Source organism: Anomaloglossus baeobatrachus, chromosome 5 (genome assembly GCF_048569485.1).
Source record: "Anomaloglossus baeobatrachus isolate aAnoBae1 chromosome 5, aAnoBae1.hap1, whole genome shotgun sequence".
Classification (NCBI taxonomy): Eukaryota; Metazoa; Chordata; class Amphibia; order Anura; family Aromobatidae; genus Anomaloglossus; species Anomaloglossus baeobatrachus.
The window spans coordinates 327954264-328026352 of record NC_134357.1 but is presented as its reverse complement, the minus strand read 5'-3'; the positions used below and the strand labels follow the sequence as shown (position 1 = coordinate 328026352).

Genomic DNA, 72089 nt, shown 5'->3' with positions numbered 1-72089 from the left:
GATGGCCAACAGTTCATTCCCGTTTCAGATAGTGTTAATGTGCATGTTCAGCTCCCACTTGAACCGTAGGAATCAGCCATTACCTTTGGGATCACCTCCATTTCTATTTGATATCTCCTCATCTTCAACGGGAGGGAGGGGGGTGGCATAAATCACACGACAGTCTCTAGTAATATCAACTGGAACTCCTTTATTGTGGCACTCTCTGAATCCTTACTTCAGGTCCTTAGGACCGCTCATGCTGCTTTCAACTAACCTTGTGTGAAAAACTCCACTTCAGGCCAACTTGCCCTTGGTACTGTCCTCCAGCAGCTAAGTCCCTTGTACCTCTTCCCCCCGGAATCCCTTCTGTGCGGCTGCTGTGTCTCACTCGTGCCCCCGTCCTGGCACACAGCTGCTTCTGGCTAGTACGATGTCTGACTGGGGTCTCTGAGACCTAACATCCAACCGGTCCAAGGTCGCCGTGCCGCCCGTTCACTGGGTTAAGTCTTAACACCTGGAGGGTACCCCCCATGCTCGGCAGGCCCTGGCACTGGGCCATGCTATATCCTTTAGCACCTGCCGCTTCACTAATTAATCACTTCCTGCACACATTCTATTACCTTCTGCTTCTCCTCCCTCCTATCTCAATTTCTATGATAACCTTCTGGCTGCTCATCCTGTGTTCCCTGTCTAACTCCTATTGCTAACTAACTACTCCTCCCATCCTCCTCCTGCTCCTTGATCCCTAGTTACCATTTATTCTTATCTTACTACTAATATTACACCTAACCGTACCTTACTTCCTATTCCTAAATCTGCATCTATCACACGCCTGACCTGTACTATATCCCCTGCCTAACACAACACGAGGAGTCAGTATTCTCTTTACATGTTACACAGCATTTACAGTACAAATACATTTTCCTACTACTTAGCCTATACCAGCAGTGACCGCTGGGTGGAGCTGAATGGCGCGCCTGTTCGGCTCTGCTACATTCTCCATATACATTACAATAGACAAAATGCTTTCAGACACATGCAATTTACACTAACACTGTCCTTATAGGAGAGGGCGCTATACGCCCCCCTCCTACACACATGCACAGGGAAAGCCAACAAGCCCCCATGCATGTACCTACAACACTTTGCCCTGCCCACAGCAGAACAGAAAGGAGTGCGCTTGTGCAGGAGCGCAAAGGAGAACATTGTGTGATGAAATAGGAGGCGTCATCCACACAAAACAAGAAGAAAGGAGGCGCCAGGTCAAGACCAGCAATGCCCATTGGACTGGACCGTTCCATAGGTAATGATAATAAAAACTATTTTTTTGCCTTGCAGAGTAGTTTGGGGACATATATACATCATTCTAGAATGTTGTATATGAGGGCTTATTGGTGGTTGTCAGAGTTTATATGGGAAAACCTGGTGACAGGTTCTATTTAATTATCCCAGCTTAAAAGCATATAATGGAAAAAAGAAGGTCTTATATAGAGATTATCAGACTGTCTGAAATTCAGACTCGCTGGCTTTGTTTTATTTTAGATCCACGGACTTTGTGTTTGTGCAGATCTCAATACTGGGAAGGAAGGCGGAGGGAAGAGAAAAAAACTTTACATTAACATCCTTTTAGCCTCAAAACTGCAACTTGCAAATAAAGCTGTGATGTGTGTGATGATATATCAGGCATTTTACATTTCAGGAATTAATGCAATATTCCCATCTTGTAAATGTATGTATAGTTGACTCCGGTTCCATTAATGGGACCTGTGGAACTGTGGAACTGTGAGACCTCAAGAACAGGAGTCCAGAGATGCACCACTGTCAGTGGAGAGGTGGTTGGAAATCCATCCAATTGTATTGTCACTCTGACCACCTCTCCAATGACAGCACATGTAATAGAGCTAAATTGTCACTATCTTAAATTAGAAGCAGATCCCACTAGTGGGATCCGAGTCTACAAACTAAGAATATCCCATACCTCCCAACCATTCTGGATTCAGTGGGACTGTCCTGATGTGACGGTTCACTCTTGCAGTCCTGTTGTTTACTGCTTTTGTCCCTGCTCTGCCTCTCAGTTCAGTGAATAAATTCACTAAAGAGCAGTGCATAAATTACATTCTAATCTGCTCTGGTTTCCCAGAATGGGACTAGCACTCATGAGCACTTTGTCTATAGGCTGCAGCTGTACCATTGAGCCACTGTCTGTACTGAGAAGCATAGCAGGATTTGATAATCGTGACTTATAACGCAGGCAGAGAAGCCAGAAAAAAATTATTCAGCTGCATGAAAATATAGATAGATATATACTGTACCTCTATGTAGGGGAAGAAGTCAGATTCTTTTGTAGCTGTTGAGGATAAGAATTAAGTAACCAGAAATACTTAATTCAGCCATTTCATAGACTCAGGTATATAGTCTAGTAGATGTAAACTAACACATATTTATGCATGCTTTTGTTTCTTACTAACACGTATATATGTATATTGCATATTTAGTGATTTTCCTTAACACAGTATATACCAGTATATGTAACTTGAAGATGGCTGCCACATCCTGTCTACACCCAAGATGATGAACAAAGGAGAATTCCTAAAGCTTGGACTGACCAATCCAGAAGAGATTATGCTAATTTCTATACTTCTTGAGCCCCGACCTGCGATAGTTGATTGGACTATACTTTGTCTACACCCCTTATTTCTCCTGAACTGTATAAAGTTTCAAACAATAAAAAGAGACAGTTGCTCAGCGTCCGTCATGGAGAAGGTCCATAACCGATATAGTGTCTGTTATCGTTCTTTCTCGCGTGCACACATGACATTATAATTTGAAACAGCAGTCAGATCCTGAGAGACCGCTTGAGTCTAATCATCATTTTAACATTCTTATAAAACTGCTATAAACAAATGAGAAAAAATGACAAAAATATAATCTTATATTTCATCCTCCCTTAGAATCAAACAGCAACTTTCAAACACATTACAGCAGCCCTCCTACCTGTTGCGCTACCAGCTGTGATGACATCAGAGAAAGGATTTTATATAGATGAAGCTGCATGGCAGCCTCTGATTACACAGGATAGAGATCCATTGTACAGAGCAGCATCTCTGTGTCCTGTATTCTAGTGGGAGAGTGTAAGATTTTTTTTCTTCCAATAAAATTACTAAAACTAATACGCCAGACAGGTTTGTCAGGTCTCCGCAAGGAGAATAGTCTTCTAGTGGTCTGTACTATAGCTTCTCATAAGCCAGATCATATCTCTTACTTTGCACTGATGAGGGGCAATCACTCCGAAACACTGTCTGCAAAATAATAAAAAAAAAGTATAATGTAATTTTTACTGCGCTTTATAAAAAAATCTGCAAATAACAAAGACATATTTGGAGTCCCTTTAATCGTAACGACCCGAACAACACAGAGATCAGATTAAATATTGGGATCGTGCAAATGGAAAAAAAGGCACAATTGATTATTTTTCTCTATTAAAACCCATACAAAATTTAATAAAAATGTATCACTGAGGCCGTGTTCACACGTAGCGTAAATGCTGCATTTTTTCTGCATCTGCAGGTGTCTGCACCACACAACGCAGTAACCATCTTCTCTGATTATTGTGTGTTTACTGCGTTTTTTATGCATTTTCCACAGACATTTGATACATGTTTGGTGCAGATGTGAATTTGGGTTTTTCATGCATTTTAATGTTACAGAAAAGCTTTGATTCTGCATTTAAAAATATAATGGGACATTTTTCACTTACCTTTTTTTTCAGGCTCCGCAAAGAAGCCTATAGAGAAAAAACCCACTAAAACTGCACAGTTCAAAGGCTCAGCGGGTGGAGTTTTCATGACGTCTTATTCACTTTGCTTGGACATTTAGTCCATGTTCACATGTAGCGCAAATGACGGGTTTTTCTGCTGAATAAACATGCAGCAGAAATGCAATAATCAGAGATGATTAATATTGTATAATTTAGTGCGGACAAAAAAACAGTGCGTCAAAAAACAAAAAAACACAGTGTGAACATGGCCTTAAAGGCACAAAAAAGCAACATGTCATATAGTGAAACTTATATGAATACTAGCTGTAGTACCCGGTGTTGCCCGGGATAGAAACTGTCTCTCTGTCTCTGTCTGTCTCTCTCTCTCTATCTGTCTGTCTCTCTCTTTCTGCCTGCCTGTCTCTGTGTGTCTGGCTCTTTCCCTGTCTGTCTCTGTATCTTTGTCTGTCTTCTCTCTCTATCTGTCTATCTGTCTGTCTGTCTCTGTCTGTCTATCTGTGTGTTTGTCTGTGTCTGTCTCTGTCTGTCTCTATCCGTGTCTATCTGTCTGTCTATCTCTCTGTCTGTCTGTAACTGTATCAGTCTCTCTTTCTGTCTCTCTCTATTTCTCTGTCTGTCTCTGTGTTTCTGTCACTGTGTGCTTGTCTCTGTGTGTCTGCCTCTTTCCCTGTCTATTTTTCTATCTCTCTGTTTGTCTCTCTCTGTCTCTCTGTCTTTCTTTCTCTGTCTGTCTCTTTCCCTGTCTGTCTATATCTTTCCCTGTCTGTCTGTATCTTTCCCTGTCTGTCTTTTTTCCTGTCTGCCTCTGTCTGTCTCTTTCCCTGTCTGTCTCTTTTACTATCTGTCTCTTTCCCTGTCGTTCAGTCTGTCTCTTTCCTTGTCTGCCTTTGTCTGTCTCTTTCCCTGTCTGTCCCTTTCCCTGTCTGTCTCTTTCCCTGTCTGTCTACCTCTGTCTGTCACTTTCCTAGTCTGTCTCTTTCACTGTTAATCTATTTCTTTCCCTGTCTGCCTCTGTCTGTCTGTCTCTGTCTGTATCTTTCATTGTCTGTCTCTTTCCCTGTCTGTCTCTGTCTGTCTCTTTTCCTATTTGTCTCTTTTCCTATCTGTCTCTTTCCCTGTCTGCTTTTGTCTGTATGTCTCTTTCCTTATATGTCTCTTTCCCTGTGTGTCTCTTTCCCTGTCTGTCTCTTTACCTGTCTGCCTCTGTCTGTCGTTTTAACTGTCTGTCTCATTCCCTGTTTGTCTCTTTCCCTGTGTCTCTGTCTGTCTCTATCTGTCTCTATCCTTGTCTGTCTGTCTCTGTCTGCATGTCTCTTTTTCTATCTGTTTCTTTCCCTATCTGTCTCTTTCCCTGTCTCTCTGTCTCTTACCCTGTCTGTCTGTCTGTCTGTCTCCTTCCCTGTCTGTAGGTGTCTGTCTATTTCCCTGTCTGTCTCTCTCTTTCCCTGTTTTCCTATCTCTGTCTGTCTGTGCCTATGTCTGTCTGCCTCTGTCTGTCTCTTTCCCTCTCTGTGTCCATCTCCCTGTCTCTCTTTTTCTCTATCCGTCTCTCCACAGAAATCATATTAGGTCACACATAAGCTTCTTACGCTAATAATGTCCTTTGTTCCTATAGCAACCAGCCAGAGCTGCTATTATTGACCTTCAGGTCCCAGCTCCATTGACTTTAATGGAGTCAGGTTTTTTGGAGAGTAACTGTAAAGCACAGGGTTACATTTTCCCCTCAAAACATAGTCTATGACGTTCCCTGAGTCACATGAGGCGTTTGTGCAAAATTTCGTGATTCTAAATGTGATGATGCGGATTCCTTTAGCGGACATACATGCATACACATACATACACTCAGCTTTATATATTAGATAAGAAAGTTGTGGCACTCATCACTAGTATCTTTGTACTCCTATGACGTCCATCCTATTGTTGGTCTTAAATGATGATAGTAATATTACTGCATATCTCAATATTGACAAATGTATTCAGTGGTGTAACTAGAGTCCGATGGGCCCAGGTACAAGATTCGATCCGCCACCCCCCCTTCCCGTTTGGGCAATTGAAGTATTTGAAATCCTGTAAAGACATACGATTTTCCCCCCTAATTCCCCTGATTGTGTAGCAATGAACCCCTGTCTTGTACTAATCTATCCCCATCCTGGGCCACTTCCTGGTAAATATGTTCCCCATCCTGGTGTATGTCTTCATCTTGACTATATGCTGGCACATGTCCCCATCATGGCTCCAGCCTGGTATATACTGTATGTCCCCATCATGGCCCCATGCTGGTGTATGTCCCCATCATGGTATATATATTACCCTATCATGTCCCCATCCTGGAATATATTACCTCATCCTGGTATATGTCCCAAGCCTGGTATATATGGCCCCATTATGGTATATATGGCCTCATGATATCCACATCCTGGTATGTATAGTTTCATCATGTCCCCATCCTGGTTTATATGGCCTCATCATGTCCCAACCTGGTATATCGTCCAATCCTAGAATATGTCCACATCCTGTCCATATCCTGGTATATAACCCCATCCTGATATATGTCCCCATCCTGTTATATAGCTTCTTTATGTCCCCATCCTGGTATATTGCATCACATCATGTCCCCATCCTGGTATATACCATCACATCATATCCCCATCCTGGTATATAGCCTCATCCTGGTAACTATGAACCCCCAGTGCACCGCACATTTAAAAAACAAAACTAAATGATTACACTGACCTAAGAGAGAGAGAATATAAGAATATTACGGTACTCGCTCATCTCTAAGCGAGAAAATCATGCCCATACTGATAAAAAAAATAACAAAACTCATACCTACCCAAAATAAAGTTGAGTGGATCAGACAAAAGTTGAATGTGGCCCCGCTCTCCTTGATATAGGTATTTAATACTTCTAATACTGTCTGTTGTTCCTGTGCAGTCTTTGATTTGTTTTTTAACTATATTGGGTGTTTTCTACATAATATTTATGACATTACTACGTATCTTTAAAATTCCATATGTATCTGCCATTACTATTATTTTTTCACTAACTTAGACTTTTATATAATAGTGATGTGGCGCCACCTAGTGGATATTTGTGTGTATTAATTACACAAAAAATAATAATTTATTCAATAAATTGATCGTTTTAATACGTTTTACGGTCTTCTTTGCACTGTTGTATGTAGGTCCAAAAATTCTAATTTGTGTGGGGTTTTTTTTTCTGGGAGAGTCGATTCGCAGTTATTCAACTCAAATTGAATGTCCCTTATGCTCTATGGTCTCTCCAGTCCCTAATAGAATATGTAAAAAATAACAATAACTTATTACTGCCACCAATCTGGTGACCTTTGCACCTTTGATTCGTGTTCATTAAGGTAATATCTTCAGGTCTCGGTCACTAGTGCATGCATTGACGTCATTGGTCTCAACGCGTGCCGCATCCTTTATAGGCGCTTGTGCAGGACCCTCTCAAGCCTAGCAAACCTGGAGAAATTGGCACCGCGACCGAGGCCCGGGGATTTCACTGCTGCCAAAGCCAATCCGAAGATGTGACAGTCAGGTGGGGGTAAGGATTGCAGGGGCTGAAGATGTGAGTAAAAGGTTTTGCTTTTAATTTCTTTACATATTGATGGACCTTTTATGGTTCAGAAATATGGAAGATAATGACAGAAAATTACATAAATCTGGTGATTTTTTTGAAAAATTTGAATACAATTCTATTTTACTTGATTTTTTTGCTCACCTCTAACCCAAACCATTTTCTATTTATTTATCTATGAAGGTTTGAATTTTATTTTTACCACTCCAATGAAAAAATGACACAAGTTTGATATCACCACAAGGCCCTTTGTGCAAGGTCCAGTTTTTCATGCAGTTTGTTGCCCAAATCTTTATGTTTATTCTTATCCCAGTAGGACGTAGATAGAAATCAGGTATATATCGCGCTAATTCTCAATGGTATATTACTATAATTCCTTTATTGTTCATACAGGTCTATGCGTTTAAGAGATATCCGTCTCCTTCCTCAGGACCTAAGGTATTGTTCCTTTGATGTCCTGAGGAAGGAGACGGATGTCTCTGAAACACTTAGATCTATATGAACAGTAAAGGAATTGTATTAATATACCATTGAGTATCAGCGCGGTATATACCCGATTTCTATCTATGTCCTACTACTTACTCTAAATTTTGGGGCTGCAGCGGATATCATTACTGAGTGTGTGACATAGGGGTTGTGACTCTCTCAATGTGAGAAGGTGAGTGTACCGTGATCATATTGTGTCTCATTTCCCTACCAGGTAAGACCCTGTTGCGCGCTCTCCTTCACAGCATTATTTAATATTCTTATCCCAGCAAAGTCTATGAGAAACCAGAAATGCTGTGCATGTTGCTTCTGTTTCCTTGCAGTTTTTGGTGCAGAATAAAGACGCAGCATGTCAATTGTTGATCTGTTTTTTTCAGCCCTTCCAGCCATTGAATTCACAAAAAATAACACCCCCGAAAAACAATTCCAAAAAATCACCAAAACATTCGAAAAAACCTCCTGCTTTTTTTGGTGTGTTTTTTGGCCACAAGGTGCTTTTTTGGTGCAGGAAATTTCTGCAGCATGTGCACATACCCTAATTGTGCTGACTTGAAGAATAAGATTCATGTTGTCAGGTTATTTTTACTAAACAATGAACCCCGTGAAACCGAAACTCTCCCAAAAAATGGTGGAATTGCATTTTTGTCATCATTTTAACCTACCTTGAATATTTTTTCTTGTTTCTCAGTACATTGCATGTTAAAATGAATGGCGTCATTCACCACAACCGCTTTTCCCATGTAAAAGAAGCCCTCGTACACTATAGTGACAGAAAAATAAAAAAGATAGTTGTCGCGGGCGGAGGAGGGGACGCCGCGCTCTCCTACTGCTTGGGTCCGGCTGCCGCTGCGGCTGCGGCCTGCTGCTGCTCGGTGGCTCGAGCGATGGGCCGGATCCCGGGGACTCTAGCGGCGCTCCTCGTCTGTGAGTGAAAGGGGTTTGGTTGTGGGGATTGTTTATTGTCCGTGACGCCACCCACGGTTGTGGTGATTATGTGGACACCACCGCTGCTCTGGCTGGGGATCCTGGGAGTGGTGGTATGGAGCAGCCAGTTGTTGAATTGCCCCTCCATGGGTAGGGGATTGGTGGTCCCGGGGCCCAGTGATGGGGTTGGTTTCTGTGGACAGGCGGGTTATGGGGCCTGTGGAGGTGCAGGGGCGCAGGGGCAGCGCTGTGCCGCACGGCACGGAGGTACTCACTCAGCCAGTAAACACGACACAGTTCTCGGTAAACAAACGGCTGGTTGGACGGGTCCCTCGGACGGTTACGGTGCAGATGTTCCCTGCAGTTGACGGTGACGGTCTCTTCCCTGCACCTATGTGTAGTCTGTTGGTAGCGATGGATTCCCACCGGTAACCCGCTCCCCAGCTTGGATATGAGCCGGAGGAGCCCCTCTCTTGCCCGCAGGCGCTGGCCCTGGGAAACTGGTGCCTTGGCGGTGGCGGTGTCTCCCCTTCACTGTCGGACTGTTGCCTTCAAACGGGACTTGGTTGTTGGGAGACAGAGGTCCCCTTCACTGACGGATTTGGCAAATTATGGCGACTCCTAGCCTTGCCGGGATCCGAAAGGCCCCTGCCCTGGTGCTGACTGTTTTTTGTATACCGCTCCGGTACCGCCGGGTCACCACCCGTCCACGGTCCTTTCGGCAACCTCCGAGCAATCTCTCCTGCAGACGGTCACCGCCGTCTGTCAACCTTGCTGCCTCAGTCCGGGGCACACACCCGGACCAACTTCAGGCTTCTTGCTGTCACTTTTCTCTTGTCACTTCCACTACTGTCACTTGCTCCTTTACCACTTCCTTCTACTCTCAACCCTTCACTAGACTCAACTGCTTACTCCTCGCTCAAGCTCTGCCTGAGCTAAACTGCCTGGTTTTCCCGCCTCCAGGGCTGTGAACTCCTCGGTGGGTGGAGCCAACCTCCTGGCCCACCCCCTGGTGTGGACACCAGCCCCTGGAGGAAGGCAACAAGGATTTTAGTTTTGACCTCGGTGTACCTGCAGGGAATGTGGGGTGCATGTGGTGTTGTGACCTGTGACCCCTGGCTTGCCCAGGGCGTCACATATTACTCTTGGAAAAAGTTATTAAATAAGACAAAATAAGGTTAATATGTGCACCAAGTCCTGTCTCTGACACAACTCATGGGATGGTATAAGGAAGAGAGAAATACAGTGGGAACGGAAAGTATTCACACCCCTTTACATTTTTCACTCTTTGTTTCATTTCAGTCATTTGGTAAATTCAAAAAAGTTCATTTTTTTCTCATTAATGTACACTCTGCACCGCATCTTGTCAAAAAAACAGAAATGTAGACATTTTTTAAAATTTATTAAACAAGAAAAACTGAAATATCATATGGTCATAAGTATTCAGACCCTTTGCTCAGTATTGAGTATACGCTCCCTTTTGAGCTAGTACAGCCATGAGTCTTCTTGGGAATGATGCAACAAGTTTTTCACACCTGGATTTGGGGACTCTCTGCCATTCTTCCTTGCAGATCCTCTCTAGTTCCATCAGGTTGGATGGTGAATGTTGGTGGACAGCCATTTTCAGGTATCTCCAGAGATGCTCATTTTGGTTTGGGTTTAGGTCAGGGCTCTGGCTGGGCCAGTCAAGAATGGTCACAGAGTTGTTCTGAAGCCACTCCTTTGTTATTTTAGCTGTGTGCTTAGGGTCATTGTCTTGTTGGAAGTTGAACCTTTGGCCATGTCTGAGGTCCAGAGCACTCTGGAAGAGGTTTTCTTCCAGGATATATCTGTACTTGGCCGCATTCATCTTTCCTTCTATTGCAACCAGTCATCCTGTCCCTGCAGCTGAAAAACACCCCCACAGCATGATGCTGACACCACCATGTTTCACTGTTGGGATTGTATTGGGCAAGTGATGAGCAGTGCCTGGTTTTCTCCACATACACAGCTTAAAATTATCACCAAAAAGTTTTGTCTTCATCTCATCAGACCAAAGAATCTTATTTCTCATAGTCTGGGAGTCCTTCATGTGTTTTTTGCAAACTCTGTGCAGGCTTTCATATGTCTTGCACTGAGAAGTGGCTTCCGTCAGGCCACTCTACTATAAAGGCTCGACTGGTGGAGGGCTGCAATTGACTTTGTAGAATTTTCTCCCATCTCCCTACTGCATCTCTGTAGCTCAGCCACAGTGATCTTGGGGTTCTTCTTCCCCTCTCTCACCAAGGCTCTTCTTCCATGATTGCTCAGTTTGGCTGGATGGCCAGGTCTAAGAAGAGTTCTGGTGGTCCCAAACGTTTTCCATTTAAGGATTATGGAGGCCACTGTGCTCTTTGGAGCCTTGAGTACTGCAGAAATTATTTTGTAAGCTTGGCCAGATCTGTGCCTTGCCACAAGTCTGTCTCTGAGCTCCTTGGGCTGTTCCTTTGACCTCATGGTTCTCATTTGGTCTGATATGCACTGTGAGGTCTTATATAGACAGGTGTGTGCCTTTCCAAATCAAGTCCTATCACTTTAATTAAACACAGCTGAACTCCAATGAAGGAGTAAAACCATCTCAAGGAGGATCACAAGGAAATTAACAGCATGTGACTTAAATATGAGTGTGTAATAAAAGGGTCTGAATACTTATGACCATGTGATTTTTCAGTTTTTCTTGTTTAATAAATTTGCAAATTTCTACATTTCTGTTTTTTCTGTCAAGATGGGGTGCAGAGTGTACATTACTAAGAAAAAAATGAACTTTTTTGAATTTACCAAATGGCTACAATGAAACAAAGAGTGAACAATTTTAGAGAGTCTGAATACTTTCCATACCCACTGTATATCGGTATGCACACGTTTTATATCTGATGCAGAAAAATCAGTGGAAAATACTTAAGTCTTTTCAAGAAAATCGCTGCTTAACCCCTTCACCCCCAGCCTGTTTTCAAATTCCTATCCGGGCCAATTTTTCAATTCTGACCAGTGTCACTTTATGACGTTATAACTCTGGAATGCTTCAATGGATCTGAGAATGTTTTTTCATGACATCTTGTACTTCATGACAGGAAAACAGGATCATATTTTTTGTATGTATTTGTGAAAATATCTGAAATTTGCTGAAAATTTAGAAAACTTTGCAATTTTCAAACTTTTAAATTTTTTGGCCATTAAATCAGAGGTATGTACACAAAATAGTGAATAAATAACATTTCTCACATGTCTACTTTACATCAGCGCAATTTTTGAAACATATTTTTTTGTTAGGAAGTTAGAAGGGGTCAAAGTTTATCAGCAATTTCTAATATTTCCAACAGGATTTGCTAAACCGTTTTTTTAGGAACCACATCACATTTGAAGTGACTGAGAGGCATAGGTGACAGAAAATACCCAAAATGACACCATTTTAAAAACTGCACCCTTCACACTACTCAACACCACATCCAAGACGTTTTAGATGCTTCAAAGGAACTATTGAAGTTAAAGATAAAAATTAAAATTTTACTTTTTCCTACAAAAATCTTACTTTAGCCCCAAATTTTGGATTTTCACAAGGGTAACAAGAGAAAATGCAATATACAATTTGTTGCACAATTCCTCCCTCGTACATCGATACCCCATATGTGGTGTAACTTTACTGTTTGGGAGCACGGCAGGACTTGGAAGGGAAGGAGCACTATTTGAATTTTAGAGCGCAAAATGATTTGGATGCCATGTCACATTGAAGAGCCCCTGATGGGCCCAAATAGTGGAGCTCCCCCACAAGTGACCCCATTTTGGAAACTAGACCACTGAAAGAATTTATCTAGATATTTGGTGAGCATCTTGATTTCCTAGGTGCCTTATGGAATTTTATAAAATTGAGCCATGAAAATAAAAAAATACATTTTTACTACAAAAAATGTTGCTTTAACCACAAATCTTTCATTTTCACAAGGATAACAGGAGAAAATGCACCATACAATTTGTTGAGCAATTTCTCCTAAGTATGTCAGTACTCCATATGTGGTTGAAAATTACTTTCAGGCACAGTAGAAAGTGGAGAAGAGAAAGTGTGCCATATTTGAGTTCAGATTTGGGATACAATGAGATGCCTAAACAGTGGAAACACCCTAAAAGTCAATTCATTTTAGAAATATTTTTTGCCTGTTGTCTTGATGAAGGGAGCTCCTGAAACGCGTTGACCTCTGCATAAAGAATAAAGACATAAATTAACAATACCTTCCAATGTGGTGATAGTGCGGCTGAATACCCGGTTCTTCTTCTACATCTAATATACTCTTCTCAGGGCTGCAGCTGTTAGCCTATATAATTTGCCTGTTATAGGGGTTGTGACTGTCACAACCTCAGTAGGTGAGTAGTTCACTTCTACTTTCCTAATATTTATTGTGGTAAGACCCCTCTAGAGTTCCTGCCCCATCTTATTCAGATTGAGGTCTGTTTTGACACGTGGTAAGGTTTTAATACTAGAAAGTCTTAGGTACCACTCTGATTTGGGTACACCTTGTCGCAGTGGGATGGCTTTACAATTTTTGATTAAAAATAGTGTTTACTAACTTCCCTTTGTTTATTTATATGTACAATGCTTTTATTTAGTTACAGCAGGGTATATGTCCATATTATTTTCATCTTGGGTTTTCTTTATCTTATGGCCAGTGTGAACATGCGTTTATATGTTGCATGTATACAGACTCATTCTCTGGCTCATTTCTTTTGTTTCTTTGTAGTCTCTTATACTCAGTACGAATAAGGTGTGGTTCCCTTTTCACTGAGCTGGGCATTTTATTTATAATGCTCCCCATGGCTGTGTGTCCATAGTTGGGACCCAGTCACTCTATGCCCTTATTCAGATTGAGGTCTGTTTTGACAATTCAACACAATGGGCAGCACTTTGAGCACATCCTTTAGTGGGTTACTGTCATTGCTCCATGTCACAAACGTGTCAATAACTCAATAATGAATAAAGCTACATTAAAAATGAGCATACCATTGTTTTTCTTGTGCAATTCTCTATGTGTTTGATGTGTCATATGACCCCTGTCCCATTAAAAAAAGTAAAGTTGGATTCAAAATGGCGGCTTTGCAGATGACCGCCATGGGCATCACCCGACCTCAAATATTTTACCCCTCCCATGTACTAATATGCCACAAACGGTAAGGTGATATCAGCAACAACTTCCATTTTATCAGGGTGTATCCATACTTATGGCCCACCCTGTATATGGGGGCTGCATTCTATTATATGGAGCGGCATACTACTCTAAGGGTCTGCATAATACTATATTCAGCTGCATAATACTATATGGTACTGCATAATACTATATGGGGGCTGCATAATGCTATATGGGACTGAATAATACTATATGGAGGAATATGGGGAGTGTATAATAATAAATGTATCTAGGTATTTGAAGGCCGTTATACTTTATGCCAGCATATATACAGTGTGAAGGTTTTTGTGGGGTCCGTCATACTGTGCGGAGGGCTGTGTAGGGGCTATTATACGACTTGGAGGGTAGTATGGGCCATTATACTGCATGAAGGGCTGTGTGAGGGTCACAGTTGGGAATTTTACTATGTCAGGGTAATCATTCCTTGCTGGGGTAGTTGAAGGGGGGGTACAGTAGGGTCATCATACTGTGCATGTGGAGAGTACTGTAGAGAAATTTACTGTGGGGGATCATATAGTGTTTGTGGGGCACTTTTGTTTCCATCATACTTTATGGCTACAATGAAAGAGGAAACTAGGGACTTCAATATGAGGAAAATTACGATACTTTGTTAGGGCTGCAAAGTTGTGAAATATGCTCTTCTGTGAACCAACTGAATATTATTATTTTGGGGGTGAGCGAGGGAGGGGTCCAATGAGAAAGTCTGCAATGGGGCCCAATGATTTATCTGTACACCCTGGCTACAGATTTGAAAAAAAAAAACAAAACGCTTTAATGCTTCAATTCTGCAAGAAAAAAATAAGCAGAATGTGCATGAGATTTCAAGAATCCCATTCATTTTGGTGGTACTATAAAATGCAGCAAAACCGCATTTAAAGCGCAACATGTGAACAAGCTCTACATTGCTTGCAAATATTCAATGCCATTCATTTAGCACACTTTCCCTTTTCGCCAGTTTGTAACTTAATGTACACTACAGTTCAAAAGTTTGGGGTCACCTCGACAATTTTGTCTTTTCCATGAAAAATCATAGTTTTATTTACCAAATGAGTTGCATAATGAATAGAAAATATAGTCCAGACATTGACGAGGTTGGAAATAATGATTTTTACTTGAAATAATAATTTTCTCCTTCACACTTTGCCTTTGTCACAGAATGCTCCTTTGCAGCAATTCCAGCTTTGCAGACCTTTGGCATTCTAGCTGTTAATTTGCTGTGGTAATCTGGAGATATTTCACCTCATGCATCCCCCCTCCCACAAGTTGGATTGGCTTGATACGCACTTTTTGCGAACCATACAGTCAAGCTGCTCCTACAACAGCTCAATAGGGTTGAGATCTGGTGACTGGGCTGACCACTCCATTACAGATAGAATACCTGCTGCCTGCTTCTTCCCTAAATGGTTCATGCATAATTTAGAGGTGTGCTTTGGGTCATTGTCCTGTTGTAGGATGAAATTGGCTCCAATCAAGCACTGTCTACAGTGTATGGCATGGCGTTGCAAAATGGAGTGATAGCCTTCCTTATTCAAAATCCCTTTTACATTGTACAAATCACCCACTTTACCACGACCAAAGCAATCCCAGACCATCATATTACCTCCACCATGCTTGACAGATGGTGTCAGGCACTCTTCCAGCATCTGTTCAGTTGTTCTGTGTCTCACAAATGTTCTTCTGTGTGATTCAAACACCTCCAACTTCGATTCGTCTGTCCATAACACGTTTTTTCTAATCTTCCTCTGTCCAATGTCTGTGTTGTTTTGCCCATATTTATATTTTCCTTTTATTAGCCAGTCTCAGAAATGGCTTTTTCTTTGCCACTCTGCCCTGAAGACCAGCATCCCGGAGTCACCTCTTCACTGTAGATGTTGACACTGGTGTTTTGCGGGTGCTATTTAATGAAGCTGCCAATTGAGGACCTGTGAGGCAGCGATTTCTCAAACTAGAGACTCTAATGTGCTAGTCTTGTTGCTCAGTTGTGCAGCGGGGCCTCACACTTTTTTTCTACTCTGATTAGAGCCTGTTTGTGCTCTCCTCTGAAGGAAGTAGGACACACCGTTGTAGGAAATCTTCAGTTTCTTGGCAATTTCGCGCATGGAATATCCTTATTTTCTAAGAACAAGAATAGACTGTCAAGTTTCACATGAAAGTTCTCTTTTTCTGGCCATTTTGAGAGTTTAATGGAACCAATAAATGTAACCATCTAGATTCTCAACTAGCTCAAAGGAAGGTCAGTTTTATAGCTTCTCTAATCAGCAAAACTGTTTTCAGCTGTGCTAACATACTTGCACAAGGGTTTTCAAGGGATTTCTAAACATCTATTAGCCTAACACAGTTAGCAAACACAATGTACCATTAGAACACTGGACTGGTGGTTCTTGGAAATGGGCCTCTATACACCTATTTAGATATTTCATTAAATACCAGACGTTTGCACTAGAAAAGTCATTTACCACATTAACAATGTATAGAGTATATTTCTGTTTAATTTAATGTTAGCTTCATTGAAAAACAATGTTTTTTTCTTTCAAAAATAAGGAAATACCTAAAGGCCCAGTCACACACAACGACTTACCAGCGATCCCGACAACGATACGACCTAATAAGGATCGCTGGTAAGTCGCTGGGAGGTCACTGGTGAGAAGTCACACAGTCAGACCTTACTAACGATGCAGTAACGATACAGGTCACAGTAGCGACCTGTATAACAATCTCGGCAGTCATTGGGACCCTGTCACACAGTGTCAAATACAGCGATGCGTCCTGCCCAGCAGGACATCGCCTTTGAAAAAATGGTCCAGACCACTCGGCAACGACTAGTGATCGCCCAGCAGGGGCCTGATCGCTGGTAGGTATCACACATAATAAGATCGCTGGCAAGATCGTTACTGCGTCACAGAAACTGTGACTCAGCAACCAACTCGTTAGCGATCTCGTTGTGTGTGACGGGGCCTTTAGTGACCCTAAATATTTGAACTGTAGTGTACATAAGAATTAAGAGCACAATCATCAAATCTTCCTGAAAAAGTAAACAGGGAGGTAAAGTTATTGAATAAAGGATAGTAAATATGACAAAATCAATTCCTCCATTTAGGTCAAGTGACTTGGTATAATCTACCAAAGTCCACAAAGAAGAGCGGTTCTGTACCTAGGACAAAGGCAGACTAATTGTTGTAATCTTATAAAGTCCCTTTTTTTTTTGGCTTTGAATTGCTGGGGTCCTGGGTTCCAAAATTGTAGGAGAGAAGTAACATTGCATGTCCACTATTCAATGAAATTGTGCTTTGTGCACTCTGCGGTGATACAAGGTTTGCCAGAGGAACAGCTGTCTGTACCGGCTCTATCTCCTCGCCAATAATTTGAGCATCTCCTGCCATGTCCTCAAATATGGAAAATAGTCTAAAACGTTCCAAAGACACTGGCTCATACGAACTTTCCAGAAGTTGCCCACAGCTATTTAACTTGGAGATTGTACAAAAAAGAATGTACTTATCAAGAATTCTGGGACATTTCCTTGATTGAGGCAGGTTGGTGAGTATATAAGGGGGAAGCAAACCAGCATTAAACTTACAGCTCTATTTTATCCATTCAGGTACCACATATTGGTTACAGACATATATATATATATATATATATACATACATATACAGTTATTTCCTATTTATGCTATAGTTTTATAGATGATAAGGAACTGAATTGTTATTGTGTAATATATTTTGCCTTTATTTTTACTATATTATTTATTGTGATATATTCTTTTAAGTGTTTTCCAGCGAAGAAGATACTGCACGTTCATCCTGAAAAAGGTGACATTAAATTATTTAAGTATTATTTAGAAATTTCAGCCAAAAGGACAATAGGTGGCTTCTATTAAATGAGATATATTATAAGAAAATTCCATTTTAATTAAACAATTTTTATTTTCAGAAATATATTTGTATTACATGTAATTTTTCCTTGGGTTACTAAAGCATTACAATGGTGAAATGCTTCCTATTTGCTGTTGCTTTACTGTGTAGACTGAGACAGATAAGCCTCTAATCATTATCATGATAGAAAGGGCAAGTACATAAAATCTGAGTTGTGTTAGGTTTAGTAATCCCATTTTCAGATATTGTATAGTACAATTCTTAGTAAAGTGGGCTCTTCTGTTTTCATCTGTGGAGCAGAGTGAGAAATGGTCACTTAGAGCATCTCTTCAGCTCGAAGAACTATCCGGTATTACACAAACAACCCATCGATATGAATGGGGCCTCTGAATACTTAGGCCCCAATTCATGAGAATGATTTAGCCAGAAAACAGTTTAAATGTTGTAAAATGTTTGCACAATACAGAGTTGTACAAAACGTTTAGGACTTTCAGTGTTTTCATGCAAGTTTTGGGCTGCACTGCCCATAGGGGTGAAGCAAGGGTTGGGCAAGGCAAATCCATTAAAAGTGGTGACCTTCCTCACATCCAGCATAGGATTGTGGGTAACAATTCTGTTGAGGCATTTGCCATTAATAGTAATTTAATAAGTGACGTGCACCTTTTACTGAATTTGTCTTATTCCTGCATGTCAATCCTTAAAACCAGCCCCATCATCAAAGACACAATAGCTCTTCTCCAGAAATAAGGAACATTTTGAAACTAAACTAAAAACTTGGCCCAATTTTACGCAAATTTACAAATGATGATGTAGAAAATTTGGTCTGTATGGTGAAGTAAACATTTTTATGAAGATTTGATATTCTGACTTTTAGATACTCCCAAACATACCAAATGTATTCAGAGGCATGCAACCCTTAATATACACATATAAGTAAATGTGGTAGAAATGACTCCAGCCATATTCTTACATAGACTATTTCTATCCGCCCTGTACACGGCATAGCACATATACCGGTTTGCCGGCAGCGAGTTTCCCTTTATTACGTACCTTTGATCATTTTATACAATGCCATAATACAACCTTAATATTTCACTGCCCTTTGTACTGTAATGTAGCATATGCTGTCATTATTTTTCTTCTTCCATATTGATTACTGGGTTGATTAGCGGATCCTACCTCACTATGGTATCAGGAATGTTAGATTTCAATCTCTGATTTATTTTATGCACTTTCATTTTTTATCTTTTTTTTAAGTTCTGTTCTGTCTCTCGTCAACACAAAATGAACTTGGTGTGGACCGTTCTCTTGTTGGCAGCCGCCACAGGGTCCGTCTATTCGCAGGCATGTGTGTCATATTCTGGGATAGCACAACGTAAGCAGAATTTGCATTATCTTTTCCATGCATACTCGTATGTGCTGTAATTAATTAGTTCATTTTAACTATAGTATTTATATAGATAATTATAACTAAATGCATAATGCAAATACATTTCATACTTTTCTGCATTTATCAAAAAAACACTATAATTTAGGGCAAAATTTGTACACCTTGTGCCTGATCCATCTGCTGCAGATCTTACAGAATGTGGTGCAGGCTGTGCATCTATGATGTATACATGTCTGACCGTACAGGTATATGGTCTGATCATACCACAGCTCCTGAGCAGGGGAAGACACAAAAGAGTATTACATTACAGCACAGGATCACAGCTGATTCTTTGTGTGAGGTAAAACATTTCCCTGCTTGTTTTTTAAAAAAAATTGCTATACCTCAAAGAATGAATAATTTGTGATCCTGTTTTGCAATGTCTGTATATGCTTTTGCCTCCTCCTCTGCCCAGGAGATGTGGTATGATCAGACCATGTGCCTGTACGGTCAGACACGGCCATTACACAGTACACAGCAGAGCACATATATAAGATTATCTCAGCACATAAAAACATTTTTTTTAACACATCCAAATGTGGAACTTATTATTATTCCAAGATCTATTGATTAAAATTAACTTTTAATACTGATTTTCTGAGACACAATGATGTCAGATGATCTCATCCATTAATTATATAAGCTCAGACTTCCTATATTTTAAAAAAAAAACAAAAAAAAACGCACTACCAGACCTACACTATTCATCACTAGTCGTCAGCTATGATCATTATTGGAAATCTCTGACCCAACATTATAAAATTTACAGTCAATGCTACATCAGTGACCTCAAAGTATAGAAATCTCAGCACAGGGTCACAGGGGGTTAAAGAGAAGCTGTCAGCATGATTTTGTAATGTAAAAGTAGAGACACTTTTTTGTTTTTCTATAATAACAATTTGAAGTTTTCTGCTATTTTCTGATTTTGAGAGCATAAGGACCAGACGGCGCACTGGGTCTTCTCCTCCCTGTCTATGATTCCCCTGAACCTACGCTGGCCTCCGGTCTGTAAATGACCTGCCTACTCTGTATGAAGTCTCAGTAGTCACAGGTCATTCACAGAACAAAGGCAGGCGGAGGGGCTGGGGAATCACAGATAGGGAGGAGAAGATCCAGTGCACAGTTCGGCCCCTGTACACCGAAATCTAATTAGCAGAAAACTTCAAATGGTGATTAATGAAGAACTACAAAGTGGATTTCTGCACCAAAGGTATCAATTAAATCAGAATTTCAGCTGTCTTTAGTTTGCATTACCAAATCTTGCTTGGTCCAGCTCTGAAATCTTTTTAGCAATAACTGATCTCTGAGTATTGATTAGGCTGAACATTTGACTAAAGAGATCATTTTGCTCATTGATACAAATTTCTGAATGGTGCCAAAGAAGTTTGAGTGCTTTAGATTTCACTCAGCTAAAGTGAAAGCTTACAGCTCAGCTCATGTAATCTACTGACACATTCTTAGAGTGTAAGCATTGTTTTAATTTTTATTTTATAATAAATGAATAGTACACATGAATATAAGTAACTTTGTAATATATCTCTTTGGACAAATTTGCTTCTTTCTCTGCCAGAATGGATCAGACATTATCAATATTCTTAATTCTGAGATGAAATCTGTATCAGTGAAGGTTTTGCCATTACTAAGATAGGAGATAGCTGATGTTACGGATCACATTCTATGTAGATAGAAGAGGGAGGAAGGGGTGGAGCTCTGACTCTAGCTCCTCCCCTGTCTCTAGCTCCTCCTTCTGCTTCTAGCTCCTCCCTCCTCCCGTCATCATGGGATCTCATCAGTAACAACTGCCATGTGAGGGGACACATTGACAGGGAGAAGGTAATAGGATCAATAAACTGCAAGTGCACTGACACGCCAATGTACTTGTGAAGATAAATTGCATGTGAATAAAAGATTGAATCCACAGCAGAAGAATCACCAGATAAGGATGAAACAAATATTCTTGGAACAGTTTTATACTGCTCTAGTCTATCTCTGCTCACCCATGCAAATGTTATAGATGGATCAGGATTATGACAATATAAGTTATACACAATCAGTAGAAACTTTGTAATGAGTGTAGGTAAGGATAGAATCGATGCACCAACAGAAGTCTTCCTGCTATTTGGGTGGTCGCTGACATTTCCTTGGAATTTATATGGCTTTGGTTGCTATCTTTTACTACTATTTAAACAGTAAGGATATGTTCACATTTTTGCTGTTTTTTATCTGCAGCCAAAACCTTTACTCTTGGTAGTAAAAATGCTGTGTATATAACACAGCGAAAAACTGTTTTGTTTTCTTTTTTCAGGTGAATTACCTGTATGATTGGTCTACAGTACATAGTAATAAAGTGTGTTTTATAGCAAAAAAAGCTGCAAAAAGGTCTGTAAAAACACATCACAAATGTTATGCTGCATTTTCCCCCTTCTCATTGATTTCTGAGGGTGAAAAATGAGGCAAAAACGCTAAAAGATTTGACCTGCTGCAGATTTACAAAAACACTGCCGATCTATTTGTATTTAGGGTCATTTATATTTAAAGTAATAATCAGCATTCTTCTCTATTTGTATCATTTGCAGAATTTAAACAAGCAATTCAGAGTGAATTTCAAAAGCAGTGTACAGGATTACTGCTTCCCGTGGTGGATTTTGGCGTATTGTCAACTCTACTCAATCCTATAACTAAAATAACTGGGTAAGTTATTTATGACTAAGTGAATATAAACAATGATTTCAAGATAGTGATTTAGTCTTTACATAAATAAAGTTTATGAAAGAATTAAAAAAATGAACTTGTAATGTAGACATTGGAAAAGTTGGCCCCCATACATATTTGGCTAACATTAGCTTTACCTGGAATTGACTGACAGGCTATTGTGTATAGGTGAGGGAACATGTCACCAGATATTTGAGGTATAAACCAAAACTAGCACCTTAAGCAGCGCCTGTGCTGCATTCTATAAAGGTGCATGTTATCATGACTCCCCCTATACACCCCACAAGTACCTTTCTATATTCTCCCGCACTCTATGTAAATACATCGGAGCGCATGCATGAATGAACTGGCGAGGTCTCTGCGCAGGTGCAAGATTTTGCCCGGGGATGTGGATGACGTCATGTTTTTGTTTCATATATTTTCCTTATATTGAAAGGTAACCTGTCATCAGGGCATTAAACCCGCCTTAACTAAAGACATGAGTGTAAAGGTCCTTTAATCCTTATTGTTTGTATTATTTTATTTAGAAATTGAAGACAAATCCAGCCTTGAAGTTTTAATCACAAGTGCAGAGGGAGAGGACATGCTCTAAATGCTCTTTATGCCTCTCTCTTTTTCTGTGCATGCTAACATCCTCCAGTCTCTGGAAGACAGGTTACTCTTGCCTCAGTAACTGTTCTCTTGGTGTGCTCATTCCCTGGAGTTGTTGTGCCACCCCCACGCCAGCCGTCGGGCTGCTCGGATCCGGATCTACGGTGTGGCCCGAGGGGTTCTACTGGACCCGTGGGTCCCGCTGACACTTCAACTGAAAAGGGAACGTATTTGTATGGGATGTATGGTAAACAGTCTGTGACGCCACCCACGGTGTGTAGTGATATGTTACACCACCGCTATGGTTGTGGGACTCCCGGGGCGATGGTATGGCAGCTGGATGTTAACCCCTCCGTGGGTAGAGATTGATGTCCCGGGGCCCAGTGTGTCTATGCTGAGGAGGGTGATTGCAGGGGCCGGCGCACCCGGCCAGGCTGGGGATGTTACCCACGGTCGACTAAAGCACACAAGTCCCGTGGTAAACCAAGGTGATGGTGGCCGTCTGCCGCAGACGGGTGTATCCTGATCCCACACCCGGGTTGATAGTCGCAATCTCTCTCCTCTGCACTCTGTGTTCTGTAGATGGAACTTCCTGGTTTAAAACACGGGAGTCCACTCCCGGTCCTTCTGTTGGGAGCCATGCCCATCTGACGCTGACCCATGGGATTTACAGGCCCTGGTGGTGGCTCTATCCCTCTGTGGGTGGTTGTCTACTTTTCGGGACTTAGGTTGGGACAGGACCTAAAATCCTGCTCTCAATTGGTTAATTAGCTAGGCCATCGGTGACAGTCCTGGCTTCAGGGTCCAAGTAACCCCTTCTGTGCACATGGTTTCCAGTCGGGTCTCCAGTGTTGGTACCGGAAGGGCTCCTACCCTGTCCCAGTCCACCTTGGATCTGCCGAGCTGTCTTCCCATCTCCTGCTGGACTGTGGCTACCATCTGCCACCTAGCCGGGATGTCAGGGCCACTACCCTGACGCCTGTCAGTTTGCCTGACCTCTCAGTTCAGTCTCTGAGCTTAAACTGTCATTTTTCCCGCCCCGGGCTCTCCAGACCCCTAGATGGGCATTTCCTACTGCCAGTTCCCGCCCACTAGTGTGTCCGTCCTGCCCTAAGGGAGGTGGCTCGGGTTTCAGGTCGGCTGCTGTGACCCGTTGCGGGACTGGTGTTATGCGGGGGCCTATATGTGCCTATATCTGGTTCCCCAGGGCGCTACATTGTCTCCTCAGAAGTGTAGTGCATGGGAGTAAGCTTCTGATGACGTTACGCAAACCAAACTGTACATCTGTGCACGCACTGCTCCCTCAGACATGACGATATGGTCAATGGCAGCGCCTGAGCATAATCTCGGGCACGGGTCATTATGAGAAGAGTGACATTTCCTTCAGAGATCAGAGGCCGGCAGAGAGTGACAAAAAGGGAGACAGGCAGGAGAACTGGAAGTGTAGGGTCTGCCAACTACCCTTGCAAAACAGAAAAATTCAAGGCTTTTATACAATTTTATAATGAAATAGTGGAAGATATGGATATGGACGTAATCGCCATAATAAACTCATATACATTATGGTTGTCTAAAGGCACAGGTACATCCATTGCCACATGTCCTAGAGTATATTCATATATTAGCAACTTGCCATAAGTAAGGTACCTATAAGAAAGGGGTTTTCTGGATGCAGGATGTTACTAAGTATAATGGTCAGTTTTTCCATACCAAGTACTATGAAAACCTGATCAATTGTCCAATAGTTTTAACACACCCTACATTATTTATAGTAAGAAAGATGCTATGCCATCAAACATAGGATTATTAAGGCTGAGTGCACATACAATTCAGTAAGGAGAGTCTCTCCAGCGTGCCTCACGCTCAGACGCGTGTGTCGATGCATCACTTCCTCAGGAAGCGGTGGAGGAGATAGAATAGTGGCCAATTTACATATGCCCACCACAGATCAGCAGGTGCCGGGTGACGTATATATAGGCACCTTACTTATTATGGCAAGTTGCTAATATAGGAATAGACTGTAGGACATGTGGCAATGGATGTACCTGTCACTTTAGACAACAATAATGTATATTGTTTACTATTCTATACTAATGAGGCCATTTGGGTGATTGCAATATACTTTGCTTGTTAAACATACCCTTGTCAAGAATACACATGTTCTGTTTGCATGATATAATATATTGTATCAATTATTTCAGCTATATAGCAAATACCTCATAGTTGAATAGTAAATATAAAAATAGTAAAAAAGAAGCTTTTAATAATTATGAAAAGGTTGTTAAGGTTTCCTTTGATCATATCAGGAGAATTTTTGGTTGGTATTAAAAAGGTTGACCAGCCTTAAATTACAAGTCTGCAGTGTCTATGTTTCTGCAGACTTGTGTTTACATATTTTTTATTTTAAAATTTGGTTCAAACAAAACAAATTGTTCACACAGTAAAATTTAACAACAATTAGTCACATTATAATCTAAAGTTAAATTAACATTACATTTTTGAAATAGAAAAGGTGGGGCAGGGGAAAGGGGGAAAACAAAAAAAAACAACCAAAAAAAAAAAATAGGGGGGAGGGGGGAGAGGGGAGAGGGAAAGTCTATAGCAGTAAAGAAAAAGGTAAACTAGAGTTGCAGTACAGTTTTGGCTGAAAATTTAAACTGAATCTCTTAACACATAAATTGCTAAACATAACTATTAGAATAAAAAAAGACGGAGAATAGGAATAAATCATTTTTACAGCTAGTAGCTCCACTAACTCAAGGATTTAATATAATAAGATTGGGATTGAACTTCTTTGACCAAAGGTTCCATCTCACCGAGTACTTATCATATAATCTATCTTTCAAAGCAAACTTAAATTCATAAAGATTGTGAGAGGAAATTCTTTCTATTACTTCATGTATAGATGGAACATTAGTATTTCTCCAGTTGGCAGTGAGGAGATTTTTAATCACTTGTATGATATGACAGGTAATATGTCTATAATTTAAGTTAAGTTCATCTATCCCAATTGATAGCAGAACTAATTCCTCTGAGAGACTAATTTCAGTTGAGAATACATTATGGAGGAGAATTTCTGTATCTCTCCACAATTCCTTCAGTTTTGGACAACTCCAAAAAATATGACTGGTAGTACCTCTCTCTCCACATTCTCTCCAACATAAATCAGAATTTTGAGAAGATAATCTATGTAGTTTTTGTGGGGTATAGTACCACTCAACCAGAATCTTATAATAAGATTCTTGTATGGATATACAGGTAGAATTCGAGTATGTATAGGTTAACGGAGATTTCCATTTGTTAGATTGAAATGTCGTATTCAATTGTTTTTCCCAAAATTCCATATATTTCAATTTCTTAAACGTATAGTCATCATTAAAAATTGAATATATGTTACTGGTATTCCATAAGCCTATCTTTAATGGGTTGTTTAGTAAGTCTATGATGAAGGTGGGTAATTTTTTTGATAGAAGATGTGTTTCTTGGAGAAACTCCCATATACGAGTCCATTTATATTTCTCTGATATTTGTAGATTGTATTTTTTAAGTAATATGTCAAAAGGAATAATATCTTTATTACTTACAATATCGTCAAGGAAAAGTATACCACATCTTTTGCATCCGCGCAGCGCGGGGAATCTCTAGTGCCAAGAATGGCAGTCCTGTGACCGCAAGTATACAATATATATATACTCCCGACCACATTCTGACTAGATGGGAGCGGTTTTGCTCAATGCAAGTGTATTGAGTGAGGCCGGAAACAGTCTAGTCTGAATGTGGCCGCGAGTATGCATATTGTATACTTGTGGTCACATAACTGCTGTTCTTGGCACCAGGGAATCCCCAGAGCGAACAGTGCCCATGATATGAGGGTTCAAAAGTCTGCAGACTTGTAGCCTAAGATTGGACAACCTCTTTAAACATATGATATTGTAGCCTATTTTTTAATTGTTAATGTGATAATAAACTACTGATACTAAAAACTTTGATTTCACTTTTTTTTCATTTTCTACAGTCTTGTGATTAACACTGCAAACGTAGCGCAACTCTATTTTAGTAACGATGGTACAAAATTAAACACTGTAGTCAATCTTGGTTGTAAAAGCTCAGAGTAAGTATACTTTCAAAACTTTTTTATTATTATAGTTTTGCCTTTATTGGAAATGTTCTGTAGGAGATATGCAAATATGTAAATCATTGGGATTGTACTCAGACCAATGTTGTTCTATGGAGCCATGCACATGTCTAATTTTTTCCACGGACAGTCTGTCCTAGAAAAATGCAGCATGCCCTAGGTTGATCTTATATTTACATCACACTTGGCTGTGCAAGTCAGTGAGTGCGTTGAAAATATCTGACTGCACTTGGATGACATCTGAGTGCAGTCTAATTTCCGTGCATCTTATCTCCATCTTCTACTTATCCAAGAGAGTCGAATCACACTGTAATCAAACTCTGAACACAGTATCCAATGTTCACAAAACTTTAGCATCACTGACATACTGCTGTCCCAAACATTGAAGCTGTCTGTCACACAACGGTTTTTTGGAGGGACACCAGACCAATAATCATGGATTAAATATCCACAATATAAAGCTCTATTATATAATTTGTAATAACCTGATACTTTAACATATATTGCCACAAATGCCCATACAGTTCTTACCAAAATTTTGGTAAAGTACCAGGCCTCGGTATTTACCGCAACACGTTTCATGTCTAGCTTCCTCAGGGGGTAAGTTCAGACTTGTCATGCCCTCTCTTAATTTGTGTTCTTGCAATTGCAAAATATGTGCTAACATGCAATACCTTGGCTGATTGCCTCACCTCCAGCATTCTGGTGCATTAGCAAATGTCAGGGCCAAAAAACAAACCTTATGCTCAGATCACTTGTGGATCCTTTCAATGGTGGGGTCCTGCCAGAGGACTAATGTGCAAGCTCACCCAACAACCATGATTACTCTGAAAGCAGGCTCCGTGGCAGTATTCTGCACTGGAATTTCAGTTGCAGCATGCATGGGTGAGTCGCTCTGCGGAATAACACAATTTCACAACCAATGTGTGGGCTTCCATGTGTGTGTGCCATGTTGAACTGCTTTCAATAATCCACAAACATGGCCCGCACTAATGATGCTATCATCAGCATTACTATCCCAGTTCTATGCCTTCTTGAAAAAATGCTTCATGCGATGATTCATGAGGTGATGGTACCAGAGGAAGAGGAGAAGGAATAGGGGCCATTCCCACGATTATCTGTCCAGTCATCCTCATATGGCTCAGAGGGTCAGTTCCTGTAACAACAGTAGCCAGGTACACAATGGTATAGCCAGGGGACCGTTTTGGAGGATAAAGAGGTGGGGCAGGAGGAGGAGGAACTGTGTTCACAGCAGGGTGGCACTTAAAGCAGCTCAGGGGCTCACTGTAGTGTGGCTAGGGAATACAGAGGACACAGGCAATACACCTCCCTCCAAGAAAGCTTGCCATTGCCTCTGGGCAGCCTGCCACACATGTGCAAATACATCCTGCAGTGCCTGCGCAATGACTACCGAGTTACTCAGATTGTTACCAGTGCTGATTATTGGGTTGGCACACTGTTGCATCCCAGCTATAAGGACAATGTGCCATCCTTACTCCCATCACTGGAGCATAAAGTCGCCAAAGCAGCTGAGGCACCGGCATCACCTTGAAAGGGAGGGTTATCATGGCCAAAATGTGGGAAAACCTTCTCAGCACGCCACAAGATCCAGCACCACTCTCCGTATTAGCAGGAGGCAGGGTTGCATAACACGATGGAAGAATATGTGTCCATGCATCTCCACATACTACGTGATTGGGTCTGCACCATTTATTTTCTGGGCAATTGGACACATGGCCTGAGCTTGCCCTTTCCGCCTCTTCCACCTACACCGCTAAGTCCATCTCCTCCTCAACCCCCTCCTCCACTTGGACCTCCGCTTCCTGGTTCAAGATTATTATTTTTTATTTTTTTACTTTGTTATTTTAAGTAATTTCCATATCCACATTTGTTTACAGAGCAATTATCCTGCTCTTACCCCCATTTTGCTTCCTTTTGCAGCCCCCTAGCCCTTACTATGACCATTATACAGCACAAAAGTTTGGGTCCCTGTTGTTGCCTATAGGATTCTTCTTCAAATTCGCATAGAGTTCTGGTACCTGAACTGAACTTTGGACTACAGTTCGGTCAAACCCAATGAACGAGAACATCCACGAGTCCGCTCATCCCTAATTATAATCAATAGATACCATACTGAACAACTAAGGTGCAAAAATAAAAAACTAGCTGCAGCGTGAAGGGGTTACACAATAACATGATAATGCAATGAATATGTACTATAATTTAAAGAATATTTTTACACTGAAACAGTAATGCATATTTTGCTAAAATATTCAACCTATGGTCAATAGTGATGAGCGAACAGTTTAGTATTCGGGTATTCTTATAGAGCAGTTGGATGCTCGGATGGGTGTGACTCAAGTATCTGAGTAAAATGCAAGTCAATCGGGGACTCAAGTATCAAAATCTTCCAGAAAAATGCACGAGTTCCCCATTGACTTCCATTACACTTGGGTACTTGAGTCGCGGCCATCCGAGCATCAACTGCTGAACTGTTTGCTCATCACTAATGGTCAAGTATAATATTCCGGAATATATGATTAATATAGTGATAGCTGTGAACAATTATTTATCAGTGTAACACAATGAGTTAATCAACTCTGTCTTCAATAGTTTGCAAGGATGCTTGTTCCGGTAAGTAAAATCATGGAAAAGTTCTAAATCCATTCTGTACATTTTTCTGCTTCAAAGGATTGCGATCATTAACATCCAAGTTACCATAAGCGTTCCCATTACTTTTGATGTGTTGAATGGCTGTCCTCATTACATCTTTAACGTGAACTTGGTAGTGATCAATTTATCAGTAACTGGGTAAGTACACTAAGAAAAGAAGGTATAGTAGTTTCATGATGCTTCCAGTTATGCGACCTAGTTTGTCTTATACAATTGATATTTTTGTATTATTATTATTATTATTATTATTATTAATTATAATTGGTATTGATATATTGATCTAAAGTCCGTCTGAAGTCGGCGAACCTGAACTTCCACGGGTTCACTTGTCTCTACTTTTAATGGATGCCTGAAAAGATGGTAATAAATAGTGAGTTTTTCAGACTACTCAGGTCTCTTCATCAGGCTTGGTATAACATAGTATCTAAACAGTCAAATATTTATTCACAACATGACATAGGAAACGTTCAGTAAATAAGACAAGTGAGAAATATCAATTTGAGAAGAGGAGAAACAGTTGTATCAACAAAGTTTGGCTTTTGTGGGCACTAAATTTGGATTTAAAGGGAATCTGTCAGCAAGGTTTTGCTACCTCCTCTGAGTGCAGCATGATATAGGCAAAGAGACTCTGCTTCCAAATATATATCACTTAGTTTACTGGATTCATCTGTTTTGATATAATCAGAGGTTTTGGATATAGCAAAGTAGCAGAGCTGAAAACTGTCCCACACACACAAGGCATAACAGCACGGAGTCTGATAAAAGAGGCATAGTTGATTTTTGTGCTATTAGGTTGCTTCCAAGTGAAAGGACACTCGTTCGAATTCCAGGAGAAGCCATGAAGAAGATTTTCCAAGAAAAGATTAACAGGATCATCCAGCTCATCGAAAGCAGTCTCTGGGTCATGATAATTGCCAAACTGCATCATGTGAGTGCCATGACAGTTGGAAGAATATGAAATGACATCCATCCATCCATTTAAAAGTCAAAAGGTTGATGTCCAGGTAAAATATCGCAGTCAATAAGTTGGCTCACCACAAGGTCTATCAGTTCTTGAGTGACAAAGACAATAGTGGAGGTGGCTCATATTCTTAGTAATAGTGAGATCACAGACATCCATGCAAGCACTGTGCTATGCACATTTCACAAGTCTAGAAAGGTGACCCGAAAAAAGGTGAAGAAGCCTTGACTTCAATATCGCCATAAGAAGTATCGGCTCGAGTTTGCCAAAAAGCATGAAAAGTGAACAGAAAAAGATTGGAAACAGGTCATTAGGAGCAATGAGAAAAGTCAATAGACTAGGTTCTGATGGGTGCAAATAGGTCTGGAAAAAACAAGGAAAAATGGTTTAACGGATCAAGAAAATGAAGGAACTGTTAGGGGTACTTTGCACGTTGCGACATCGTTACTGCGATATCGTCGGGGTCAAATCGAAACTGACGCACATCCGGCACCAGTAACGATGTCGCAAGGTGTAAAGCCTATCAGTGATGATGAACGAGCGTGAAACAGTCAAAAATCGGTGATCTGTGTCACGTCGTTCATTTCCATAATTTTGCTCCGATGGACATACGATGTTGTTCCTCCTTCCTGCGGTAGCACACATCGCTGTGTGTGAAGCCGAAGGAGCGAGGAACATCTCCTACCTGCGTCCAGCAGCTATGCGGAAGGAAGGAGGTGGGCAGGATGTTTACGTCCCGCTCATCTCCGGCCCTCCGCTACTATTGGCCGCCTGCCGTGTGACGTCGCTGTGACGCCGCACGACCCGACCCCTTAGGAAGGAGGCGGATCGCCGGACAGAGCGACGTCGCAGGGCAGGTAAGTGCGTGTGAAGCTGCCATAGCGATAATGTTCGCAACGGCAGCTATCATAAGATATCGCATGTGCGACGGGGGCGGGGACTATTGCGCTCAGCATCTCTAGCATCGGCTAGCGATGTTGCAGCGTGCAAAGTACTCCTTAAGTTCGGGTGGAGGAAGCTTGATGATACGGGGGTGCTTCACAGCCAAAGGCATTGGATACCTACTAGGATAGATGGTGGTTTCAATGCTGAGCTACATGCTAGTTACTTCTCACACTGGAGCACGATGCGTTAGACAGGACGACATATTGTTTCAGGAGGACAATGACGTGAAGCATATGTTGAAAAGCATTCATCAAGATTGGCAAATAAATGCTTCAATGACAATGAAGTAAAAGTGCTGGATTGGCCTCCAAAGTTCCCAGACCTCACTCTAATCAAACACTTGTGGATAGAGGTGAACAGAAAGCTGTATACATACCCAAGTGAGTCGACCAGCATGCACCAACATTGAGAACGTGTACAAGAGACCTGGGATCAGATTTCAGTCGAATCATGCTTGAATCTGATGTAGAACATACCAGAAGGAATTAGGCAGTGTTCAAACTAAAGGTGGATTTACAAAATACTAACAAAATAGTAAAAATTAAATTTTTAGGAAGAAAACAGTAACAATGCAGTGACATGACAATCTGAATAACTAATTATATGCTAGATAATGGAAAGTCCAATTTATGTATGAGATAGCCAAGATGATTTTCTATAAAATGAAGGTAGCCTCAAGCTCAGAGCTGTAGTGGATGGTGAGATATGGAGCCTGAAAGTCAAAAGTTCAAAACATTGTTACTCTTTTGCTGATCAGTGAATGCCATGATTCGATGCTTTCTAATTAATCTAATACCGTAGTCATCCACTATAAGTCACGCAAAGGGGTCAAAGTATGGTGCAAGAATAATAATATAATATAATATTTATTCATTTATATAGTGCTGTTAATTCCACAGCGCTTTACATACACTGGCAACACTGTCCCCATTGGGGCTCACAATCTAGGTTCCCTATGAGTATGTTTTTGTAATGTGGGAGGAAACCAGAGTACCCGGAGGAAACCAACGCAAACACGGGGAGAACATACAAACTCCTTGCAGATGGTGTCCTTGTGTGGGATTTGAACCCTGGACCCCAGCGCTGCAAGACTGCAGTGCTAACCACTGAGCCACCTTGCCGCCCAAGAAAGCCTGTGTTGTCCGTGTTTGTGAAAAAACTGTACGTGATGGAATTTTTTTGATATTTTAAGTTCAGCCATTGAAAGTATAAAAAAATTACCTTTTACTTTTCAGTTTTACCCTGCAGACTTGTGTTTACTTTCTATTTATTGACTAACATGCTACAAAAATAGAATTTTCCTTTAAGTATAAACAATTTCCTAGATCTATTGAACTAGCAAAATAAGCAAAAAGGCAAACTTCTTCCAGTTGTTTATTGCACTCCCTAAGTATATTTTATTGTCCTCACTAATGATGATAACGTTATTCTTTTTGCAGACTAAACCTTAATATCGCACTAGGTCAAGCTCTTGTGACAGCAGTTCTGCAAACTGTGACTGTAACTGTAAGTAAAGATCAGAAGCACAATCCTCAAACATTAGTTACATCTTTATTTTCTTCATTTATTTTGAGAGTGGGTAAAGGGAAAGTAAGGTAAAAATGGGTTAAAGGATAATCCTATCTCAGAAATGGTAGCTTGGGTAATTTCTAAATAAATTTCACCTACATATCAGGACACCTTTTATGTGCAACCCTCTCCAAGATAGAAAGGACTATATACAGCAAGTGTGGGATGTTCACTATGCTAATGTAAGCTGCTCGATGTGATAGCCATGGACAAGAGGCTCAGATTCCTCACTCCGGCACGCTACCAACAAGGGTTGAGTGTGTGGAAGCTTTACCTCATGGCACTGGTTCCTCTCACCCGAATTCCGGCTTCTTATCATCTGATGCACACTGTGTGGTACCGCGTTCAAAGTCATTAAGGAAGAGTCTGCCACTGTTAAAAACTGCATGCGCTTTACTATTAACAAGTTTACAACACCATGCCACATTGCTTGCCACACATTTCAAACAATGTTTCCTACAAAGCATTGACATTTGGGCACAGACCAGCGCTTCCATTGCAGTTGCAGACATGTTACTTATTCTTTCCACTTCGGCTACCACGGAGGGACTTATCTCTATCCAACTGGTAACTAACCACATGGGTCTATGTGTTTCGCTGTGCCTAGGGTACCCAGCATGACTATGCTACTTCTCTTAGATTTGATTCTCCAGTACCAGTGGCCCTAAACCGGGCGGCCTCTTTTTCTCTAAAAGAAAGTTCCTTGTTGCACTGGACCTTTTCACACAGCCTGCTTGGGGGGGAGGGGGAAGGTCCCCCCTTGTCTCTCAATTCACTTCCATAGAACAAAATCTGCACTCAGATTCCGTCACCTCTGCTTCCTCCTGCATGTGACTTCTGCCTTAGCTTCCACTACACAACTGCTCTCTTAAACCCAGGAAATATCCTTCACTATATTCTCTTTACTCCACCCCACTGTGGGCTGGCACTAGAGTTAACCCCGCCAACACTGTCTCTCTGCTTAAAACCACTCTCTCCTATATGAAACTGTAAATCAGAAATCGGTAACACCTTGTGTTGGTTGGCAGTACTGAGGCCGTATAACATGGGAATAGACAAGTTAACATAACTATACTTATAACCCCACATTAGTCATAAAGCAAAGGATATTTTCAGTATATAGTTCCATGATCTAGAGAACTTGATCAATGAACAAGCGAAGGCTGCCTGATACCCATTTCCAGCCTCCTGTCATGGTGCCTAACTGCCAGAATGAAATCGATGACAAGGCTAATGCTACAGTCTTCTATGGTAACAGGTTTCTGCCCAGTTTTGATGGCAGCTGGCACACCTCACTGAATAGAAAATCTCAGTGTGTGGTGTCTTATTATAGCAAGCTGCGGACGCTGGACTGGTTCACCAAAATGAAAGAAACCTACTTTAGAAGGAAAAAAATAAAAATTAATAGAATGTATATATATATATATATATATATATATATATATATGTATATAAAGAAAAAGCAGCAAAAAGACATCAATTGTAATTGATAAAGTAGCACAGTTTAAAGTTTAAAGCTTAAACTCCCTACTCTATTCATTACTTAATATGTGATCATTGAAACGAAAAATAAAAAATTAAACTCATTTGAATTAAAAATAATCCTAATTAGGAAAAATTAGGAAATTATATATTGGAAGAAAATTGTCAGGAGTTGTGTAGTACTGATTCTTCATAGTACTATTCATTAAGGACGTGGTGATACCATGTGGGCATTTCTTTTTATTATTAAACTATCAACTTTTCTTTCTGAAAAATTGTGTTTTATGTTAAAATTTTTATAAAACACAAACGTTTTTTTACAAAATTATGCTTTGACCTATAGCAGGCCTGGAGAACAGGCCTCTGGTTGTCATAGCAACCATTGGCAACCCGCGATCACGCTAAGCGAGATGATGGAGTTAGGCGGGCTTTAAACGTTGCGACATCGCTAGCAATTGCTAGCGATGTCCAGCGCAATAGCAATCTCCCCCATCGCACATGCAATATGTAGTGATTGCTGCCGTAGCGAACAATATCGCTACGGCAGCTTCACATGCACATACCTGGTCGGCGACGTCGCTGTGACTGCTAAACAATCCCTCCTTCAAGGGAGAGGTGCGTTCGGCGTCACAGCGACGTCACCGCGACGTCACTAATCGGCCGTCCAGTAGAAGCGGAGGGGCGGAGATGAGCGGGACATAACATCCCACCCACCTTCTCCCTTCCGCATTGCCGGCGGGACGCAGGTAAGGAAATGTTTGTCATTCCTGCGGGTTTACACACAGCGATGTGTGGAGCTGCAGGAACGACAAACAACATCGTACATGCGGCCGCACCGACATTATGAAAATGAACAACGCTACACAGATCAGCGATATTGTTCGCTTTTGTGCTCGTTCATCATTGCAACTAGGATTTACACGTTCCGATGTTGCTACCGGAGCCGGATGTGCGTCACTTACGACGTGACCCCGACGATATATCGGTAGCAATGTCGCAACGTGTAAAGTATCCCTAACAAAGGGAGAATCTGTTACATACAACAGTTACAAGGCTTGGACTGACCCACAGGAGAACCGGTGAATTCCCCGGTGGGCCCCTGTGCAGGCATGGGCCCCCAATTTCAAAATATGAGCAGCAGTTGGCACAATATACTTGGTTCTCTATGTACAGATAAGACAATATCTCATCATTTATTTAACAAACTACTCAGATTACTACTATATAGAAGTTAAAGTAAATTTGGAATGAGGGAAATGTAATATTTGGATGTAGCTAATCAGTCGGACCTGAGTAAATGCTACTGGTGGGCCCAAGGCTCCCCAGTCCTAGACTGGTAGTCAATATAGGAGTTAATTGAGCCACTGCAGACACTAACTTAGTTCCAACTGCAACATCTTTCCTCGCAGGGGGAACTTAACACCATCAAGCAGTAGTAGCCCTGGGATTACAATATTCGGAGGAAGATACGTTGGCTTTCCACGTTGTAATGGACAGTGGCACATCAATTATGATGTTAAAAGCCAGTGACATGATTGGATGTGGTTAAGTTGTTAAATTAAAAATTGTACCTACTCCCAATCTGGTCTCCTCTTCTTTATTTTCCTGGTCAGCACCCAACCGCAGGAATAGAGACTGATGGGGGACCCAGGGCAGGAGTAGATCTATAGGTAGGGGTAGCAGCCGGTGATCCATAGTTGAGTATATGCTACTTTTAAATTGAAAAGGAATGTATCAGCTTCTCTGACTACCCACAATTTCTAATATAGCAGGATCAGTGCAGATTTCTTTAAACTGTACCTCACCAATTGTGCAATGTTTGAAAAGTCAATTGTACCATTATGGAGTCTGTCGATCAAGCCCAGGATCAAGCTATTAGAAGATTAGAGGTGATACTAGTTTCTCTCCATTAGCATGTGTGGCGTTACAGAATGAAAGTTGGTTCTCAGAGCCCACTACTTAATTTCTTGCTGTTCTATCACCATCAGCCATTGATTCCTAGCTAATTTCTATTTATTCTGTATCACCATATAACGGCTCTACTAATCACGGTATAGTGTCACACATTATCACTGCAGCTAAGTAAACATTTCCATTTGGAGGATTTATAAGATGACTATGGGTATACTCACTTACGAGTATAGACCATCAGGTATGTTCACACACTGGTCAAACACATCTGATTTTCAGGTAGAGGATGCTTCAGGAATTTCTGCCTTTTGGGGGCATCTCTTATTAGCAGTTTCCTGTCATTTATCTAAAATCCACAAGACAATTAATAAAACATTTACTTTTTTTAGACGAAAATGTTTACAAAACACTTAAAAAAAAAAAATGCTGGAGCATCTTTTCAACCTTCCCACTGAATTCTATTGCACAGTGTGGAGCGTCTTCCTAGTGGAAGATGCCTGAAGAATAGGCAAGTTACTTCTTTTAAATTCTTGGCGTCTTTGAAAGCCTGAAGCATTTAGGACACTCAATATTCTAAACATATGAACAGCAAGTCATTAATCCATTGGAAAAGAAAATAGAAAGATCCTTTTGATCGTCTTTCTGGCCTTTGTAGTCAAACAATGACAGGAAAAGATGGCGTGTATAACATTTTATTTTCTGATCTGATACGGTATCCAATATGTCTGATACTTCCTGTGTAAACAAAAGGTGTTTCTTAACATTTTAGGTGAAATCTGTTTTTGTCGTAGTCGAAGGGGTCGTAAATACGGCTTCCAGTGCAGTCACAAGTAAGTAATAACTCAACTTTTATAAAGACCCATTACACATTCTTGTTGTCAGGGCTATATTTTTAGCCTTATAGGGGTATCCTACCTTATACATTTACGGCATATTAAATTTAACTCCTTAGTGACTGAGCCAATTATGACCATAATGACCAAGTCCCATTTTTCACATCTGACATGTGTTTATTTAGTGATAGCTCTGAAATGCTTCAGCTTATCCTACTAAACCTGAAACAGTGTTATTTTTAATGGAAAATTGCACTTGGACATTTGGTGATAATTTGTTAAAAAAAAATGCAATTTTCAAACTTTGAATACTTGTAGCCTTAACCACACAAAATCGTTATGTTTCATCTGTTTAATACCATGCATACAGAAGGCAGTAAATCACCAAAACACAAAAGAAAGTATATAGACGTACAACAAGGAGTACTCTTGGTGAACCCAAAGGCCCCGATTCTTCATTCAATTGTTGTAAATTCTTCAAAATGGTGCATATGGGTTGATGAATTTTGAACATGCTCTTTTTTGTCTTTTTCTGGTTTTGCACCTTTTTAGACCAAACAGTTACATGATCCTAATGTTATAATTTATTCTCCACCTGGGCAATAATAAAACTAGACAGATTTTCTACTCCACTGGGATACTGGAGTATAATTGTACAATAAATGTTGCAATATTTAGTAAAGTAAAAAATGATGAATTAGGCTAAAACATCTGGATAATACACACTGTCCACATTGTTGAACAAAAAGAAAACAGATGAAACCTACTAATGTTAATGTAAAATGGCACAAGTTAAATAATATAAAAGTGCACACGTAAAAGTCATTATTAAAGCCATTTTTACTCCAAAAAGAAGCGTAACGAAAAATAAAAATCAGGGCCATGAACTCAAATAGTGAAGCAAATTTAAAAAAGACCGAGATTTGACTAAGTGCGACCCCTTTATGCCAGGCATTCAGAATTTTTAAAAGTATAATTAAAAGTATATTCAGCGTAAAGATGGTGAAACATAAAAGTATGGATTTTGCAGCATTTTTAACATTAGTTCATGGGTTAATTTTAATACCTTTTCTTGATATTCATATGCATTTGATTGGTGGACGCTGAAAACCATATGAAAAATCCCATAGTATATGGCTAGTGTCAGACGACAGTATAAAAAAATAGATCTGATTTTCATTCAGAAAAGTGGGATGACTTGTCATCCTCATGCTGTCTGTATACAATCCATTTTTTTTACCATAGCATCTCTTAATCATTTACAGGACCATTTACAGTTTCCTATAGTACAGAACTCCAATGTATTCGTAAGAATCAGATGCTATATTGTGACATCCAATATTTTTTCTCACACCCATAGACTTGAATGGGGGAGTTTCATCCAATTTCAAATTCAAATCACAACATGTTGTGATTTTTGCCACAGACTTATTCTGTCAGTGAAAAAAAATCGATCATCTGCACTTCCCCATTGAAAATGGCACACGTCGGACTTATATACTTGTGTGAACAAGCCCTAAAGAGCTCCTTCATTGTGTGCACCAGGATATTCTACGACATACAGGGCATCTCCCACCCAAATGACCAGATCACTGTGGAACAGACCACCACATACACATGATGGTCGAGCATTGACAACACTAGTAAATTGTTTATTCAGTTATCAGACGATAGTTTTCTTATCGGTAATGCTAAGACAGGCAGTAATAAATGGAAACTGCTGAACTCCAACAGGTATGCATTACAAGAAAAGTAAAGAAACCAAAGTTAACCTCTTCTTTGATTTTTTTTGCAGCCGTTTTCCAACTTAATGGAGTATCATGCAGCTACTACCACCAGTCGGTAACACCGTCTACTAATTATGTTATTTACTCCTATTCCGTAAGTTAATCTTCATGTCTATTCCATTTACAATTTGTTTCCTAAATCATTGCTCACATTTACCTATGACCCATTCCGCAACAATGTTTTACGTTACAGGCCTGTGCTTCATTGATTACCTTTAGCAATTTATCATTTAAAAAGTAGACTGAAAAGTAGAAGATATTGAGATGTATTTATTGGCTCTACATCAAGTATGGCTGTGTACTTCATACGTCATTGACTATAGTTGCTTTGCCCCTTAAATGTCCCCTCAAATTAACTAAAGCTTGTGCATCCATCAACTAGAGATGAGCATCGATCTGCGAGGCATCAACTTTAAGTGGAATTTCCTAACATTCACAGGTTCAAAAATTGCCATTTGATCTCCTAAAAAAAAAAATGTCGGATGTTATTTTACACACTCCTGAAGACTTAAGTGGGCTTTACACACTATGATATCGTTAATGTTTTATCGTCGGGGTCACGTTGTTTGTGACGCACATCCGGCGTCATTAACGATATCGTAGCGTGTAACAGTTATGTGCGATCTAAAACGATCGCAAAAGCAGCAAAACTCGTTTGCCGCGGAGAGGTCATCCTAAAACAAAAAATCGTTTACCTCTCATTAGCAATGTTGTTCCTCGTTCCTGCGGCAACACACATCGCTGCGTGTGACACCGCAGGAGCGAGGAACATCTCCTTACCTGCCTCCACCGCCAATGCGGAAGGAAGGAGGTGAACGAGATGTTTACGTCCCACTCATCTCCACCCCTCCGCTTCTATTGGCCGCCTGCCGTATGATGTCACTGTGACGCCGCACGACCCGCCCCCTTAGGAAGGAGGCGGGTCGCCAGCCAGAGTGACATCGCAGGGCAGGTAAGTCCGTGTGACGGGGCAAGCGAGGTTTTGCGACATGGGCAGCGATTTGCCCGTGTCGCACAACCGACGGGGGCGGGTACCATAGCTTGCAATCTCGCTAGCGAGATCGCAGCGTGTAAAGCCCCCTTAAGAGTCTCATGGTGCTAGCCATGGCCTTCACCATATTTCCCTGCAGCTATCACATCACCCGCTCTAGTGCAGTTAATCAGTCTCTCTCATTTTTGGGAAAAATTTGGCAAACCCGGCGAATTCACATTTAAAAAGATCTGCTCATATTTACTGAGAACTTATCCATACATGGCATTCTTCTTCATTCTTTAGTCACCTTTAGTCTACTGAAATCAACCTAAGAGAAGGAAAGAATAATAATTGTTCTGATTCCACAATAAACTGATATCTTTTATTAATATAACATTTTTGATGAAAAAAATGTTTATCTCTTACAGCTCACAGGAGACGACTTTAGCATATCAAATACTAATTATCCAGTCACACCCTCTCAAGGCACTGAAGTTAGTGTTTTCCAAATGGCTGAAAACACTGCAGCAAAACTGATTAGTCTGGCTGCAGCAAATCTGCAAACTAAGGTAATGTCCTATGTATAGGATTTCATATATTTATTTGGATGTTAAAATATAAACATTTCAGATTTTTTAAAACTCTGAAACATGTATTAATTTTGGGCAAGAAATGAAACTGTTAGACATAGATTAACATGTGTCCTTATTAAGAAACATGATATTGTTCTTTTAAGTTCCTTATTCATTGGTTTTCTCAGGTGAGAAATAAAACTGTAAGCTCAAAAGGCAATTTGGAGTGACACATATAATACATTATGTATTAAAGGGATATTCTCACACCACTATTCTCTTGATCTTACTGATCGCTGAGGCCTCAGTGATACCAAGAACGGGCTCTGGATCTCATGAAAGAGGCTCTAAAATCAATGCGGGAAGGGAAAGTGTTAAAAACTGCTCTGCTGTGAAGAAGAAACTGAAGTATCTGCAGCATGTGATCTTTATTTCTACGCGTTTCGGAGGCACAGCTCCTTCATCAGATGTACAGCTGTGATTTTTCACCTGATGAAGGAGCTGGGCCTCCGAATGGCTCGATCCCCACCAGAATGCGTTAGATCATGCTGCCAAAGTTTGACAGTGCAATCCAACTAGTTAACAGGTGTGGGTGGATCTCCAATCTCTGATCTAGCCATACCCGTTAGCATCACATGTCTGACAATCAGATCAGTAGACATGTGCAGGGAATAATGCGAACTCATACTGCCATTATTTAGTCTAAGGCCGCCTTCACACATCCATATAAAACACATACGTGAAAAATCTGTACCAATGTCAGTCAGTGTTTTGGATCAGTGTATCATCAATGTGTCATCCATGTGTCTGTTTTTGCATTCATTCATCAGAGTTTTTTTTAGTATGGATAAAGAAAGGATGACATTCTATACTTTACAATGTTAAACACGTACAGCACACAGATGGTACACTGATGTAATCCATGTGCTGCACATATCACAGACCCAAAGAGTTTTATTGGCCATTATCATCCGTTCTGCCATAAAAAATGGACATGTCACTATGTGTGTTGGAAGGACACATAGTCCATCTAAAAATTGAGCTGCTCTATAGGTTATAATAGCCATGTGTGATATCTATGAAAAAATGGATGCCACACATACCGGAAACACGGATGTGTGAAGAAGGACAAAAAGTTAAACCGTATTTATAAATCTTCTGCAAGGTGTCAAATCTGCACTGAAAGAGCAAAAACATAATAGACAGGGTAGATGACTATTGAGTATTACGGTGCGGACGCACAGAAGGATAATCATGCAGCATTTCTACCCGTGGGAGCATGACCTCATGCTAATAAAGTTAAAAATTTCTTTTGCTGGCGCATTATGTTTCGCCTTGCTGTGTGTCTTCAGGAATCCACTACACTGACAGCAGTAAGACTGGTAATGATAAAACACACTGATTGTCACTTAGTTTTCCTAGAAACAAATCTCACGAAAAAATGTTGAAAGAGAAAAAACTAATTACAAAATACCATTAATGCTTTACAATACAGTTGCCATTCATTTATTACTACCGTATGTATTGGCACTGTGATAAAATAATACAGTTGATCACCCACCTGAAAGAAATGTGTTTTCTTGGTTTACAGGTCGCCTTAAGCAGCTCAGACTGCACCTCACTGGGTTTGGGCAGTGTAAGTATCTTCACTTTTTTGCCATCTAATTTCATTACTGGTGTCTCATCAATGATCTGTTACAGAATCTACATGACTTAGGTAAAATAAAACAATGTTTCTTAAAGTACAAGTGTAATACAGCGAAGTAGGTATTTGTTTCCGATCATTGAGGCTGGAGCCACACTTGTGTGAGGATCGCATAGTAATCCTCGACTATACTCCACTCCTGGGGGCCATGAACCTAGAACCTATCTTCTGTATTATCCTGGCACATCTTAAGCCAAGTTTGTTATGGAGTAACTTTCTCTTTTCACTTTGCTATACGTACATCTCTCTCTCTCATTATATATATATATATATATATATATATATATATATATATATATATATATATATATATATATATATATATATATATATATATATATATATATATATATATATATATAGCCGGGATGATCTGAAGCACACTTTGGACAATTGTATAAGGACCTATTTTTTTATATCCTATTTTTTATTGCATTTATAATACATTGGTTACATTTTTTTTCCCTTGCAGATTTGGTGCAGATTTTAATACAGAAATAATAGGCAGGATGTCAATTGTTGGGGTGTTCTTTCCTGCGTTTTTTAGCCTAAGACTTCATTAAGAAAAAGCACAGGAAAAAAGCACCAAAAATGGAGGAGGAGTTTTTTGGTGCGTTTTTCTGCCAGAAGGTACAGATTTGATGCAGAACATTTCTACACCAAATCTGCAACATGTGCACATAGCCTACGAGATTCTCTATCTACCTCTTACAATAGAAGCGGCTATTATAGTCTATTTGATTGTCCTGACATGGGCTGTTTAATTGATGTGAATTTGCACTATGGCATTTTTTTCTAATAAGAATATACAGAAACACTATAGCACTTTATGAGAGTATTTTATCATATGTGCATTACCGCATTTGAAGACATGCACATTTATGATATATACTGTGGATCAGGAGCTGTCAGGGAGGGTCAGGTAAGCAGCTCCTTACTACTGTATAGAGATCAGAGCACTAGGAATACTGGCCAGGCTTTTGTGGTCAATCTCCTTGACAGTGAGTTGTAAACAGTTTAACACAAGAGCTATCACAGCACAAAAATCACTGCAGATAGAAAAAGCAAGTCTGCTGCAAACTTACTTATTTCTCTACTATTACAGTTTATTAACACGAGAATAACCCTTTAGGCTAAAGTGGGCATAACAAGTGGTGCAAAAAGAACAGATGACAAATTCAGCTCTTCTCTTACTAGATATTTAAAGAGGCTCTCTGAGGAATACTCCAGGTTGGCCACTGTCACCTACTCCAGGCTGCAACCCAATCTAGGCACGCAATAGAATGGGGCTTAAGCCTGAGAAAGCTACACAATGAGATAAGCAGTTGGAGGGAGAAAACCTGCACTGCAGCGATCCTGCTCTGCTGTACCTGTATATAGCAGAGTAGAGAGGCTAACTGAGCTGATTTTTTTCTTTCCTGGTCATATCCGTTTGTAAACCTATCAGGCTGACTGAGCCGATACGTTATACTTATTTATGATGCTACTGTCCAGTCTGAAAGTTTGAGCGACATGTCTCCAGCAGCATTTCTTAAGGTTGCAACCCATTCTAGTGCATCCTTATGTATGCAATGGACTTTGGATATGAGACAATGAGCTATAGGAAACAAAGAGGGCACTAGGGTCTTCTCCAGATAACTGAGATGATATGCAGTGATATCTTGCTCACCTTCTTTGATTATGGTAGTCACAACACGGAACACGTATTGTATATGACAACTGCTGCAGAAAACCCAATAACGACAAGGAAGGAAAGGAAAACATGGTCTCTGCGCTGCTGTAGAACCTATGGAACCTCAGGGAGAACATACAGATTCCTTACAGACGTTTTACTTGGTGGGATTTGAACCCGACATCAATGGTTTTGCTTTTTAATTATTGAATAGTTAACTATATTTTAATTTGCTTTTCTACAGTTAGGTGTGACCGCTGGCATTTATCTTAACTTGAACTTTGGAGAACTGACAAGCTGTGTAATTTCAAGTGCTGGAGTCTATGTAACAGCGGCAGTAGGCATTTCTATCCAAGCAGGTGGCACTGTGTATGTCCAAGCTTCAGCTGTAAGTATAAAATATGAAAGCAAACTAATAGAACTTTGCAATGAAAAAAAAAAACTTAACCATTTTTTGTTTTTAAAATTTGTTCATAAGTTTGAGTATCATGATATGCCCAAACACCATGAAAAAAATATATCGTAAGTAAGGCGACATCTAGTGACTCGCCCACCCCAGGGCTATGGGACACCCGGTGCCGGGCCGGACTAGTCCGGGGATCGTCGGTGGTGGCGGGGCCCGGCTCCGTGGCCCTGGTGGGTGTCAGTTAATATGGCTGGTGACTTGGGAGTAATTAAAGTTTATGTTTTCGTGACGCCACCTGTGGTTTGCGGCTATTAAGCCGCCGCTGCTGTATGGGGCCTCCGGGGCTGATGGAATGGCAGCTTGGATGGTCCTGCTCCCCACAGGTGGAGCGATGCCCCGGGGACACTGTTAGTGCTTGTAAGTGTCTATGCAGGCGAAAATAACTGAGGCAACTCCAGAGGGTGCAGTTCCAGGTTTTTACTCACAGTTCTTGTCAAGGCCTGCAGGAGCCTTTGGACTGCTGGGACCACCGTCAGGGACCTCCGCCGATCCCGGGTAGATCTGGGGGTAAATGCCAGTGCACCCCTCTAATTGTGTGCTTTCTCAGCTGACTTCACTGGCCACCAGCTCTGAAGCTATCTGTGGCCCTGGAATCCCTTCGTTCCCTGCTTGGTGTCACCTGGACCCTCCGAGTCCCAGGGTCTTCACCAGCAAGCGTCACTTTCTTCTTTCTTTAGCTCCTGCCTGACTGGAGCTCTTCTTCTACTCTCTGTTTTTCTCCTTCTCTGTTGCTTTCTTTCTCTCTTGCGGACACTCTGAACTCACAGAGCTCCTTTCTCTTTCACAGCTACATGCTGGCTCCTCACTCTCTCACTCCCTGAGGTAAACTGAAACTCTGACCTTCCTCTCTGCTCTACACTCTCTGGCTCTTCCCACCCCCCCCCCCGGTTGCTAAGCTACCACCCTATGGGAGCAGGGATGGGTCTTACGGCCCCTCCAAGCATGCAGCATGGGAGGGTTGCTGCCACTGTCCCTGGTCCCTGTGTGTACCTAACAATGGTGTAGTGCAGATTTGCCTGTCAACTGGCATGTACCCCTTTCCTTACCCAGGATGGGACATCACACCTCTGACTGGGGTGCAATGTCCCTGTGGCGACGGAAGCCTCAGGGGCGCCACACTCCCCCACAGCGAATCCCAGCACGTCCTCGGGCTGAAACAACAAAAAAAAACAATGGGAGAAACTGCAAAATTTTGTTATGCATAAAACATTAAAACTTTAGGACATTACATCCCTTTATGGGAGGCACATAAATGACACATTCACCGGGGACCACATTCCAGTCCAGTGGCCTGGTAACACATAAACAGGGGGGGGTCATCTTCAAAAAGAACAGGGGCCAAGGATTCAGGGATAGGGTGTCATCTTCAAAAAGAACAAGGGCCATGTACTGTCAACACTCCATTAACTCCTTGTCGTCCTCCACCAGGGGCTCCGACCCTTGATGGCGCCCACTGGGACTCCGACCCAGCGGCGGTCAACAAGTCAGACAAGGTCCTCCTCCTTCCACCTCTCGTGCTGGGTGGCATCTCCTGGAGAACTTAGGGACGTTCAACAAAGGCAGGAGGCATAATTTCTGGAGCGGGCCCTTTAAAACTTTCAACTGGCACTTTTAACTTCAGGGGTTAACTCACGGATGCGGTTACCATGCAGGGGATCGCACTGTGCCAACGTCGTACGGGACACCGGACTTCCTCTCCAGGCACAATACATCCCCGGGCTCTGGACCTCCAGCGGGAACGGTGGCGGGGGCAACGTACACGGTACCTCTTGATCCCGGAGTGGTGCTACACAGGGCTCACTTGTCACGGTGCTGTCGGGTTCTGTTTCCCAGCTGAGAAGGGATGCCGTGGGGGTCTGCGTGGCTTTATCTTCACGCGACACGGTTGCTGCGGCGGCTCTCTGTTCCTGGGCCCACACCACGGCGACCATCCTCTGGACTTTCGCCTTCCAGTCGAGCACCTGCTGCAGCGTCTGCGCTCTCACCCGGACACAGAATCGACCCAGCTTCCGCTCCAACCAGGCAGCGGTTCCCGCGGGGAGCTCACTCGGGCCGCGATCATCCACATCAAAAGCCACTCCGCCTCTTCCACTTCGGGGTCCCGCCATCCCGCCGACAGGGCTGAACGCAGACATCTTCCGTCCGCTCCCCCTTGGTCTTTCCGTGATCCTCGTTCTCCGGCCGGTAAGTCGACTTCTCCTTTCTCTAGGCAGCGAGCTCAACTGCCGAGCAGTAAATTTTCTTTTCAAATTCCCTTCTGGGTCGCGCGGGGTTAACGGCTCTCTGCTCTGATGGCGCGCTCCCTTCGCGCTCTTTTTCGGGCACGCCCCCCTTCTTCCTGCGCTCAGCGAGGCTAATGGCGGCGGCAGTTTTCAAACAGGGAAAGTCTTTTAAGCACAGTTTCTGCAGGCGCACAGTACCCGGTGGGACCGGGCACGAAATCCTGTTCGTGACGCCAAGTTGACTCGCCCACCCCAGGGCTATGGGACACCCGGTGCCGGGCCGGACTAGTCCGGGGATCGTCGGTGGTGGCGGGGCCCGGCTCCGTGGCCCTGGTGGGTGTCAGTTAATATGGCTGGTGACTTGGGAGTAATTAAAGTTTATGTTTTCGTGACGCCACCTGTGGTTTGCGGCTATTAAGCTGCCGCTGCTGTATGGGGCCTCCGGGGCTGATGGAATGGCAGCTTGGATGGTCCTGCTCCCCACAGGTGGAGCGATGCCCCGGGGACACTGTTAGTGCTTTTAAGTGTCTATGCAGGCGAAAATAACTGAGGCAACTCCAGAGGGTGCAGTTCCAGGTTTTTACTCACAGTTCTTGTCAAGGCCTGCAGGAGCCTTTGGACTGCTGGGACCACCGTCAGGGACCTCCGCCGATCCCGGGTAGATCTGGGGGTAAATGCCAGTGCACCCCTCTAATTGTGTCCTTTCTCAGCTGACTTCACTGGCCATCAGCTCTGAAGCTATCTGTGGCCCTGGAATCCCTTCGTTCCCTGCTTGGTGTCACCTGGACCCTCCGAGTCCCAGGGTCTTCACCAGGAAGCATCACTTTCTTCTTTCTTTAGCTCCTGCCTGACTGGAGCTCTTCTTCTACTCTCTGTTTTTCTCCTTCTCTGTTGCTTTCTTTCTCTCTTGCGGACACTCTGAACTCACAGAGCTCCTTTCTCTTTCACAGCTACATGCTGGCTCCTCACTCTCTCACTCCCTGAGGTAAACTGAAACTCTGACCTTCCTCTCTGCTCTACACTCTCTGGCTCTTCCCACCCCCCCCAGTTGCTAAGCTACCACCCTATGGGAGCAGGGATGGGTCTTACGGCCCCTCCCAGCATGCAGCATGGGAGGGTTGCTGCCACTGTCCCTGGTCCCTGTGTGTACCTAACAATGGTGTAGTGCAGATTTGCCTGTGAACTGGCATGTACCCCTTTCCTTACTCAGGATGGGACATCACACCTCTGACTGGGGTGCAATGTCCCTGTGGCGACGGAAGCCTCAGGAGCGCCACACTAGCAATTCAAGTTTTACAACACACTGTCACCGGCCTCTGAATGGCAGACATCCCCAGGATTAAACATCCAAGTTGATCATCATTAGTAGTGTCAAATAGAAAGATCTCCCATATTTTATCCCCCAAAGTTGTCCCCTTATTGTATATTACAAAAACCATTGACAAAGTAGACGTCACTCTGTCAGCATATGGATGAACTATGTGAATAATTTTTTGATGGCCAACACTTGAATTATTGCTGTCGAAGTGTTAATTTTTCACGTTCAGTTTATTTTATCAGTTAAGTAAAAAAAGACAAGAGTCAACAGATGGACCTGTGCAGAATCCATTGTGGCTATACGTTATACGAGTAGTCAGAATGTCAGTAGCTTAAGTCTATATCACTGAGTGTTTTTTTTTCACATACAACGTTCATCCCATTACCCAGAGAATACTGGAGAGCATCATATTTAGAGTTCAGAAATACACACACTACAATTGGAATAAAAAACACAAATTTTACGCTATTTAAATGCAGGAAAATGTTTTCAAAGTGTATTACATCGAGACACAATTCCTCTATATTTGCGAAAGAGTCCAATTACATTTTTGGTGCTAAGTGTACTATATTGACATGGAGAAGTATCATATTTTTTAGACTATAAGACTCACGTCTTTCCTCTAAATTTTGAAAGAAAGTGTGGGGTGCCTCTTATAGTCCAGTTGTATCTGGCTGTGGATGCAGAGGGGAGTGATGCAGTGTAGCGGGTCATAGGAGCGAGGACCAGGTTCACAAGAGGCAGGAGCTGGCACCAGGGCTAATAGTGTGACTGCTATTAAAAAAAAAAATGAACATTCACTGCTCCTCACTCCCATAATATAGCCATCATCTCTGCACTGAAGACATGCAATGAGACATGGGCTAGCTTAAGGGTGTGAGGAACAGTGAATATTCATTCTCTCTAATAGCGGCACATATGATCACCCAGCCGCCGGCTTACTGGAGCTGCTTGGCGATCACATGTGTACGTTATTAATGAAATGGATATTCACTTGTCCCAGTGCTCATAATTCCAGGCATGGGGAGCAGTAAATATTCTGGTAGCTGACGTCAGCATGTGTCTGGGTGTGCATGGCACTGACGTCATGCGCCGCGCTGCTTTCACTCTGAAGTCAGTTGCCACCATCGGAAGATGACACAGCGCACGGGAGAGCGGATGGAAGGTGAGTAGAATTGTTTTTTTTTTATGTGTGCAGCATGATGGGAGGTATATACACCAGGATGGGCCCATGATGGGGGACATAAATACCAGGATAGGGAGCATATACACCAGGATGAGGATGATACACAGTATTCCCAGTTGAGGGATATTTATACCAGAATGAGCCCAGTATGGGAAACATATATACCAGGATGGGGTTCATATATACCAGGATGGGACCAGGATGAGGCCATTTACACGAGAATAGACCCAGGATGGGCATCATATATACCAGGATGGGACAAAGATGGGGAACATACATACCAGGATGGAAGACATATACACCAGAATGGAAGACATACATACCTGGAAGGAGCCAAGGATGGGGGACATTAGTACAGAATTTTGGATCATAACATGGTCATCAGCAGATCCAACCCTATAACAGTGCGCCATGACCAATAATTTTCTTCCTATTTCCCCCCCTCTAAAACCTAGTTACGTCTTATAGTCCAAAAAATACTGTGATTCACACATGAGAATAAAGCGGGCTTTACACGCAACGACATCGCTAACGAGATGTCGTTGGGGTCACGGAATTCGTGACGCACATCCGACCTTGTTAGCTGCATTGCTGCATGTGAAACGTACGAACGACCACTAACAATCAAAAATATTCACCTAAGCGTTGATCATTGACATGTCGTTCAAATCCCAAATATCGTTGCTGGTGCAGGACGCAGGTTGTTCGTCGTTCCTGAGGCAGCACACATCGCTACGTGTGACGCCCCAGGAACGACGAACAACACCGTACCTGCGTACTCCGGCAATGAGGTGGGCGTGACTTTCCTGCGGCTGCTCTCCGCCCCTCCGCTTCAATTGGACGCCTGCCGTGTGACATCGCTGTGACGCCGCACGAACCGCCCCCTTAGAAAAGAGGCAGTTCGCCGGCCACAGCGATGTCGCTAGGCAGGTAAGTATGTGTGACGGGGACTAATGATATTGTGCACAATTTGCCTGTGACGCACAAACAACGGAGGCGGGTGCAATCGGCAGCAACATCGCTAGGGATGTCGCTGTGTGTAAAGTGGCCTTAAGTCTCTAAGGCAGATCAGATTACATCAAACAAAAGACAAGATCAAGTTTCTTCTCTTGATCCCTCTGGAGTTTGCAAGAAAAAAATCAACAATTATAGAAAAAAGAAATGCTTAATAGTAATATGAAGTGAAAATAACACTCCAATATTTTTGTTTCCACACAGAGTTTAATGTTAAGCGCACAGGTGAATGTTAATGCTGGATCAATCGGTGTGATCATCGGTGAAAAGTAAGATCATGTGATTTTTAGCAGTAAAGCAAAACTAAACATGTCATGTGAAAAAAGCAACACAGAAAAAATACATGGCCAATATTTTAGCACCACAAGACCCCTATCACCTCCTGAAACTTATTTTTTCCCTTAGTAGAGTTTATCATGACCAAGATATTGATGGCCTCTCTTTAATGGGTTGGTCTGATATTGCGTGTCAGGCACACATCACTCCTCAGCCTCCCTCCAGCTTCCTGGCGCAGGCACTCCTGCTAACAGTTCAAGCCTGCAGCATGACAATGTCATTGGTTTGAGCTGTCAATCGAGCAGATGTGCCTGCCATCAAGCGGTAACCCAAGAGGCTGACGAGTGGTGTGCTCACTGATGGTGGGGCATGAAGTTTTGCCTCTGCAGAATTGGAGGAGAATAGTAGCACTTAAGATGGCGGGGAATTAACTCTCGACTTCAGTGATCCCTACCAGTGCAATGCTTACAAACTAAACAGAAAAGAGCTTATAAGAACGGCGCATGTTCAGCCACTACTGCTACACTGCTATCAATACTCAATTGGTGAGATCATGAGGCCCATAATGATCAATTATATTCAGGTCCCAAAGCCGGCAGGGTATTGAGCTGGACTACCAGAGCTCTGTACAATGTGTACGTCATTCTCAGTTACTGTGTCTCAGCTTCTATTCACTTAAAAGGTATTTGTCACCAGGTTTTTGACAGCTAATCTTAATTCAAAGACAGATCCCCTTTCCAGTGTATACAGGGAGAAGCCAGTCAGTGGTGTGGATGGAGTTATGCTAAAAACAGAGAACACAAGATGACACATAGCTGGAATCGCGGTCTCTGCACAGACATCATGCGGCACTCAGATTCCATAATGTACTAGGTCCGTCATCTCCCTGATTTTGATGTGGCCTCGCAGGACAAGACCGCATCTTTTCCTGCTGTGGATTTACAGCGGATTTTCCCGCGGATTTTCCGCGGATTTGCTGCAGAAAATATGTCTAACATTTCTGCAGTCATTCTCCAGCAAAACCTATGGGTATAAAAAATGCTGTGCGCACACTACGTTTTTTTTATACCTGCGGATTTACCCTCAGAATTTCTGCTGCGGAACTAATGTGCATGTCACTTCATTTCTGCAGGTATCTGCAGTTTTTGCAATAGATAACTGTAAAAAAAACACAGGGACCAACCCACGCAAAAACCGCGGCAAAACCATGGCAAATCGCAGCAAAAACGCGGGTGCGGTTTTACCCCGGTTTTTACCGCGGGTGCAGTATTCTGCCATAGGGGGTGGATTTTTATTAAGAAAAGTCCATTTTCTAGTGCGCACATACCCTAGGCCCAGTGCCCACACTGTGTAGTTTTGACGCGTATTTTCAGAAATCTGCAGCAAAATCTGCATGTCCCTTGTGAAGCCAACAAAGTCTGTGAGAATTCAGAAGTGCTGTGCCCACGTTGTTTATCTTTCCCTTGCGTATTTGGTGCAGATTTGGTGCAGAAAGAAAGAAATCTGCACCAAATACGCAAGGGAAAAATACTCAACGTGGGCACAGCACTTCTGAATTTTGCTGGCTTCACAATGGACATGCAGATTTTGCTGAAGATTTCTGAAAATCTGCATCAAAATCCGCGTCAAAATACAGAGCGTGGGCACAGAGCCTAAATTTTACCACTCTCGGAAAGTCACAAACAAGATTTTATTTTCAAAAATTTCTGAACTTTTTTCACCACTTCAATAAAACAAGAACTATACATGTTTGATATCTACGTTATTGTACTGGCCTGGAGAATCATACTGCCAGGTCAAATTTATGCTAAAATGAACGCTGTAAATAAAAAAAAATATTGATTGCAGAATTTCACTTTTTTTTTTTGCTATTTCACCACACTTGTCATTTTTTTGCTGCTTACCCATTACATCATATGATAAAATGGATGGGGTCATTAAAGGCAAAAAAAGAGCCCTCAAATTGCTATATCAATGGAAGCAGAAAAAAGTTATGTCTCTTGGTATAAGGGGGAGGAAAAACAATAGCACAAAAAAAAAAAATCACCCAGTTCTTAAGGGGTTAAGGTGTTAAACAGGCACTGAATCTGTCTTATGATATATGCACAATATATATGTGACTATACTAGAATGTATACTTTTCTCTCTTTCCAGCATTGCTGCTAGTAATGTACAAGTGACTACTGTGATTCCAGGATGTGGCTGCCTTACTACAGTAAGTATACAAGCTTCTTCCCATCCCATGGGTGATTGTTTATGTGGTGGTTTTATTTTTCCTTGCAAGTCTCTACAGCTGATGAATGGGAAAATCAGAAGGGATTCTGTCAGCACAGGATGACTGTTCCATCATGGCGGGGCCAAACATTTAACTACACCTTCCCACCTGCTTGTTTTCCCTCTATCTCCACCCTCTTCTGTGATGGACATCTCCGGTTTCACAGAACCAGAGAAGGGCGGGGAACAATGGAAAACAAGCAGGTGGGTAGGTGAATTTAAATGCTTATCCACACTATGATGCCCCAAGTGCCTGTGTGGCTTGAACAGTCATTCTGTGCTGATAGATTCCCTTTAAGCCAGGTTCCCATGATCATGATTAGCAGCATTGTGAAAGCAGCGTATTTCCACACAGTGGATGTACTTGTGCCACGCCTGCAGCAGTCGAACTGCTCGGATCCGGGGTTGCTGTGGCTCAAGGGTCTGTGGGCCCGGTGGCTTGCGGCCACTCAAATGTAAAGGGGGTATTTACTGGGGATGAATGTTCATGATGCCACCTGCGGGTTACAGTAAAGTGGAGTACCGCCGCTGCCGAAGGGAGTACCGGGGCAGATGGTGTTGGGCAGCCAGGTGTCAGTCCCTCCGCAGGTAGGCAAGGCCCCGGACAGTGGGGATTTGGTAAATGGGTGGCTTGGCCTTGGAAAGCAGGGTGCAGGGGTCAGATTACTCACTGCGGTAGTCGTGGTGCTGGATTAGGTGGAATAAGGAGACACTCACACAGATGGTAAACCAAAGTCTCTAGGCACTGCAGTCTCTACGGGGGGAGCCCGTCCAGGTCCCGCTCCCACCAGTGTCACTTGGTAAGTTCGTAGCCCTGCCTCCGTGCATAAATTGATTGACTGTTGTGGCCCCTCGGCTTGAAGCTTTCGGGGCCCGCTACCCGTGTGCATGGCAGCTGTGCTCTTGGTGGCTTGCACTTGGGATTTCAGTAAGTTGTTTAGTTTGGAGAACCCTATCCCCACGTTGTGCTGATGCCTTCATTCACTGAGCTCTTGGGGAAAGTTTATCCTCCACAGGTGAATTATCAGGTTACGTGAAGCTACTCCCTGATCTAGGGTCCAGTACCCCGCCGTGCTCAGTACCAGTCAAGTTACTGGACTTCTGGCGCCGACCGTTCTCCAGAACTAGGCTGTTACACCCTCTCCAATACCCTGCGACCAGGTTTCCGACTCCTGCAGTCCCAGACCACCATCTGTAACCCAACTTGTCACCTCCCTGGTAGCTCCAACTCCCTAGCTCCTCACCTTTTGTGGGCTAACTCTCAACTTTTCTAGAGCTTCTGCTCCCAGCTGCTCACTCTTTGGGGGCTCTCACTATTCTGACTAAATCCCTCTCACCAGTTTGCCTGACCCCTAGGTGGAAGGCCCTGCTCCAACCTGACCAACCCACTGGTTTGTCTGCACAGGTCTGGTGTGAGGTGTGGTTGGGATTTGTAGTTCGGGTGTTAGTGACACTGTTGATGGAAACCTGGAACCATGGGGGGTAAGCCCTGCACCCTGGGGGACAGGATGCAGTTCCCTGTAGCACCCTGATGCAGTCAGGGTTGCTACATTCTTCTTTTCTTCGCAGAGTAAACTGACATGCAGAGCAGCTTCCCGAGCCGCAGCATGTCAACTTATGGTTGAGGAGATGCGAGTGTTCTCAGCAGAGCCCTGAACCCTGATTGTGTGCATAGGCCGCTGCGTTCTCCCGTGGAGAACACTCACATCTCCATAGGAGGGCTGACACTGCGTCCAGGACAGTATCTCCGGACGGTGGGAAAAGGCCTGAAGACTGTAAGCACAGAATGACTGTTCAAACGAAGCAAAGCCACCTGACTAAGCTCCATTTGTATCTCCACTACCTTCCTTAATTTATAGTTCTAGCTTTACAGGAGCCAGGGAAGTGAAATAGTGCTGCAGCCCATCAGCGGACACTGGGGTGGGTCACCTGATAGTAAACTAATGGCAGAAGTAAGAGAAGAGTCTGGCATTGTGAGAGGACCTTTGTTCCCTTAGGTGCTAATTTCCAGCCAGAGATGGCTACCTAGGGAATGTTCATACTAATCAATTATGTTCTAAAATAACGACATAAGCCTTCCTATTACATCCCCTATGCGGGTCCTGATGTGATCCGGTGACTACTGGGGCATGACAACATCATTTCTAGTAGTAATGACTATTTCATTTTTTTTTTTTTATTTTGTTTAGAAGCTAAATGTCCTTTAATATACCGTAATTTATTTCAATATAGAAAAATATGAAACTTCACAAATCACTTTATTAGGTAATTTGTCTTCATTCCAGTAAATATTGCATGAAAGCGGCTTTCAAAGCCATTGGGGAAACAGTCTATTTGCTGAACATACACATGTGGAGTATACTTGATGGCATGAGAGTGTTCTGGGGCATCAGATTGCTCTTGTGAGAAGGATACAAGAGGTGACTAGTGAAGGGCGAGCAGTATCATTCTCGAGCACTCATTATTGGAGTCGAGCAAGTCACACGCTCTGACGGGCTCAACTTGAGTAACGAGCATTATGGAAAGTCAATGATTGGGCAGTTCAGCTCTCCACCTCCATAAAGCCAGCCATGTACAGAGCATTTCCGGGGGAAGGGAGGGCAGGGTGTTGTTTTTGGGAGGTCACACTATATCCAAAAATGTTTTAACCCCCAGTGAAAGCCATTCAGAGACTGCAAATGGCTCTCCCTGGGGTGTCTGCTCACAACATACAGTTACGGGAGTCGGCGCTTTGTATCCATTATTTCACGGACGACACATCCAAGCAATCCTCGATTAATTACTTAGCAGTGCCGAGCATGTTTGCACATCACTAGTGGTGACCCTTTCACTGCCATCATCTGAACTCTAAATAAGTTTGGAGAAAAACAAGCTTTGAAAAACACTTTCTTGCAATTTTTTTACAGAAATAAAGTGATATGCAAAAGTTTCATGGACAAAAATATATTTATTTATTTATCTTTGTTTAGTTACTCTTTAAAAATAAGCAAAAAGTCGGGAACGTTCTGAAAAAAATGAAAAACTCTTATTCCTTGAATTCCCCTCCTCATGTCATGCCCAGTAGTCACTGGATTGCTACAGAAAAAACGTGGCCTCAGGGCTCACATGCATGGTGGAAAGATAATGGGTGTGATAGGCAAACAATGCTTATTTCATTCATTTACAAAAATACTCTATTCTTGGCCTAATATTAAAAAGCCCTGAAAATCCCTTTGCCCCTTTACCTTCTCTGCTGGCCATGAGTAGCCTGATCATTCGTGTTTGAAAAGTTGTCTCATGTAAAAGTTGATCTTAATGGAAGCATTTTACTCTACCTGCACATCTATTGAGACCCTGTACACAGTAATATCATTTTAGGTAGACAGAATTTTTAGGGATCCTCGTCATGCCCAATATTCAGCCCTTGAGTTATGCAACGAGTAACGTCAGGCTCTGTTCCCATATTTAGGCCCCAATTCATTAAAGTGTTTACGACAGAATTCTGGTGTAAAAGCCTCTTAATAATGCGCGATAATGTTGCACAACTTCCTAACTGTGCAAAAATGTTTCACTTTTGGCATTTACATGCCAGTCTACAGCAATATTGGGCATAGCATGGTTGGAACTGGGCATTGCTGCCCTTGCCCATCAAATTCATGAAAAGTGATACCACTTTAGTGCCTAGAGTACATTTCTGGCGGAGGTACAATGCTAGCTGAGAGAAGCTTCTAATTCATTAAGTGGTGTGCACCTACTAAATAATTAGGCCCATCATACCCCAGCTGCCCCATTCATTAAGGCTGGCATGTGCAACGCCAGTGTTAATGAATTGGCCCTTTACAGTATACTGTTGTAACAAACCTTCTTTTTATTTTTTTGCTTACAATTAGAAAGAGGAGGTTTAAATATAATATTATTAAGCATCAAAAATATAGTTGAAAAAAATGAATGGTATCTTGCTCAACACCTTTCTAGTTCTTTTTCTTTTAATTCCCAGGTATTGCAAAACTTGGCTTCTGTTATTACCAATAGTGCTGGGACCCTACAAGCTGCGCTAAACGGTGAGTATGATAGTTTTTGCTAATGAGATAATATAGATTAAGGAATTTCTGAAGTGTTTGTGACTAGTCAAATATATATAGTGCAACAAGTAGTGATGAATTAGCACTAAAATGATCTGGTGCTTATTACTTGAATCGAGCAGGTCAGGTGCTGGGATGGGCGTAATTCGAGTAATAAGTATAACAGAAGTCAATGGGGAGCGTGAGTATTTTCCCAGAAGACCCCGAAGAGGGCTGGGGAGCAGGAAAATCACTGAATTTGAAAGGGAAAAGCATGTAGAAGACACCTGGACGCATCTGAGTCTCAGGTTGTCGCTGGGAACTAAATAAAGAATTTTAAAAAAAATATGTGGGGTCCTCCCCATTGATGCTAACCTGCCATGGTAAAGCAGACAGATGGGCGCTGGTATTATTAGACTGGGAAGGTCCATGGTTATTTGGCCTTTTCCAGCCTAAAAATACCAGCCTGCAGCTGTTGCAGAATTGGTGCCTAAATGGTATTTTTAGCCTTGTTTAACCTACTAAATAAAAAAAACGATGTGGGGTCTACCCTATTTTTAATAATTAGTCAATGTAAGGCAGACAGCTCTAGGCTGGTATGATCAGGCTGGGAAGGTCCATGGTTATTGGGCCCTTCCCAGCTTAAAAATATCAGCCTGCAGCTGCCTCAGAATTCGCCTCAGAGCCATGAAACATGAGGGGCGGGGACTCAAGAATGGTTCTCGAGCACCTCCAATACTCAGCAGCGGAAAGAGCATTCCCAAGCACCCTGATGATTGATCAATTATCAAGCAGTCGCGTGCACGCGCACTCATCACTAGTAATGTCATATGAAACATCCTTCTTAGTATAAAATACACATTGACGCTCCTTAGCTGCCCATAGCTATCATGTGTAAAGACTAGAAACAACTCCCAAGATAATAGTGGTCATGTGATTTACTCATGTTCTCTTACTTAGTCTTGCATGGACCATGCTAACTGCTGACAATACTAGGTAGGTCTCCAGGTCACTTATCTTGCAGGATTCATGTACTGACAGCAGTTTTGCAGGGTTCATGTAATAAAAAAACCTTATGATCATAATAATAATACCTCTATATTTGATATAATAAACCTTACTGTGGCTAATTCATTAACATGTTATTTATTGCAGTTCATTTTCAAGTAGTTGCACCAATCCCAGCAGTTCTTGGATCATCAGGAAGTACAGGAGTCTGTACACCTAACGCTGTAAGTTCTAAATTCTCTATACCTATAATTCAAGTTTAAAGCTATAATTTCAACTATGTGTTTCGTAAAAACACATGCTAATAAACAGAATAACCTAAACATATTGTGAACCTACACTAGAAGATTCGGGAAATGTATTATAGAACAGTTGAGAGACATCAGAATGAGCAGTAGCAGAAATTAGATCACTTTTAGTAATACTGTACATATTTCAACTTTAGGAAACTGATCTAAATGTTGGTTAGTTGACATAAAGCGGAAATTAATTTGCAGGGATTTCCTAAAAAGTCCAGTCCAATTAATAGATCTTGTAAGAAAAGTAAGTTCCACAATTGGATGTGTTAAAAAATGTCCCTGTGCTGAGATAATCCTTTAAATGTGCCCCTGCTATGTCCTGTGTAATAGCTGTGTCTGGACATGTGGACGATTTCCGGCTGATGACGCACACTTCCCAGTAGGTATCAGACATGATGTACTGTTCACAGGTGCACGATTGCCGGCTGATCACACACACTTCCCAGTAGGTATCAGACATGATGTAGTGTTCACAGGTGCACGATTGCCGGCTGATCACACACACTTCCCAGTAGGTATCAGACATGATGTACTGTTCACAGGTGCACGATTGCCGGCTGATCACACACACTTCCCAGTAGGTATCAGACATGATGTACTGTTCACAGGTGCACGATTGCTGGCTGATCACACACACTTCCCAGTAGATATCAGACATGATGTACTGTTCACAGGTGCACAATTGCCGGCTGATCACACACACTTCCCAGTAGGTATCAGACATGATGTACTGTTCACAGGTGCACGATTGCCGGCTGATCACACACACTTCCCAGTAGGTATCAGAAATGATGTACTGTTCACAGGTGCACGACTGCCGGTTGATCATGCACACTTCCCAGTAGGCAATAGCACTCCTCACCCCAACAAGAAGGAAAAACAGCTAAAGCTGGCCATATACAAAACTGCAGTCTGCCAGCTATTTCCAACAACTCCACCATAAGCCTGCAGGGATCAACATGAGCTTCAACTCCACTTTTAAAACAGAAAAGATGGATTATGGCAGCTCACGACATACTTGCTTAATGCGTAAAATCTGCTGGTTTGACAATAACCACACACATTTTGTAATCTTATTATCTGCTTTTTGTTTTTACAGGGTTACTGCAGTTGTCTATTTTAGGACTAATCTGTCAAGACCAACATACAAGGATAACCCAGCTCAATAGATTCCAAATGTCATTTCAATCACTTTCCAAACTGTCCTACTTCTTTCATGCTTGCATACGACATTACTAAGTAACTAATCATAAGGCTTGTACACGCTGCTTATCAATCTATTCTACAAATCTTTAATAAACTACTGCAAAGCATATAACCGTGTCCAATGTTTTTTCTCTTCCAAGAAAAAAAAAACAAATACATGTGACAAAATTCTATGCAGGTCTATTCAAAAGAGTTAAAGGGAATCTGTCACCATTTTTTTTACCTAATCTGAGAGCAGCATAATGTAGAGATAAAGCCTCTGATTCCAATGTATTCCAAGTACACTGAAATTGAACCTTTGATCGTTAGATTGCTTGTGCTATATACACAAGTACAACATCAATTCTGCGTAGAGTAAAAATCATTTTCTCCTTTGAAGCCTGGCCACAGGCAGGGTATCAAAGAGCTCCCTAATGACAGGCACAAATGTCTTCAACAAACTCTCGGCTATCATAGCAACCCACAATCATGTCCCATTGGTGCAATGTTAATGCCGCTGTCAGAGTTTAACAGCGGTATTTAAAAAAATTGACATTAGTAAATGCTGCTTTGTGACACTCCACAGTTGTTAGAGCCATTCATTACTTGCCTATTATGGTCCCTGTGAGCCAACTCCATACAACCGCAACGACTTGTGCCATAGATGCAAGCCGGATGTCGGTAAGGGGTTAAATAAAGGTCTCTGATTCTAAATTATGCTGCTCTCAGATGGGGGACCAAAAACCTGGATTCCCTTTAACAGTAAATAACAATTGAAAATATAGATAAAGAACATTCAACTGCTTCCAAAAGAAACATATTTATGCATTACTGAGGAAGTTAATACAACATACATACAACAAAGATTTCCTAATTTTTTAGTAAATCTTGTATATTAAGTGCTCAAGTAGTTGTTCAATATAATAATAATTATAAAACAAGAGCACCAAATTGTAGAGCGGTTCCGCTTTACTTGTTCATACACATAGCAGCTGATGAACACTTAAGTCCTCGCTTATAGCGTTTGCTGCAGATAAGTCGCCTTCAGTACCCAGCAACACGCACTATATTAGCGGCCATCATTCATAAGAGTCTCAATCTTTACTATGCAAATGGCTTCTTCAGAGAGGGGGAGGACGGGAACTCTAGTGCCACCTATTGGAAGTAGCCATCCTACACATCAATAATGATCGATCCCTAACCCCTTAATGACCAGGCCATATTTTAGATACCTGACCCTTTATGAGGTTATAACTCTGGAACGCTTCAATCGATCTCAGTGATTCTGAGTTTGTTTTTTCCGTGATACATTGTACTTTATATTAGTGGAAAAATTAGGTCAATATTTTTGTGTTTTTGTGAAAATACCGTAATAGAATTGGTTACAATTTAGACAATTTTGCAATTTACAAACTTTAAATTTGCATATTCTTAAATCAGTTTGTCATGCCATACAAACTAATACATTATATTTCCCATATGTCTACTTTACATCTGCATCATTTTTTAAACGTCATTTTATTTTGTTAGGATGTTAGAAGGGTTAACATTTTAGCAGCAATTTCTCATTTTTTTTCAAAAAATGTACATAATTTGTTTCTTTAGGGACCTATTCAGATTTAAATGGAATTTGTTTAAAGGGCCTAAATAATGAAAACTACAAAAAAGTGATACCATTTCAGAACCACACCCCTCAAATACTTCACTACTGATGTCAGGAAATTTGTTAACCCTTCAGGTACTACACAGGAATTAATGTAAAGTACAATGAAAAATTCAAAAATAATAATGTTTACTCTAAAATGTTACTTTAGCCCCAATGTATTCACTTTTACATAGGATAGCATGAGAAAATGGTCACCAGAATTTGTCACCCACTTTCTTCTGAGCGTGGTAACACCCCTCACATGGTCAGAAGGTGTTATTGGTTTACATGGCCAGGCTCGGAAGAGAAAGAGCAATGTTTGAAAATTTGGAGACAAATTTGGCTGAAATAGATTGGGTGAACCATGTCATATTTGTGGGGCCCCTGATGTGATTAAACAGCAGAAAACCCCCACAAGTGTCCCCATTTTGGAATCTACACACCTCAAGACTTTATCCAGGTGTATTGTGAGCGTTTTGAACTCAGGGGTACTTCACAGAATTTTATAACATTAGGTTGCCATATTGAAAATATTATTTTTTTCACACAAATGTTGCTTCAGCCCCAAATTTCTCACATTTGCAAGAGGCAGAAACTAAAAGTAAACCCCAAAGTTTGCTACCCACTTTCTTATGAGCGGGCGAGCCACTGAAAAAATGACATGAAGTCAAGTATAAATCTAGATAAAAAAATTATGTTATTAGAAAAAGTAGATAAAAGGAGAGTACATGGTGAACTTACAGCAGGGAAAGGCGGCATATTACACTAATGGGTTGTGAGGGGCTCACAAAACATGTTATGACATTAAGATGGTATACAACAGTGTAAATACAATACATGTTCAGCAAAGAGGTATTAGTTTAATGAAATATGCTAGTGGATTAGTAATAGTGTAAAATGCTGCACGTTGTGAAGCAGTCACAGCTGTAATGAATGTATTATAATAATAGTAGAATATAAGGATCAGTGTTCAATGAGTAATAAGGTAGAGAAATTTACAGTAGGAAGAACAACACTGATCAAGATAGGTACAAGGAGCAGGCTGTGGATAATAAAGTGACAGTGCAGGCAGATAGAAATGGTAATCTGCCGAGAGATACCTGATGGCAGGAGGAGCCTGTGACACCCACCGGATGGGCAAGATGTACTGCCAGGACACAGGAAGTGAAGCAGAAATGCAGAAAGGTATAAAAACAACATAAAACTTCCAAGAAAATGATTCTTAAACATTTATAGCAAAACCAGTAACTGGCTCAGGTTAGTGGACAACCACTTCAATTATTAGCTTCACAGCAGAAGGCAAAATAAGATCAACCCAGAGGAAGGGACTGTAGTGTTGATGAGTTGGTTCTACTGATGGGCGAACTCACAGATACCTGGGATCGGCGGGTCCAACTAGGTTTAAAAAATAAAAACTCGGTTCGGACCTGGAATTGATCCCAGATATTTTATCAGATGCAGTCCCCATACAAATCTATGGGGACCCAAATCAGGAGCTTAAAAATGGTGGATTGGGGGATTGGAACAGGTACGTTATACTTACCGAGACTCCCGCACGGCTCTAACACTACTATCGGGCACCAATCATTAACTTCATACATATGCACTGCTTCCTCTGCTCACCAGCAGTCCCCATGTCTGGTTTCTTGCACAACCTGTGTGACAGCCTGTCTCATTGCTTTCAATCAAAGAAGGGCACATCTCTATTGCTGTAAAAATAAATAAAAAATTGGCATAGCATCCCCCTGTATTATGAGACCCAGCAAAGATAAAGCATATGGATACAGGCTGCAGCCCCCAGCCATGTGCTTATCTTGGCTGCATATCAAAATAAGAGGGACCACATGCGGATTTTTAAAATTTATTAAACTAACTCATAATGGGAGTCTATAGGCAAAGGATCCATTAGTAAAGCATCTATTCACCTAGCAGTTAACAAACTCGTTTCCCATAGACTACCATTTTGCTTGAATGGATCCGTTGCTCATAGACTCCAATTCTGCTTGAATGGATCCATTGTCAATAAATGCTAGATAGATTAGGATAGGCTAGGAATAGACAGAAAGAATAGATAAATAAATTAATAGATAGATATATAGAGATATATAGCTTGTACAGCTATTTAGAATAATTTAAAAAATATTTAAGATATATAAATGACGTGAGGTCCCCCAATGAAAACTGGGAGGGGTCTCACATCATTTTTTAATCTAAAATTAATTTTAAATTCTGCTAAAAAGCTGTGCAAGATATCTAGCTATATCTCTATCTATCTATGTATTCTATTTATGTATTCTACCTGTTCTATCATTTCTTTCTTTCTATTCTATATCTCTATCTAGCTATCTCTATAAAATGATAGATCAATTGATTATAATGATAATGGATCAATGAATGGAGTGGTTTAAAAAGTGATCAGTTTGTTAAAGGTCCGTTGTTAGACATCCGTCATATTCGTTACAAACGGATCATTACAGAATTTGTGAACCCAGTCTAAGCCTTGTTGGGGCTCTGTCGACACCTGGACTGACAGAAAGATATAGGGAAAACCATATGAAGAAGGGAATGACATTCCCTGGTATCAGACCTCCCCATAATTCCATAAAAATCCAGGCACAAGAACAGGACTTAAATCCTCCATATAAAGTACACTGATGTTCACCGATATCAGCGAGCTTGGTCAACAGTCAAATGTATATGGAAGCCTCTCCACTCTCCCTGACACATGATGTAGGGAGAGATAAGGATTTGGCATGTCTGATGTTTTTTGAGCTCCGTGAGATAAGCAGCAGAATGAGAATTCCTGTGTATGGAGGAGTTGGGGAGATAACTGTCGGTCACATGATGGTTCAGCAGTTATTTACGGTGCACGGAGATCCGAATTCAGAGAACCGGTAGAGTTGTCACAGAGAAAACAGTGATTTTATCAAAACTGCAGCATGCAGCCAAGTATGTTTCATACTTTCAAGGTTGAAGGTAGACTTATGTCCATGAAGTTTAACTTATAGCCTGAAAGGTTGATCCAGAGAAAGGCAAAAACTCCACGGGGCAGACATTAATAGTACCATAACAGGGAAACAATTCCTACCTGTCTTCACATATAGCAAGCAGACTTGCTCCCTTGATCATCGCCTCATCCCAGAACCCATAATATTGTATATTTCAAGTAAGGCATTCAGGCCTTTCTTGACTTCTAGTGGTGAATCAACCATTATAACAAGTGACAATGAGTTCCATAGTCTCACTGCTCTTACAGTAAAGAACCTGCGTCTGTGAATATGACTAAACCGTCTTTCCTCTAGACACAGAGGATGCTTCTTTGTCCCTGTTGCAGGTCTAGGTGTAAAATGATCACTAAAAAGATCTTTGTACTGTCCCTCATATACAGTGAAGGAAATAATTATTTGATCCCTTGCTGATTTTGTAAGTTTGCCCACTGACAAAGACATGAACAGTCTATAATTTTAAGGGTAGGTTAATTTTAACAGAGATAGATAGAATATCAAAAATAAAATCCAGAAAATCGCATTGTATAAATTATATAACTGTATTTGCATTTTGCAGAGAGAAATAAGTATATGATCCCCTACCAACCATTAAGAGTTCTGGCTCCTACAGACCACTTAGACGCTCCTAATCAACTCGTTACATGCATTAAAAATTGTTACCTGTATAAAAGACTCCTGTCCACAGACTCAATTAATCAGTCAGACTAACCTCTACAACATGAGAAGACCAAAGATCCTTCTAAAGGTACCGTCACACTTAGCGACGCTCCAGCGATCCCACCAGCAATCTGACCTGGCAGAGATCGCTGGAGAGTTGCTACATGGTCGCTGGTGAGCTGTCAATCAGGCAGATCTCCATAGCGATCAGAGATCAGCCACCGGCCACCAATGACCCGTGTAATGACGCCGTGCTTCGTAACTATGGTACACATCGGGTTACAAAGCAAAGCGTTTTGCTTATAGTTACCCAATGTGTACCTTGGCTACATGTGCAGGGAGCAGGGAGCCGGCTTCTAGAAGCTGCGGATGCTGGTAACCAAGGTAAATATTGGGTAACCAAGCAAAACCTTTGCTTGGTTACCCGATGTGTACCTTGGTTACCAGCGTCCGCAGAAGCCAGCTCCCTGCTCCCTGCACATTCAGATTGTTGCTCTCTTGCTGTCAAACACAGCGATGTGTGCTTCACAGCGGGAGAGCAACGACCAAAAACTGGTCCAGGACATTCAGCAATGACCGGCGACCTCACAGCAGGGGCCAGGTTGTTGCTGGATGTCAGACACAGCGATATCGCTAGCAAGATCGCTGTAGCATCAAAGAAACCATGACTCAGCAGCGATGTCGCTAGCGATGTCACTTAGTGAGATATGGCCTTAAGGATGTCAGGGACAACATCATAGACCAGCACAGACTGGAATGGGCTACACAACCATAGGTAAGATGCTGGGTGAGGAGAAGACAACTGTTTGTGTAATAGTAAAAAAAAAGGAAGAAATACAAAATAAGTGTCAATCGACATCAATCAGGGGCACCATGCAAAATCTCACCTCGTGGGGTATCCAGGATCATGAGGAAGGTGAGAGATCAGCCTAAAACTACACAGGGGAACTTGTTAATGATCTCAAGGTAGCTGGGACCACTGTCACTAAGAAAACCATTGGTAACACACTACACCGTAATGGCATAAAATACTGCATTGCCCGCAAAGTCCCACTGCTTAAGAAGGCATATGTGCAGGTGTGGCGCCCTGGACTAGCCAGGTCGTCACAGGTAACACACGCACACCCCCACCCCCACTAGACAGTAACATTAGCCAAACACAAAACCCTTGTTGCCTCCCTCCAGGGTCTGATGTCCACACCAGGTGGGGCGGAGCCAAGCGGTTGGCCCCATCCACCGAGGAGTTCACACGCCTGGAGGCGGGAAAAGTGGCAGTTAGAAGTTGGAGTTGAGTGGAGGAGGTTGAAGTGAGAGGACAGTGTCTGGGTTTGTGGCCCAGGCACTGACAACAAGGTTGGCAGATGGTGGTGGCCGTCTGCAGGAGTGGTGAATCAATGCGGAACCGTAGGACCGGGGTCGGGCGGTGGCCCGCCGGTACCGACCAGGGAGCAAAGTGAAACCAGCACACACAGGCAGGGCCATCGGACCCCGACTAGGCTTGGAGTCGCCGTCAACAGTCAAATCCTAGTGTGACAGGAACCCCAGGGGTTTCCTAACAGCCAAAGACCCGTTAGAAGGCAACCGTCCGCACCATGAGGGTAAACAGCTACCGCCTAAGGCTAGAGACCCAAGGGCCAGCGCCTGCGGGCAAACGGGCTCCTCCGGCATCCATACACCGGGGAGCGGACTACCGTTGGGGACCCATTGTAGTCAAACAGTACACAAAGGTGCAGGGAAAGACAGCCGCCATCACCTGTCCGGTGAAAGACACAGCAGCCGGCTGCGGGACCCGTCCATCCAGCCGTTTGGTTTACCGAGGACTTGTGCCTCTCTTACTGAGTGAGTACACCCGTGCCATCCAGCACCGTGCCGCGCTGTCCCTGCACCTCACCAACCCTGCCTCCCCGTCACACCACCGGGCCCCGGGACCACCAACCCCTACCCACGGAGGGGGAAAACAACATCCCAGCTGCTCCCTACCATCGCTCCCGGGATCCCCGTCACCAGCAGCGGTGGTGCCCATCTTCACCACAAACCGTGGGTGGCATCAAGGACTAAATCCTCCCAAAACCAACCACCCTTTTCACTCACGAGCGAGGAGAGCCGCTCGAGTCCCCGGATCCAGCCCACCGCTCGAGCCACCGAGCAGCAGCCGCAGCAGCGCCGGACCCGAGCGTTAGCGAGCGCGCCGGCGGCATCCTCCCTGCCCGCGACACAGGCCCATCTGAAGCTGGCCAGCGAACACCTGGATGATTCTGAGAGTGATTGGGAGAAGGTGCTATAGTCAGATGAGAGAAAAATTGAGTTCTTTGGTCTTAACTCAACTCACCGTGTTTGGAGGAATAGAAATGCTGCCTATGACCCAAAGAACACCGTCCCCACTGTCAAGCATGGAGGTGGAAACATTATGTTTTGTTTCTCTGCTAAGGGCCCCAGACTACTATACTGCATCAATGGGATAATGTATGGATCCATGTACCGTAAAATACTGAGTGACAACCTCCTTCCCTCTGCCAGGACATTAATAATGGTTCATGGCTGGGTCTTCCAGCCCAACAATATATGAAATAACATGACACTTCTAATATTTAGAGACTTTGTGCTCTGGTAGGGACCAAATCCATATATCCAGAATGAGAAGAACCAGGCACTCCAAAGTGGATGAAAGGAAGAACAATTTTTATTCAAAGTGGTAAGACAGTTCAAATGCGGCAGACGTCTTGGTCGATACAGTGACCTTCATCAGTGGAACTGTGAAATATGTAAGCATATACAAACAAAAAAGAAACAATCAACAAAGCTGTCCGACCTAACAGTGATTATGTACAAATATACAAATATCTAGCCTACCAAGAAAAGGAAATAACAGTATATCATTTGAAATGCTTGTATAAGAGAATCAAAGTGTAATGTGTGAGATATCACACAAAATATCACAATCAAAAGAACAAGAAAAAATGGAAGGGAAGAGGAGGAGGGAAAAGGGGTAGGAATAACGGGATGGAAAAAGACTGAGTACGTGATATAGATGAGAATAAAGTTGACTTCTTACCTGGCTATATGTGCAGAAACCGGAAAATCAAAAAGAAGAAATTCTGGTGCAAACACACAATAGTAAAGAAATAAGAAACCCAAGAAATATAATGTAATGTGAAAAGAAACAAGGGGGAAAAAAAGAATATGCTATTCTTACCGAAGTTGCATAGAAGTGGTAGATTATAAGGCAAGAAAAGACTCAAATATGAGAATACTGTGAAACTGTATGGAAAACAAGGGGAAAGAAAATGGAATAGATCTGAATATGCAAACAAGGACAAGAACAAAGAAGAAAATGACATAAAAAAGATGAAATAAAATCAGGAAATGAAATGAAATTGAAAAAATGTGTAAGACCTGGGGTGAGGAGGTAAGTGTCCGTCGGTCCTCACTTAAAGGAGGTATGCATAGAAGGAGCTGCCTAAAGGCAAACACAAAAGGAAGCATAAAAAAAAACTTGATAAATGCATAATCAGGATAAAAGGAAGGAAAAAGAAAAATAAATGCTACCTTTTAGAGATGTCAGGCACTAGATGACAATACACGACATCTGTAGCTAGTGTGCGGGGTGTAAAACACTATAGGGATTGTATAATGGACCACTCGCAATATCCTTTGCTTGTCTACTTGCTAGTGAATGACAAAAAAATATATAAGATAAACAAGTGAGTAATACTGTTAAAATAAAGATAATAGGAACTATCTAAATGAGATGGTTGAAGAAGCCTTACCTAGGTTACATCGGTGAATGAATGCTAAGTAAATGAATGGACACTGTTCTCCATAATATTAACCCAGTGCTAACATACATATCTCTTCACTTATTTTCTCCATTCATTCTCGCACGCATGCGCAATACATATACTTCATGTAATGACACTTTTTACGTCATCTACCTACTTATACCCGGACGTTTTCCTCACTGGGTTTCCCATACGCGAGCGGTAGATCCCACATGATTCTCCAGAGGCGGTATTCTCATCGTAGGTAAGGTCATTCATTAGCGTTTGCTTATTTGCCACCACATGATTTTTATTTATTCCACTAGGAAGTACATTCCCTAGACCGGGTTAATATTACGGAGAACAGTGTCCATTCATTTACTCAGCATTCATCCCCCGATGTAACCTAGGTAAGGCTTCTTCAACCACCGCATTTAGATAGTTCTTACTATCTTTATTTTACCAGTTGTTTATCTTATATATTTTTTTGACGTTCACTAGCAAGTACACAAGCAAAGGATATTGCGAGTGGTCCATTATACAATCCCTATAGTGTTTTAGAACCCAGACACTCCACCCTTAATGTGCTTATAACTAGAGATGAGCGAACCGGCCGTGGTTCGGCTCGAGTTCGGTTCGCCGAACGGAGGTCCCGTTCGAGTTCGGCGAACCGGTTCGGCGAACCACTCGAACCCCATAGAAAACAATGGCAGGCAATCACAGACACATAAAAACACCTAGAAAACACCCTCAAAGGTGTCCAAAAGGTGACAACAACTCACAACACAACACAAACACATAAGAAAGTGACAAGGACATATACTCATGCGAAAACAAAAGAGCTGGACAAGGAAAAAGAGGAGAAGACACAGATATATGAGTATATGCAAGGAAACATCGATGCCATTACTGTGCAACTTGATCCCTGCTCATTTTAGGCTTCCAATCTGGATAAATTGCCTGAGCTCGCCACGTACGCCTTGGGGATCTTGTCATGTCCTGCAGCCAGTGTTCTCTCGGAACCTGCCTTCAGTGCTGCTGGGGGTCTGCTGGCAGATAAGCACACGCGTCTGTCCACTGACAATGCGGACATGGCTCTCAGAGGACTTTTCTTCCCCTGGGTCAGCCAGGGGAGGCGAAAGGCACGCGTATTTTTGAGAGTGCTTCATGCAAAGCATCTGTTTCATTTTGAAAAGGGGCATCAACTGATGCCAGTCAAGTGGAGTGCGTGTGGCCCAATTAGTGGCAACGAGGGAGACTGTGTTTGGAGTCCCCTCGCTGTGTTTCTAAAAGAACCAAGATGAACAAGTCATGGCTCTCAGAGGACTTTTCTTCCCCTGGGTCAGCCAGGGGAGGCGAAAGGCACGCGTATTTTTGAGAGTGCTTCATGCAAAGCATCTTTTTCATTTTGAAAACGGGCATCAACTGATGCCAGTCAAGTGGGGTGTGTGTGGCCCAATTAGTGGCAATGAGGGAGACTGTGGTTGGAGTCCCCTCGCTGTGTTTCTAAAAGAACCAAGATGAACAAGTCATGGCTCTCAGAGGACTTTTCTTCCCCTGGGTCAGCCAGGGAAGGCGAAAGGCAAGCGTATTTTTGAGAGTGCTTCATGCGAACCATCTTTTTCATTTTGAAAACGGGCATCAACTCATGCTAGTCAAGTGGGGTGTGTGTGGCCCATCTAGTGGCAACGAGGGAGACTGTGGTTGGAGTCCCCTCGCTGTTTTTTACATGATTTTCGAAGTGCATGACATGCCTAAGAGGTTTAGTTTCAGCATCTCAAACTTGTTGGCTACAGAAAGGCTGCCTTTACACCCTTTTGTCACCGAGGATTTTCGAGACGTTATGCCCATTGCAGTGCCCCAAGAGCCGATGGCCATTTGCCACTCCTTCTCCAAGAAAGGGGTGCCCGCGCTAACGCAGCAGGTCGCACACAACATCACCGCTTCCTTGAGAAACTCTGTGTGTGACAGGGTGCATTTCACCACATATACTTGGAACAGTAAGCATGGACAGGGGCGTTACATGTCGCTGACTGGGCACTGGGTAACTATGGTGATAGATGGAGAAGTGTCTGCTGTACAAGTCTTTCCATCCCCACAAGTTGTGTGTTTCAATCCTTCCTCTGTATGTACAAGTTCCTCCACTGCTTCTGCCTCATCAACCTCGTGTTGTTCCTGCACCTCAGCCCAAACCCTGTGTGGTCAGGCCACCCTTCCTTGTAACTGTGCCCAAGGAATCCCACACACCTCCTTACTATGCTGGCAGCAGAGCTCAAGGCCATCAGGCGGTCAAATGTTTACTTTGAAATGTAGGGGAAATATGAGACACCGCTGAGGAGTTGTGGACGGTTAGCTCTGTAGAGTGAGACCGAGTTTCATCAATGGTTGTCTCCACTCAACCAGCAGCCAGGGAATGCCGGGTGCAACAATGATGCTAAACAGTCTGCGGCCCTTCTTCAGGGCAATGTGACACACGTGCCTTGTATGGCTCACGTGTTGAATCCGAATCTCCAGAAATTTTGAAAACACTATCCCGGCCTACATGTCCTTCTGTCAAGGGCACGGTGTAACGCCTGCCTGGATCGACACACTCAGACGGGCTGTAAAGGATAGGCTAGAGGGAACCCACTCACCAAGCTGACCACCCAGAACCCTGAAACACTTTAATCCCTATACAGTGATGTTGAATGACACAGGGCCCAAGTTGATCAATACCTGTGGAAGGCTGCAGTTCCAGAGAATAGCAAAAAAACGGAAAATTGTGGTTTAAGGGATAACAATAAATATTTTATTAGCTGGCAAATACCATATTATAACACTCATAATTTGCATATGGAGAGCAGGGGGCAAAAAGGGTATCCAGGTATTCAGTTAATTAAATCACATTATTGCTACATGGAAGTACATGTCCACAGAGGATACAGGGAATAAAGTGTCATGTGCAGTACAATTACTATTACCACAGAAACAGGGGGATTACATAAACATTGCACACAGTCCCATATAAAGTGCTATGCATATCCTAGAGGATCAGACAAGAGGTTTAGCAGCACATATGTTTTGTGAACAACCCACACGATCACATGACCAGGTTGAGATGCAGAAGGACTCGTGCAGGCAGCAACTGCACATGTGCGAGCATTCACATTTTCATTGGCTAAAAGCATACCATGTGATCGTGTGGGTTGTTCACAAAAAGTCCTGTTCCTGTATCATTGCTGCCATCCTTACCTTGCCTGGTTGATAAAGCTACCCGTGAAAACGTGCGTTCTTAGGCTTGGTGTGCATCCCCTCCACCTCTGGGTACTGGTATACACATGACTGTTACTTGACTTGTTATATATGTGCTGCTAAACCTCTTGTCTGATCCTCTAGGATATGCATAGCACTTTATATGGGACTGTGTGCAATGTTTATGTAACCCCCTGTTTCTGTGGTAATAGTAATTGTATTGCACATGACACTTTATTCCCTGTATCCTCTGTGGACATGTACTTCCGTGTAGCAATAATGTGATTTAATTAACTGTATGCTGAATACCTGGATACCCTTTTTGCCCCCTGCTCTCCATATGCAAATTATGAGTGTTATAATATGGTATTTGCCAGCTAATAAAATATTTATTGTTATCCCTTAAACCACAATTTTCCGTTTTTTTTGCTGAATTATGCCTGTGGTGGGTTATTTACCTTTGTTTTACAATATGATATGCCCTGCTATAGTACTTTGGATTGTTCTTCTGTTTATACGTAGTTCCAGAGAATAGTAGTCAGGCAGGGTCAAAACATTAATTGAGGAAGAGGAACAGAATGGGTGGGACAGGACTTAATCAGAAAACAAGCAGACGTAAAATGCAAATCGGCCAACGAGGTACCTAAACAGCAAGCAGGAAAAGTAGTCAGGTAACAAGCACACAAACTTATAAAACTAAACTGGGGGTAACAGTAACCAG

At 42.2% G+C, this 72089-nt stretch overlaps 1 protein-coding gene and 1 long non-coding RNA gene across 2 annotated transcripts; one reads left to right on the top strand and one right to left on the bottom strand.

Moving 5' to 3' along the window:
- The first annotated feature begins 17729 nt into the window (after nt 1-17729).
- LOC142310068 (uncharacterized) lies at nt 17730-59190 on the top strand. The gene is made up of 16 exons (XM_075347537.1): nt 17730-17768; nt 19089-19206; nt 21837-21951; nt 26579-26674; nt 29390-29509; nt 32717-32783; nt 37009-37069; nt 38868-38953; nt 40261-40401; nt 41996-42040; nt 44026-44169; nt 50192-50256; nt 52418-52478; nt 56514-56577; nt 57733-57809; nt 58984-59190. Exons 2-16 carry the CDS (start codon nt 19116-19118, stop codon nt 59005-59007), a joined length of 1257 nt encoding a protein of 418 aa, XP_075203652.1. The 5' UTR covers nt 17730-17768; nt 19089-19115; the 3' UTR covers nt 59008-59190.
- Nucleotides 59191-67068: 7878 nt separating this feature from the next.
- LOC142310067 (uncharacterized) lies at nt 67069-67817 on the bottom strand. The gene is made up of 4 exons (XR_012754077.1): nt 67773-67817; nt 67573-67637; nt 67432-67474; nt 67069-67130 (listed from the first exon to the last, which is right to left on the bottom strand). It is a non-coding gene; the product is annotated as an uncharacterized LOC142310067 (long non-coding RNA).
- Between the last annotated feature and the right edge of the window lie 4272 nt (nt 67818-72089).

Excerpts from the sequence above, each read along its gene's own strand:
- LOC142310068 (XM_075347537.1), top strand. The coding sequence starts at position 19,116 with ATGAACTTGGTGTGGACCGTTCTCTTGTTGGCAGCCGCCACAGGGTCC. Across the intron at positions 19,207-21,836 it reads ATATTCTGGGATAGCACAAC|AATTTAAACAAGCAATTCAG; the intron begins GTAAGCAGAATT and ends TATCATTTGCAG. Across the intron at positions 32,784-37,008 it reads TGCAAACTGTGACTGTAACT|GTGAAATCTGTTTTTGTCGT; the intron begins GTAAGTAAAGAT and ends TTAACATTTTAG.